General features: G+C 44.9%; 1 protein-coding gene across 4 annotated transcripts; it reads left to right on the top strand.

The window, feature by feature from the left end:
* The first annotated feature begins 16,577 nt into the window (after positions 1–16,577).
* KEAP1 (kelch like ECH associated protein 1) lies at positions 16,578–49,453 on the top strand. Of its 4 annotated transcripts, none has more exons than XM_040414936.1 (6): positions 16,578–16,676; positions 20,936–21,817; positions 29,559–30,241; positions 41,909–42,114; positions 43,355–43,531; positions 48,499–49,453. In XM_040414936.1, the coding sequence occupies exons 2-6, from the start codon at positions 21,275–21,277 to the stop codon at positions 48,726–48,728; spliced, it is 1,839 nt and encodes a 612-aa protein (XP_040270870.1). In that variant the 5' UTR covers positions 16,578–16,676; positions 20,936–21,274; the 3' UTR covers positions 48,729–49,453. The 4 variants fall into 4 exon arrangements, with proteins under 4 accessions (XP_040270870.1, XP_040270872.1, XP_040270873.1 ...); XM_040414938.1 differs by having other exon boundaries at positions 16,646–16,727; XM_040414939.1 differs by lacking the exon at positions 16,578–16,676 and adding an exon at positions 19,572–19,848.
* Positions 49,454–72,089: the final 22,636 nt, after the last annotated feature.

Here is a 72,089-nt window from a genome sequence, read left to right as displayed (position 1 = left end):
ATTAAACATCAGACGGATCCGCTCCGAACGCTAGTGTGAAAGTAGCCTTAAAGAGGCAGAGTGCAGAGGGGCTCAGAGCGGCCGGGTCGCGGCGGCTCAGTCTTATTTAGTCCACTTAGCACTGCGCAGGGCCCAGGCCACCCAGAAGCCAATAAAATTGTGGTTGCAGCGTTGTCTGGTGCAGGTGGGAGCCAGAGCGAGGCCCCTACCAGCGCGAGGCCTTAGGCGGCGGCCTAAGTGGCCTAATAGAAGAGCCGCCTCTGTGTGGAACCTGCACTCCCTGAATTTTATGGTAGCCGTATTGGCACATAAAAGGTAGTATTTAGTGTTAGGTTCCCGTCTTACAGAGATCGCCTTGACGTGTGGCAGATGGTCCCAAATAATTTTGTACAAAATGTATTTGCCAAGAATCTCAAATTTACAAAATAAGAATAGCATTAGCACCAGGATATGTTCTATTACTATGGCATTATTGTACTTTATTTGGTTTGCTTTTGCATTGTATTTTTTTCTCAGAAAATGGTAACACAAAAATAAGATTTTAAGCTATTTTAAAATTCTTTCACTGTGTAAAATAAAAATAATACACACATTAGGTATTACAGCGTCCGTAACAACCTGCTGCATAAAAAATCCCATGATCTATCCCGTCAGGTGAACGCTGTAAAAATAAATAAATAAAAACAGTCACCTCACCTTACAAAAAGCGTAATATCGAGTGATCATATATACCCCAAAATGGTACCAATGAAAACATCACCTCATTCCGCAAAGAATGAGCCCCCACATAGGACAATCACCTAAAAAATAAAGAAAATTATGGTTTTCTAAAAAAAAGTGATGTAAAAACATGATTTTTCTTTATAAAAATGCTTTGTGAAAAAAGTGGTAAAACGTACAAAATATATATAAATTTTGTATTTCTGTAACCATACTGACCAGCAGAATAGAGATAACGTGTCATTTTTCCTGCACCTACAAAACCCAAAAAGCAATAACAGAATTGCTGTATTTGCCCCAAATTAGAACCAATGATGATGATAACTCATCCTGCCAAAAATAAGTGTCAGAAAATAGTTGCACTGGTTCCCCAGTACATAAAAATCTATGCAAAAGCCATATAGCGCTCCTTCCCTTCTGAGTCCTGCATTGTTCCCTTACAGCAGTTTATGACGACATATGGGGTGTTGCCGTATTCAGGAGAAAATGGGTAAAAAACATTATGGGGTGCTCTTTCTCCTGTTACCGCTTATGAAAATGAAAAATTTGGGACTAAAGTAAATGGAACTGCTGGTAACACGAACCTGTTACATACAAAAATCAACCAAGGTAACCAAAAAATCCCAGATATTCACTTTATAGGTAATAGTAATTTAAAATGTATTTTCACAAATGCCAGAAGTCTAGCTAGAAAAATGGGGGAGCTGGAGGCTATGGTACTAGAAGAACACATAGATATAGTTGGTGTGGCTGAGACATGGTTGGACTCTTCGCATGACTGGGCTGTTAATATTGAGGGTTTTACACTATTTAGGAAAGACCGGGTCAATAGCAAAGGAGGTGGCGTGTGCCTGTATGTGAGGAGTGATCTGAAGACATGGTGAGGATGTGGAAACCTTATGGGTGGAAGTTCAAAGGGATATAAACACTGAAAAAATAATATTTGGTGTAATCTATAGACCGAAATCACAGAAATATAGTGGCAAATATGGAGGAATTGCTCAGACCCCAAACACTGTAGCGTGTTTCTCATTGGGGGAGCAGTCCCACTGCATGTGGACCGCAGCAAACGACCATCCCCAGCAAAAAATGCGTACAATGGAGGATGCCGGCGCGGTCCACATACACCACAAAGGCATCCTACACAAAACGGAGCATTGTGCGGATGAAAATATAATCATATAAATCACAGAAAAAAATGCACCAAACGGATATGCCACTGACTATACTGGCTAGTCATACAAGCAGATATTAAAAGTTGAGACTTTTGCCAATATATGCCTGTCAGCAGGGCCGTCTTTAATATTGATTGGACCCTGGGCAAAAATTTACTTGGGCCCCCTGGATCCCGCCTTCCCACACCTTAGCATGCAAGCACGCCCTCCACCACAACACACACACAAAAAAAATCCACACATCTGGTAGAGTCCAGTGAATGACTGTAAATACTTCCAGTTCTAAAGGCTCCAGCGGCTCAGGATCAGTGCTCTGGGCAGCTGGGCTCAGGCTGGAAGTGGGCACCGCTCTGCAGCAAGGAGACCAGGACTCGGCTTACCTTAGTGTTACAGTGCACCCCAGCACCCCACAGTATGCAGTATAGCACCCTATAGTATACAGCACCACACAGTATGCAGTATAGCACCCTATAGTATACAGTACCCCACAGTATATAGTAGAGCAGTATAGCAGCCCACAGTATACAGCACCCCACAGTATACAACACCTCACTGTATACAGCACCCCAAACTATACAGTACAGCAGTATAGCACTCCACACTATACCGAACCCACAGTATACAGTATACAGACCCCCACAGTATACAGTACAGCAGTATAGTTCCCCCCCCACTATACAGGCCCCCCCCCCCCACTATACAGGCCCCCCCCACACTATACAGGCCCCCCCACAGTATACAGCCCCACACAGTATACAGTCCCACACAGTATACAGCCCCCCACAGTATACAGGCCCCCACACAGTATACAGGCCCCCCCACAGTATACAGGCCCCCACACAGTATACAGCCCCACACAGTATACAGTCCCACACAGTATACAGCCCCCCACAGTATACAGGCCCCCACACAGTATACAGCCCCACACAGTATACAGCCCCCACAGTATACAGCCCCCCACAGTATACAGCCCCCCCCACAGTATACAGCCCCCCACACAGTATACAGCCCACCACACTGTATACAGCCCACCACACAGTATACAGCCCCCCACAGTATACAGGCCCCCACACAGTATACAGCCCACCACACAGTATACAGCCCACCACACAGTATACAGTCCCACACAGTATACAGCCCCCACACAGTATACAGCACCCCACTATACAGTAGTTTACAGTATATTAACATAACAGCCCCTGTCACCTTTTTCTGATGTAATCTTCACACAAAAAAGCTCCACAGTTAACTTCTGCAACACTCCTGATAGGACCTGTGATGACCTCATAGCCATGTGACCAGTAATTGCTAGGTTATTGGTCACATGGTGATGATGTCATTAAGGTCCTAGATCACAACTTTAACACAGTACGATCATGATGCCTGGACTCAGTGCCGGCAGGCATGGTATGGCAGCACCCCCTGTGTAGCTGACAGCCTGACACCCGGGGCAGTAGCTAGCAGGGCTAAAGAGGCAGCTGCCTTGGGCCCCCCAGGAGCAACTGGGCCCGGGGCAGCTGCCCCTTTTGCCCCTTGGTAAAGACGGCCCTGCCTGTCAGGAACACATCGGAGCCCATCATGCACCACGTCACGGTCTCTCAGCATGGCAAGGGTCCTACCACTACGCTAACTATGGTGTGAACAAGGTCTGAAGGTGATGTAATCCAGCTCACAGCCAAGCTTCCACACAACCGCCTAGCAGGACAACTAATGCAATGTGAACAAAGCAAGACTGTAAGCCACAGCCATATCAGACCGTGTGATGGAGGCTACCAGGTGCAAAAGAGTGTTTAAATGCCAGGTAAAGGCACATTCACTACATATAAAACAAAATCACAGAAATATAGTGGCCAATATGGGGGAACTGCTCAAACCCCAAACACTGTAGCGTGTTTCTCATTGGGGGTGCAGTCCCTCAGTGACACTGAGGAAGGGGAAAGAGGTCCCTGAAACGCGTCTGGCGTGAAAGCTATCTACTCCCATTGGATTAACAGTAAGAAGAGGCCTCTACACAAATGACTATATAGTCCGACCAAATATTTGAAGAATTGGAGTGCTCCACATACAGCAAATATCCTTATCAGAACTACGGCATCAGTTCCCGCGATACCCTGCTGCGAGATACACGTTGAGATCCTTCCGCAAACCACGTAACACGCCGGCGTGCGTACCAGCGAGCGTGTTGGGATAACAAACATAGCAGCAAAATCAGTATCGGGTATGTAATCGAGCCTAAATCTGAAAAGAGAAGGTAAGATCCATTTACCTACCTACATCAAGTGTGATATCACTTCTATATACAACCATCTGTTGAAACTAAGTTCGGACTTTCACTGTCATACAATTCGGATTATATAAACACCAAGGATCCATTTTAAAAGGTGTAAACATACGGGAAGATTGCTTTGTTCACAATTGTGCGAGAGTAAGTGGACTTTTATCCATAGGAGACGTGTCCCTCCTTTTTTAACCATTGAGTTTAATGAACTTACTCTGGGTAGCCTCATCAGCCATTCTAGACCTCCATTCCCTCCCCCCCACCTCCTCATTTGTTTGAGGCATAGATCATTGTATGCCAACCATCTTTTATTATTGATTGTATTTTATTATTGATTGTGTTTTAATTATTTGTTATTGAATGTTTATGACCATCTATGCATTATAGTGCTTATCATCAATACATTCAATCACACATTTATTTTGTATAACTGTAGATATGGTCCAAGACAAGTTAAATAAGGTAAATGTGAACAAGGCTCCAGGTCCAGATGGATTACAACCAAGAGTGCTTAAAGGATTTCTACCACCAGAAATGCTGTTATGTAGCTGACTGATATAGCGATGCGCTAATGTCAGCACTACATAACAGTGTTTCTAACATTAGTCCCTGCAGCCGTTTTTGTAAAAAAAACTTTTATTATATGCTAATGAGCCTCTAGGTGCTATGTGGGCGTAAAATCAGCACCTAGAGGCTCCGTCCACTCACCCATTATCCCGTCCAGGTCCAGCGTGAGGTAAGTAGTAGCCTGGACAGAGGGGCGGCTGTGGATCTAGTGAGGTAAGTAGTAGCCTGGACAGAGGGGCGGCTGTGGATGTAGTGAGGTGAGTAGTAGCCTGGACAGAGGGGCGGCTGTGGATGTAGTGAGGTAAGTAGTAGCCTGGACAGAGGGGTGGCTGTGGATGTAGTGAGGTGAGTAGTAGCCTGGACAGAGGGGCGGCTGTGGATGTAGTGAGGTAAGTAGTAGCCTGGACGGAGGGGCGGCTGTGGATGTAGTGAGGTAATTAGTAGCCTGGACAGAGGGGCGGCTGTGGATATAGTGAGGTAAGTAGTAGCCTGGACAGAGGGGCGGCTGTGGATGTAGTGAGGTAAGTAGTAGCCTGGACAGAGGGGCGGCTGTGGATGTAGTGAGGTAAGTAGTAGCCTGGACAGAGGGGCGGCTGTGGATGTAGTGAGGTAAGTAGTAGCCTGGACAGAGGGGCGGCTGTGGATGTAGTGAGTTAAGTAGTAGCCTGGACAGAGGGGCGGCTGTGGATGTAGTGAGTTAAGTAGTAGCCTGGACAGAGGGGCGGCTGTGGATGTAGTGAGGTCAGTAGTAGCCCGGACAGAGGGGCGGCTGTGGATGTAGTGAGGTAAGTAGTAGCCTGGACAGAGGGGCGGCTGTGGATGTAGTGAGGTAAGTAGTAGCCTGGACAGAGGGGCGGCTGTGGATGTAGTGAGGTGAGTAGTAGCCTGGACAGAGGGGCGGCTGTGGATGTAGTGAGGTGAGTAGTAGCCTGGACAGAGGGGCGGCTGTGGATGTAGTGAGGTAAGTAGTAGCCCGGACAGAGGGGCGGCTGTGGATGTAGTGAGGTAAGTAGTAGCCCGGACAGAGGGGCGGCTGTGGATGTAGTGAGGTAAGTAGTAGTTTGGACAGAGGGGCGGCTGTGGATGTAGTGAGGTAAGTAGTAGCCTGGACAGAGGGGCGGCTGTGGATGTAGTGAGGTCAGTAGTAGCCTGGACAGAGGGGTGGCTGTGGATGTAGTGAGGTAAGTAGTAGCCTGGACAGAGGGGCGGCTGTGGATGTAGTGAGGTGAGTAGTAGCCTGGACAGAGGGGCGGCTGTGGATGTAGTGAGGTGAGTAGTAGCCTGGACAGAGGGGCGGCTGTGGATGTAGTGAGGTAAGTAGTAGCCCGGACAGAGGGGCGGCTGTGGATGTAGTGAGGTAAGTAGTAGCCCGGACAGAGGGGCGGCTGTGGATGTAGTGAGGTAAGTAGTAGTTTGGACAGAGGGGCGGCTGTGGATGTAGTGAGGTAAGTAGTAGCCTGGACAGAGGGGCGGCTGTGGATGTAGTGAGGTCAGTAGTAGCCTGGACAGAGGGGCGGCTGTGGATGTAGTGAGGTAAGTAGTAGCCTGGACAGAGGGGCGGCTGTGGATGTAGTGAGGTAAGTAGTAGTTTGGACAGAGGGGCGGCTGTGGATGTAGTGAGGTAAGTAGTAGCCTGGACAGAGGGGCGGCTGTGGATGTAGTGAGGTAAGTAGTAGCCTGGACAGAGGGGCGGCTGTGGATGTAGTGAGGTAAGTAGTAGCCTGGACAGAGGGGCGGCTGTGGATGTAGTGAGGTAAGTAGTAGCCTGGACAGAGGGGCGGCTGTGGATGTAGTGAGGTAAGTAGTAGCCTGGACAGAGGGGCGGCTGTGGATGTAGTGAGGTAAGTAGTAGCCTGGACAGAGGGGCGGCTGTGGATGTAGTGAGGTAAGTAGTAGCCTGGACAGAGGGGCGGCTGTGGATGTAGTGAGGTAAGTAGTAGCCTGGGCAGAGGGGCGGCTGTGGCTGTAGTGAGGTAAGTAGTAGCCTGGACAGAGGGGCGGCTGTGGATGTAGTGTTTTTGGATTTTGCAAAGGCTTTTGATCCTGTCCCTCAGACGTTTAATAGGTAAAGTAAGGTCTATAGGCTTGGAAAGAATAGTCTGTAATTGGATTGAAAACTGGCTGAAGGACCGTGTCCAGAGAGTTGTGGTCAATGATTCCTAATCAGAATGGTCCTGGGTTATAAGTTGAGACCCCGAGGTTCAGTGCTGGGTCCTCTATTATATAATTTATTTATTAATGATATCGAGGACGGGATTAATAGCACCGTTTCTATTTCTGCCGATGACACTAAGCTGTGTAGTACTGTGCAGTCTATGGAAGATGTCCATAAAATACAAGCTGACTTGAACACTCTGAGTGATTGGGCATCAACTTGGCAAATGAGGTTCAATGTGGACAAATGTAACGTTCTGCATGTTGGTAGTAATAAACTCCGTGCTTCATATGTCCTAGGGGGTGTAACACTGGGAGAGTCACTTATAGAGAAGGATTTGGGTGTCCTTGTGGATGGTAGATTAAATAACAGCACAATGTCAATCAGCTGCTTCTAAGGCCACCAGGATATTGTCATGCATTAACGAGGCATGGACTCGCGGGGCAGGGATGTAATATTACCACTTTACAAAGCGTTGGTGCGGCCTCATCTGGAATATGCAGTTCAGTTCTGGGCACCAGTCCATAGAAAGGACGCACTGCAACTGGAAAAAGTACAGAGGAGAGCGACTAAACTGATAAGGGGCATGGAGGGTCTTAGTTATGAAGAAAGATTAAAATAATTGAATTTATTTAGTCTTGAGAAGAGACATCTAAGGGGAGACATGATTAACCTGTACAAATATATAAATGGGCCATACAAAAAATACAGTGAAAAACTGTTCCATGTAAAATGCCATCAAAAGACAAGGGGGCACTGCCTCCGACTGGAGAAGAAAAAGTTCAGTCTCCAGAAGCGTCAAAGCTTCTTTACTGTAAGAACTGTGAATCTGTGGAATAGACTTCCTCGGGACGTGGTCACAGCAGGAACAGTGGACAGTTTCAAAAAGGGTTTAGACAAATTCTTAAAAGTAAAAAACATTAATGCTTATGAAAACGTGAAGAAATCTGAGTCTCAATTCCTTTTGGGATTCGCGTCCCCACCTATTCCTTGGTTAAATTTGATGGACTTATGTATTTTTTCAACCGTATTAACTATGTAACATTTTATTGGAAGAAATTACATTTTTCATTTTCACAGCTAAGTGTTTCTAAATTCTGTAAAACGCCCGTGGGGTCAAGGTGCTCAGTACACCCCTTACTAAATTCCTTGAGGGTTCTAGTTTCAAAGATGGGGTCACTTTCGGAGGGTTTCCACTGTAGGGGTGCTTCAGGGTCTCCCAAAATACAACATGGTGCCCAGAAACCATTCTAGCAAAATCTGGCCTCCAAAATCCATATGGCGCTCCTTCCCTTCTGACCACTGCCATGTGCCCATACAGCAGTTTACTACCACATATGGGGTATTTCTGTAAACTGCAGAATCAGAGTAAGGGTACATTCACAAGACCGTGTGTAATCCTTTCCGTTTTGCGGTCCGAAAATTACGGAACCGTGTGTCCGCTTTTGCGGACAAATGACTTCCGTTTGTGTTCCGTATGTCTTTCGTTTTTTTACGGTCCGCAAAAAATGAAAAGAAAAAAAATTATTAAGGCCTTCAAAAATACGGAAACTGATCCGCAAAAAATGGATGACATACAGAAACCATTCCGTATGTCATCTGAAATTTGCGGATCTATTGACTTAAATGGGGCTGCGGACCGATCTGTGCGGACAATAGTAGGACAAGCTTCATATTTTTGCGGACTAGAAATGCGGAAACACGGATGCGGACAACATACTGAAAGTTGTCCGCACATTTTATTCACCCATAGAAATGAATGCATCCACATTTATTTCGCAAAATGCGGAACGGAGGGGGATAAAATTATACGGTTGTGTGAATGTACCCTAATGTATATCGAGGTTTATTTTGCTGTTAACCCTTCTGTGTTGCAAGAAAAAAATGATTAACATAAAAAAATCTGCAAAAAAATTTATTTTTAAAAATGTCACCTCTATTTTCCTTTAATTCTTGTGGAACACCTCAAGGGTTAACAAAGTTTGTGACATCCGTTTTTACTAATTTGAAGGATGTAGTTTCTAAAATGGGGTAATTTATGGGTAGTTTCTATTATGTAAGCCCCTCAAAATCACTTTGTAACTTGGTGCTTAAAAAACCGATTTATTTGTAAATTTTCCTGAAAAATAGCTTTTGAAATTCTAAGCCTTCTAACGTCCCAAAAATAAAATGACATTTACAAAATGATGCCAACATAAGGCAGACATATGGTGAATGTTGATTGATAACTACGGTATTTTATGAGGTATCACTATCCATCTTAAAAGTAAAGAAATTCTAATTTAGAAAATTGTGATTTTTTCCAAATTTTCGGTAAATGTTGATTTTTTTAATTAATAAAGAAAAAAAATTGAACACATTTACCGCTAACATGAAGTACAATATGTCACCAGAAAACAATCTCAGAATCGGTTAGATAAGTGAAACCATTCCAGAGTTATTACAATATAAAGTGACACATGTCAGATTTGCAAAAATAGGCCTGGTCAGGAAGGTAGAAGGGGTTAAATTGACACACCCATCCACAAAAAAAGTTTAAATTTCAACCGTGTGAAAACTGAATATACATAAAACGGACGATTGAGGCCTGACTCTTAATATTGCGTTAACCTCCCAGGTAAATTGTTACCCCATAGCCTGTCTATATGCCCGTTTAATAAAATTCAACAAGTCCCAAATTTTTTTATTGCAAATGTGTAGAAACTGAATAAAGGGGAACGGACGACTGAGGCTTGACGCTCAATTTCACCTTAATAGACACAGCTAGATATATACCTTGGGTATGCATGTAGTAATCACGTATATATATGCTGCCTAATTAAATTGAACCTGTAAAAAAAAAAGAATTTCTGGGAAAATCGAGGGAAAATGAAAGTATTTGCTTGTAGGTAGCTGGCTTTGACGTGAAGACAATTCTTCTTTGGAATCCTAGCCTTTCCCGTCACTCTCCCTGGCAATAAGCTGATTGATTTCTGACTCTCCCTGACTCCCTAAGATAATTCCCCTGGAGGACACCATCACACACAACCACCACTATCCACAGCCCAGCACAGAATTGCGTTCTGCTCCTTCTGCTAGGGCACCTCCCTGCCTGCTGCAGCGCTGATTCGCTCATCCAGGAGGCTGGCTGTCAGGGCAACCACCCCCCCCCCCCCCCCCCCCTATTCTTCCTCTTTGTGTTTTTTGCCCTTTTAGGTGATTCGGCTGAAACTAATCCAGAAAGATTTGGGTTTATCTGCTGTCCAAAAATAGGTTCGGTCTGAACTGGTTCACTCATCCTTAGTCTTCCACAACCAGATCACAACAAGCCTTTCTTCCTGGATGTGGATACTACATCCAAGTATTTATCAGTCACTGCACTCTGGTATTATTGCAGCAGTATTATTTGGCAACACTATGGCAGTATTATTCAGTCACTGTCCATTGGTAGTACAGCAGTATTATTTGGTCACACTATGGCAGTATTATTCAGTCACTGTACATTGGTATTATAGCAGTATCATTTGGTAACACTATAGCAGTATTATTCAGTCAGTGTATATCGGTATTATTACTGTATTGTTTTGTCTCTAGGGTGGTATTTTCTATTAGCGGAGTATTACTCAGTCACTGTAATCTGGTATTATTACAGCAGTATTGTTTGGTCACACTATGGCAGTATTATTCAGTCACTTTACTCTGGTATTATTACAGCAGTATTATTTGGTCACACTATGGCAGTATTATTCAGGCACTGTACTCTGGTATTATTACAGCAGTATTATTTGGTCACACTATGGCAGTATTATTCAGTCACTGTCCATTGGTAGTACAGCAGTATTATTTGGTCACACTATGGCAGTATTATTCAGTCACTGTACTCTGGAATTATTGCAGCAGTATTATTTGGTCACACTATGGCAGTATTATTCAGTCACTGTACTCTGGTATTATTGCAGCAGTATTATTTGGTCACACTATGGCATTATTATTCAGTCACTGTACTCTGGTATTATTACAGCAGTATTATTTGGTCACACTATGGCAGTATTATTCAGTCACTGTCCATTGGTAGTACAGCAGTATTATTTGGTAACACTATAGCAGTATTATTCAGTCAGTGTATATCGGTATTATTACTGTATTGTTTTGTCTCTAGGGTGGTATTTTCTATTAGCTGAGTATTACTCAGTCACTGTAATCTGGTATTATTACAGCAGTATTGTTTGGTCACACTATGGCAGTATTATTCAGTCACTTTACTCTGGTATTATTACAGCAGTATTGTTTGGTCACACTATGGCAGTATTATTCAGTCACTTTACTCTGGTGTTATTACAGCAGTATTATTTGGTCACACTATGGCAGTATTATTCAGTCACTGTACTCTGGTATTATTACAGCAGTATTATTTGGTCACACTATGGCAGTATTATTCAGTCACTGTACTCTGGTATTATTACAGCAGTATTATTTGGTCACACTATGGCAGTATTATTTAGTCACTGTACTCTGGTATTATTGCAGCAGTATTATTTGGTCACACTATGGCAGTATTATTCAATCACTGTACTCTGGTATTATTGCAGCAGTATTATTTGGTCACACTATGGCAGTATTATTCAGTCACTGTACTCTGGTATTATTACAGCAGTATTATTTGGTCACACTATGGCAGTATTATTCAGTCACTGTACTCTGGTATTATTACAGCAGTATTATTTGGTCACACTATGGCAGTATTATTCAGTCACTGTACTCTGGTATTATTGCAGCAGTATTATTTGGTCACACTATGGCAGTATTATTCAGTCACTGTACTCTGGTATTATTGCAGCAGTATTATTTGGTCACACTATGGCAGTATTATTCAGTCACTATACTCTGGTGTTATTACAGCAGTATTATTTGGTCACACTATGGCAGTATTATTCAGTCACTGTACTCTGGTATTATTACAGCAGTATTATTTGGTCACACTATGGCAGTATTATTCAGTCACTGTACACTGGTATTATTACAGCAGTATTATTTGGTCACACTATGGCAGTATTATTCAGTCACTGTCCATTGGTAGTACAGCAGTATTATTTGGTCACACTATTGCAGTATTATTCAGTCACTGTACACTGGTATTATTACAGCAGTATTATTTGGTCACACTATGGCAGTATTATTCAGTCACTGTACTCTGGTATTATTACAGCAGTATTATTTGGTCACACTATGGCAGTATTATTCAGTCACTGTACTCTGGTATTATTACAGCAGTATTATTTGGTCACACTATGGCAGTATTATTCAGTCACTGTACTCTGGTATTATTGCAGCAGTATTATTTGGTCACACTATGGCAGTATTATTCAATCACTGTACTCTGGTATTATTACAGCAGTATTATTTGGTCACACTATGGCAGTATTATTCAGTCACTGTACTCTGGTATTATTACAGCAGTATTATTTGGTCACACTATGGCAGTATTATTCAGTCACTGTACTCTGGTATTATTACAGCAGTATTATTTGGTCACACTATGGCAGTATTATTCAGTCACTGTACTCTGGTATTATTGCAGCAGTATTATTTGGTCACACTATGGCAGTATTATTCAGTCACTGTACTCTGGTATTATTGCAGCAGTATTATTTGGTCACACTATGGCAGTATTATTCAGTCACTATACTCTGGTGTTATTACAGCAGTATTATTTGGTCACACTATGGCAGTATTATTCAGTCACTGTACTCTGGTGTTATTGCAGCAGTGTTATTTGGTCACACTATGGCAGTATTATTCAGTCACTGTACTCTGGTGTTATTACAGCAGTATTATTTGGTCACACTTTGGCAGTATTATTCAGTCACTGTACACTGGTATTATTACAGCAGTATTATTTGGTCACACTATGGCAGTATTATTCAGTCACTGTCCATTGGTAGTACAGCAGTATTATTTGGTCACACTATTGCAGTATTATTCAGTCACTGTACACTGGTATTATTACAGCAGTATTATTTGGTCACACTATGGCAGTATTATTCAGTCACTGTACTCTGGTATTATTACAGCAGTATTATTTGGTCACACTATGGCAGTATTATTCAGTCACTGTACTCTGGTATTATTACAGCAGTATTATTTGGTCACACTATGGCAGTATTATTCAGTCACTGTACTCTGGTATTATTACAGCAGTATTATTTGGTCACACTATGGCAGTATTATTCAGTCACTGTACTCTGGTATTATTGCAGCAGTATTATTTGGTCACACTATGGCAGTATTATTCAGTCACTGTACTCTGGTATTATTGCAGCAGTATTATTTGGTCACACTATGGCAGTATTATTCAGTCACTATACTCTGGTGTTATTACAGCAGTATTATTTGGTCACACTATGGCAGTATTATTCAGTCACTATACTCTGGTGTTATTACAGCAGTATTATTTGGTCACACTATGGCAGTATTATTCAGTCACTGTACTCTGGTATTATTGCAGCAGTGTTATTTGGTCACACTATGGCAGTATTATTCAGTCACTGTACTCTGGTATTATTACAGCAGTATTATTTGGTCACACTATGGCGGTATTATTCAGTCACTGTACTCTGGTATTATTACAGCAGTATTATTTGGTCACACTATGGCAGTATTATTCAGTCACTGTACACTGGTATTATTACAGCAGTATTATTTGGTCACACTATGGCAGTATTATTCAGTCACTGTCCATTGGTAGTACAACAGTATTATTTGGTCACACTATTGCAGTATTATTCAGTCACTGTACACTGGTATTATTAGAGCAGTATTATTTGGTCACACTATGGCAGTATTATTCAGTCACTGTACTCTGGTATTATTACAGCAGTATTATTTGGTCACACTATGGCAGTATTATTCAGTCACTGTACTCTGGTATTATTACAGCAGTATTATTTGGTCACACTATGGCAGTATTATTCAGTCACTGTACTCTGGTATTATTGCAGCAGTATTATTTGGTCACACTATGGCAGTATTATTCAATCACTGTACTCTGGTATTATTACAGCAGTATTATTTGGTCACACTATGGCAGTATTATTCAGTCACTGTACTCTGGTATTATTACAGCAGTATTATTTGGTCACACTATGGCAATATTATTCAGTCACTGTACTCTGGTATTATTGCAGCAGTATTATTTGGTCACACTATGGCAGTATTATTCAGTCACTGTACTCTGGTATTATTGCAGCAGTATTATTTGGTCACACTATGGCAGTATTATTCAGTCACTATACTCTGGTGTTATTACAGCAGTATTATTTGGTCACACTATGGCAGTATTATTCAGTCACTGTACTCTGGTATTATTGCAGCAGTGTTATTTGGTCACACTATGGCAGTATTATTCAGTCACTGTACTCTGGTATTATTACAGCAGTATTATTTGGTCACACTATGGCGGTATTATTCAGTCACTGTACTCTGGTATTATTACAGCAGTATTATTTGGTCACACTATGGCAGTATTATTCAGTCACTGTACACTGGTATTATTACAGCAGTATTATTTGGTCACACTATGGCAGTATTATTCAGTCACTGTCCATTGGTAGTACAGCAGTATTATTTGGTCACACTATTGCAGTATTATTCAGTCACTGTACACTGGTATTATTACAGCAGTATTATTTGGTCACACTATGGCAGTATTATTCAGTCACTGTACTCTGGTATTATTACAGCAGTATTATTTGGTCACACTATGGCAGTATTATTCAGTCACTGTACTCTGGTATTATTACAGCAGTATTATTTGGTCACACTATGGCAGTATTATTCAGTCACTGTACTCTGGTATTATTGCAGCAGTATTATTTGGTCACACTATGGCAGTATTATTCAATCACTGTACTCTGGTATTATTACAGCAGTATTATTTGGTCACACTATGGCAGTATTATTCAGTCACTGTACTCTGGTATTATTACAGCAGTATTATTTGGTCACACTATGGCAATATTATTCAGTCACTGTACTCTGGTATTATTGCAGCAGTATTATTTGGTCACACTATGGCAGTATTATTCAGTCACTGTACTCTGGTATTATTGCAGCAGTATTATTTGGTCACACTATGGCAGTATTATTCAGTCACTATACTCTGGTGTTATTACAGCAGTATTATTTGGTCACACTATGGCAGTATTATTCAGTCACTGTACTCTGGTATTATTGCAGCAGTGTTATTTGGTCACACTATGGCAGTATTATTCAGTCACTGTACTCTGGTATTATTACAGCAGTATTATTTGGTCACACTATGGCGGTATTATTCAGTCACTGTACTCTGGTATTATTACAGCAGTATTATTTGGTCACACTATGGCAGTATTATTCAGTCACTGTACACTGGTATTATTACAGCAGTATTATTTGGTCACACTATGGCAGTATTATTCAGTCACTGTCCATTGGTAGTACAGCAGTATTATTTGGTCACACTATTGCAGTATTATTCAGTCACTGTACACTGGTATTATTACAGCAGTATTATTTGGTCACACTATGGCAGTATTATTCAGTCACTGTACTCTGGTATTATTACAGCAGTATTATTTGGTCACACTATGGCAGTATTATTCAGTCACTGTACTCTGGTATTATTACAGCAGTATTATTTGGTCACACTATGGCAGTATTATTCAGTCACTGTACTCTGGTATTATTGCAGCAGTATTATTTGGTCACACTATGGCAGTATTATTCAATCACTGTACTCTGGTATTATTACAGCAGTATTATTTGGTCACACTATGGCAGTATTATTCAGTCACTGTACTCTGGTATTATTACAGCAGTATTATTTGGTCACACTATGGCAATATTATTCAGTCACTGTACTCTGGTATTATTACAGCAGTATTATTTGGTCACACTATGGCGGTATTATTCAGTCACTGTACTCTGGTATTATTACAGCAGTATTATTTGGTCACACTATGGCAGTATTATTCAGTCACTGTACACTGGTATTATTACAGCAGTATTATTTGGTCACACTATGGCAGTATTATTCAGTCACTGTCCATTGGTAGTACAGCAGTATTATTTGGTCACACTATTGCAGTATTATTCAGTCACTGTACACTGGTATTATTACAGCAGTATTATTTGGTCACACTATGGCAGTATTATTCAGTCACTGTACTCTGGTATTATTGCAGCAGTGTTATTTGGTCACACTATGGCAGTATTATTCAGTCACTATACTCTGGTATTATTACAGCAGTATTATTTGGTCACACTATGGCAGTATTATTCAGTCACTGTACTTTTATGGCAGTATTATTCAGTCAGTGTACTCTGGTATTATTTCAGCAGTATTATTTGGTCACACTATGGCAGTATTATTCAGTCACTGTACACTCTGGGCGGTATTGTTCAGACACTAGTCCTATTATTAGTGCAGTATGATTCAGTCAGTGTACATGTAGAGGGCGGGGCCTCACACAGGACAGCTCGCCCGCTCCTGGAAGCCCCGCCTATCACTCCTGAGAATCAGCTGCTCAGGCTGAACTTTCACTTCTCCAAAGTTCTACAAGCCCCGCGTTTTAGCCAATCAGAGCGCTCCGCCCGCTCGCCCCCCCCCCGTATTCTATGACGCGGAAGCTCCGCCCACGTGTCTGTCCTGTGACGTGTTGGGTACGCCCCCTTCTCCTTATTGTGACGCTGCTGGGTCCTGCTGCTTAGTCACGGTGACTGCTCAGAGTATGGCGGGGGCGGAGGATGGCAGCGCTCGGAGACGGTGAGAATCCGGGGCTTGGGAGCCGGGCCAGGGACGTGTCAGCATGGAGGAGTAAGGCAGATACAATAATGCCGGGTATTAGGAGCGGGGGAGGAGAGGAGGAGTAGTAGTCCATATGGGGTGGCAGGAGAGGGCGGAAGTATAACACAGAGGGCAGCATTGGCAGGGCTGCCTGTGCCCGATCACTCCTGGGGGGGAGAGTCGGAGACTGGAACATATGGATCAACAACCTGGAGTCAGGGACCTGGTGGGGTTAGGGGCAGATGCTGGTAGTGCCAGGGCTGATAGTAGAGGGGCAGGTGCTGGTAGTGCCAGGGCTGATAGTAGAGGGGCAGGTGCTGGTAGTGCCAGGGCTGATAGTAGAGGGGCAGGTGCTGGTAGTGCCAGGGCTGATAGTAGAGGGGCAGGTGCTGGTAGTGCCAGGGCTGATAGTAGAGGGGCAGGTGCTGATAGTAGAGGGGCAGGGAGGGCTGATAGTAGAGGAGCAGGTGCTGGTAGTGCCAGGGCTGATAGTAGAGGGGCAGGCAGGATGGTCAGGTGCTGGTAGTGCCAGGGCTAATAGTAGAGGGGCAGGTGCTGGTAGTGCCAGGGCTGATAGTAGAGGAGCAGGCAGGATGGTCAGGTGCTGGTAGTGCCAGGGCTGATAGTAGAGGTGCAGGTGCTGGTAGTGCCAGGGCTGATAGTAGAGGGGCAGGTGCTGGTAGTGCCAGGGCTGATATAAGAGGGGCAGGCAGGATGGTCAGGTGCTGGTAGTGCCAGGGCTAATAGTAGAGGGGCAGGTGCTGGTAGTGCCAGGGCTGATAGTAGAGGAGCTGGCAGGATGGTCAGGTGCTGGTAGTGCCAGGGCTGATAGTAGAGGGGCAGGTGCTGGTTGTGCCAGGGCTGATAGTAGAGGGGCAGGTGCTGGTAGTGCCAGGGCTGATAGTAGAGGGGCAGGTGCTGGTAGTGCCAGGGCTGATAGTAGAGGAGCTGGCAGGATGGTCAGGTGCTGGTAGTGCCAGGGCTGATAGTAGAGGGGCAGGTGCTGGTAGTGCCAGGGCTGATATTAGAGGGGCAGGAAGGATGGTCAGGTGCTGGTGGTGCCAGGGCTAATAGTAGAGGGGCAGGTGCTGGTAGTGCCAGGGCTGATAGTAGAGGAGCTGGCAGGATAGTCAGGTGCTGGTAGTGCCAGGGCTGATAGTAGAGGGGCAGGTGCTGGTAGTGCCGGGGCTGATAGTAGAGGGGCAGGTGCTGGTAGTGCCAGGGCTGATATTAGAGGGGCAGGCAGGATGGTCAGGTGCTGGTAGTGCCAGGGCTAATAGTAGAGTGGCAGGTGCTGGTAGTACCAGGGCTGATAGTAGAGGGGCAGGTGCTGGTAGTGCCAAGGCTGATAGTAGAGGGCCAGGTGCTGGTAGTGCCAGGGCTGATAGTAGAGGGGCAGGTGCTGGTAGTGCCAGGGCTGATAGTAGAGGGGCAGGTGCTGGTAGTGCCAGGGCTGATAGTAGAGGGGCAGGCAGGGTGGTCAGGTGCTGGTAGTGCCAGGGCTAATAGTAGAGGGTCAGGTGCTGGTAGTGCCAGGGCTAATAGTAGAGGGTCAGGTGCTGGTAGTGCTAGGGCTAATAGTAGAGGAGCAGGCAGGATGGTCAGGTGCTGGTAGTGCCAGGGCTAATAGTAGAGGGGCAGGTGCTGGTAGTGCCAGGGCTGATAGTAGAGGGGCAGGTGCTGGTAGTGCCAGGGCTGATAGTAGAGGGGCAGACAGGATGGTCAGGTGCTGGTAGTGCCAGGGCTAATAGTAGAGGGGCAGGTGCTGGTAGTGCTAGGGCTAATAGTAGAGGAGCAGGCAGGATGGTCAGGTGCTGGTAGTGCCAGGGCTGATAGTAGAGGGGCAGGTGCTGGTAGTGCCAGGGCTGATAGTAGAGGGGCAGGTGCTGGTAGTGCCAGGGCTGATAGTAGAGGGGCTGGCAGGATGGTCAGGTGCTGGTAGTGCCAGGGCTAATAGTAGAGGGCCAGGTGCTGGTAGTGCCAGGGCTGATAGTAGAGGGGCAGGTGCTGGTAGTGCCAGGGCTGATATTAGAGGGGCAGGCAGGATGGTCAGGTGCTGGTAGTGCCAGGGCTAATAGTAGAGGGGCAGGTGCTGGTAGTGCCAGGGCTGATAGTAGAGGGGCAGGTGCTGGTAGTGCCAGGGCTGATAGTAGAGGGGCAGGTGCTGGTAGTGCCAGGGCTGATAGTAGAGGGGCAGGCAGGATGGTCAGGTGCTGGTAGTGCCAGGGATAATAGTAGAGGGGCAGGTGCTGGTAGTGCCAGGGCTGATAGTAGAGGAGCAGGCAGGATGGTCAGGTACCGGTAGTGCCAGGGCTAATAGTAGAGGAGCAGGCAGGATGGTCAGGTGCTGGTAATGCTAGGGCTAATAGTAGGCAGGCGGCAGGACAGGGTGGTCAGGGGCTGGTAGTGCCAGGGCTAATAGTAGAGGGGCAGGTGCTGGTAGTGCCAGGACTAATAGTAGGGGATCAGGCAGGATGATCAGGTGCTGGAAATGCCAAGACTAATAGAAGAGGGGCACCCAGGACAGGATGGTCAGGGGCTGGTACTGCCAGGGCTAATAGTAGAGGAGCAGGATGGCTAGCCATGTGCTGGGTAGTGCCAGGCTGTTAGGAGTCTAGGGGCACTCAGAGCCGTCTAAAAGAGGGGGAGGGGGGGGGGGGGGCAGGTCCAGCACGGTGATAGGCGGTAGTTGGTCAGATCTGGGTAATGCCAGGCCTAGCTTTAGAGCATAGTCGGTGCAGACTGTGAGCAGTGCCCGGGCTGGCAGTAGAGCCTTGTGTGGGCAGACTGGTAGAAAGGTGGTCATGTCCTGGGCAGCCCCGGGGCAGGTTCGTCTTGAGCACTGCCAGGGCTGGTAGTAGAGGGGCTGGTATTAGGTAGAAGCAGTGTGCCAGAGCAGCAGATATCGGACAGGGCCAAGTCCACATGGTAGATTGGCAACATGGTAGATTGGTAGAGGCACGACGTGCGGGATGTTGCGGCACAAAGGTTGAGCGCTACATCTCAACAGTACTGAGAGATTTGGCACCGTCTGGAGTGGGTGGTAATAGAAGGGCAGCAGGTGCTCATGGGTGAGCCGGAGATGCTTTATAGATGATGACCTCGCTGCTTTAGTATGGTCATCCTGAAGCTGTCCGCCACAAGTAATATGGTGGGTATAGGTAGGCGCCACCCATACGGGCGAAGCCAGTGTGTGCAGGGGATCGGCACAGTCTTCTAAGGCGTAGGATCAGATCTGCCTGCCTCATGTCAGTGGATGAGGAAGGGTTTAGCGGGTGGAGGTGCAGATTTGACAGTTCTGGCCGAGGATGCATGTGATTTCACTGCATAAAGATAAGCGGCCCCCAGAACCCACTTATCTCCGGGGTAAAAGCTGCCAAGTCAGCTTACCCTGAAACCCACAGTATAGTGCTCCTCAGCTGTAAGCCACCCCTCCCCATGTAGCGTCATGGTCTGATGCTGAGGAGCAAGTGAGTCGCTTCCAGTTATCTGCTCGAAATGACAAGCTTGCAGCCTGTTCAGATGTAGCAGAGCCGGGCAGTGCAACAAGTGTGCGCAGTGCTGCACAGGAAGTGATTGAGGCTTTGTAACCTGGTAGAGATAAGCGGCGGTCGATACCGCAGGGTAAGTGACACTTCACTTCATCGGGACTGGTGTGAAAGGGAAAGTGTGAGATACAGGAGCATCCGCCTCGTCCTGCGCAAAAGACACCGGGCGTGTGCGCCCCGCATCGTGGTGCGCTGCATCTGCGGATTGAGCACCCATTGATGTCAGTGCACACGTCCCGTGTCTGTGTGAATGAGGCCTTAAGCCTCGTTCATCTCCCCGATGAAACCCTCCAGGGGCGGGGTGGGGGTCTCATCCTGTTATTTCTAAAGTGCCGCTTGTTAATACACCTGCAGTTATCAAGTTCTCTGCTCTGCAGTTATCAAGATCTCTGCTTGTAGCTATTGAATTGGAACCCTCTCCGTTTACTTCCAGAGCATCCGTCCTGGTGATGCGATGACTGGGCTCTGTAATGAACCATGTGTCCGTCATACTCACGTGGACTCGTACCCTGGAAGTAAATCATAAATGTTCCAATTCAGTGGCAGCAAGCAGAGGTCTTGAAAACTGCAAGGAACTAGTACTCAAAGTACTTTAGGAAAGCAATCCTCTGGGATGGGACATCCCCTTTTGGCCTGATGAAGTCCAAGCTGTGGTGAAGCCTCGTTCCTCACGGTCTACGTTTCTTCTAGGTATCAGACGAAGAATGAACTAGTTGGCGGCGCGCTCTCGGACTTCCTCTAGTTGGATTCTGCAGCACTAGAAGTCTCCATCCTGGACCGTCATGGAATAAGGAGGTTCATCTGTGGGATGGTAGCCAGGACACCATGGAGTAGCTTCTCGTTTTTGGCCAGAACATTTTTTGACAATTGCATTTTTAACCCTTTCCATCCTATGTAACCCCCCAAGACGATCTCCTCTTGACCAGTAGTTTAGTTTCTTTATTCGAGACCCTTCTCACCTTCATCTTTTTTTTTTTTTCCTTCCCCTGGATAATGTGCAACTGAAAAGCGGCTGGTAGCGTGACGGGGATGTATGCCACCGAGTGCCAGGCTGAAGTGACGCCTTCACACAGCAATGGCAATCGCCAGTTCCATTACTCGCTGGCGGATCACACCAACCAGGCTTTCCAGATCATGAATGAGCTGAGGCTGGGGCACCAGCTGTGCGACGTGACGCTGAGGGTCAAGTACCATGAGGTCCAGGCGGATTTTGTGGCCCATAAAGTCGTCTTGGCCTCCAGCAGCCCCGTCTTCAGGGCCATGTTTACCAACGGGCTCAGGGAGTGCGGCATGGAGACGGTGACCATCGAAGGCATCCACCCCAAGGTCATGGAGAGACTCCTGGAGTTTGCCTACACAGCTAGCATCTCGGTGGGCGAAAAGTGTGTTATCCACGTGATGAACGGGGCGGTCATGTATCAGATGGACAGTGTGGTCAAGGCCTGCTGTGACTTCCTCATCCTGCAGCTGGACCCAAGCAACGCCATTGGGATCGCCAGTTTTGCGGAGCAGATCGGCTGTGAGGAACTCCACCAGAAGGCCCGGGAATATATCTACATGCACTTTGGAGAGGTAAGGCCATATGAGATATAAAATAGGGGACTGGAATTGTCCTAGTGTCACGGCCACTTCCGTCCAAAGGGGCCTCCATTACGGTCACTTTAGGGATCAGGGGTTGGCCTTGCAGTCAGACAATTTAAAGAGTTCTCCATTTTGGATAGTCCCTGCTTCTTAGAAGGTCCCCTTGCCTGCCACATATGGCTGATGACCAAGTGCCCTCTTGCTGCGACTCTCAGCGATCAGCTGTAATCTGTGGAGGAACTTGGCAATAAGTGTTCAGTTTCCCTACAGCGCCACCCGAGGAGAAGTTAAGCATTACACAGTGCCCATTTAAATCGGCTGGTTGTGTAATGAAGGACAGGACGAGTCCTCCAGAGAGAGATGTGGATCCTGTACGGAGGACTCTGAATTTGTTAAAAGGTTTGTCCACTTTCAGGAGGACAGCCCTCAGGAGTAACTACCCGACAGGTCCTGCACCACCGCTCCTGTTCTCCCAGCAGGTCTGTGATGTCATGTCGACCACACGTGACCGCTGCAGCCAGTTGCTGGCCTCGGTGATGCACACGATGAGGCCAGTGATTGGCTGCAGTGGTCACGTCATTGCTGCAGCCGGGTAATTAGAGCCTGGCCAGAAGAACCGGAGCGGCGATGCAGGACCTGTCGGGTAAGTACTTACCTCTTCTTTATTGCAACCAGAACCAGAGGGTTGTCAGGTTGCTTCCTGAAACTGGACCACTTCTTGAAATAATGGCACTAGATCAGGGATCAGCAAACTTCCAGCTGTTCTGGAACTACAACTCCCAGTATCCTCCTTTCACTTCTATGAGAGTTGCAACAGCAGCCAAGAAAGTGTGTATATGCTGGGAGTTGTAGTTTCATAACAACAGCAGTGCTGAAGGTTGCTGATGCCAAAACGGAATATCGGCGGGCTGCCCCTTTAAGGGTATGTTCACACGATGGAATTTCACATGGATTTGGGCACGTAACCGCTGCACAACCCCCCCCTCACACGCCTAGGAATATTCCCTCATGACGTCCTAGCAGTGTCAGCCTTGGACTTCTGGGAAGCAGCATGTACATTGGGAAATATTCCATCATGTGAACACGGCCTAGGAGAGAAAGTCCAATGTCTGACGGGCACACCTGGCAGGCGAGCCTATGCTGGTGGTGGGCACCGGGAATATATTTGACTATTGGGGCTGTCACAACAACTGCTAGCTGACTAAAATAGACTTGCTCCTCCCCAGGGGGACATTTCTAGGCGAAGCCTTTACACATTAAAGGCAGGGATCTCAAGTCTCCCGGACGTTCAGGGAGTCTCCCGCTATCTAGCGGCTCCCTGACTCCAGCATGTGAGACAATATATCCCGGAAAGGTTTACTGATAGCAGAGCAGAGAGATAAGAGAAGTGATAGGACAGAGTTTAGATTACAGGTTGAATTAACCCTTTAGGGTCAAATTGGCTTCTCAAGGAGATATATATGTTAAAGGCATCCCTTCTTCTGTCTCATTCAGAAGCTATTTTTTTTAAATACATTTACATATTTAACCCTCCATTTTAATTATATTATTTACCCCAGTGTTAAATTCACCCCCCCGGATGCTTTAATCATATACATAAATATGATAATTTGGGGCACGGTAATGAGCCCAGTCCTCCACACCATAGAGCAAAGTGTGTAGATACTGCATATGTTTGGAAAATGTAATAAAAAGTTCGTGAAAAAAATAAATAAGAAAACCTCCCTGAAATGAGAAGTGCGCCTCCCTGAAATTAGTTTTTGCAGGTTGGGATGTCTGTAAAGGGGTCCTGTCGCCAGGATAGATAGATAGATTTAGTTTTCAGAACCATTAAAGTCTATGGGGCTGTTCACATGGTGTGTGTTTGTTTTTTTAGTGGCTCGTGAATAACGGACGCGCCCTATTTTTTTTGTCCGTTTTGATGGCGAGACGCATCCCATTGAAATTTAAAGACCATAAGTGCCCCCCCCCTGTCTAATGTGTACGCTATGAGTGGTGCTAAAGGACCTGTCAGTATGTAAGGCAGCAGGACCTGACGCTCCCAGTGATGTAACATCACATGATCACGCCGGGAGCCATTATATGTCCTGGGGGCAACACTGCATCATTATTTATACTGGGGGAACAATGGGGGCCATTATATGTCTTGGGGCACATAATATATACTGTGGGCACTGCAGGGGTTGGTTTTAAGAAAAATTAAAAAACAAAAAAAACTGATGAAATGTATTTGTTTTTATCGTCCTGTTAGACAGCCAGGGAATGGATGCAAAATGATGACTAAAAGCTGCCGGTTGTTCCCCCCCCCCCCCCCCCCCCCCCCCCCCCCCCCCCCCCCCCCCCCACTGTCGTGTGACTGCTCGTGTCATGTGTCTCCATTACTGTTGCTTTTTTATACTCCTGTTTTGTGAAGTTTTTAGCTTACACCATATTCTGTCTCTTGACGCCTCGCTGTTTTTTTCTTCTTCGTCGGCTCAGTTTTGTGAAAGTACCGTGTATCCCCCGCAAGCGCTGAATCAGCACTTTGGTCGTTGACTGAGGCGGCGACCAACTGGGCCGCAGGTCAGCGGACTGAAGGTCTCGGCCCTTCTGTAAATCTGTACAGGACGTTGCCCCTTATGAAAGTTTTTACTGTACAGCTGCAAACAAATTGGCCATTGAATTCTGTAACTAATTTTTCGACAATTCCCGCTACAAAATTTGCGTCCAGTTGAATGGTCTTCCCCCCCCCCCCCCCCCCCCCCCCGGAAACGGGAAGTAGTGGACCCTCGATGTGCATCTGGTCTAAAGGGACTCTGAATTTAAGGGACTGTCCTCTCAGGGGTCAATATGCCCTCTGGTAAGGTAGTGGGAGTAGTCCCTCCTCAGCGCTGGCGGTGGTATAAAAGTTGTATTGGGCGGATGTACTAAGTCGGTGATCGGGGTACCAAATACAGAAGTGGTCTCCAATCTCAGGATCTTCAGGTGGTGCCAAACTACAGCTCCCAGCATGCATGCAGTTGTCAGAGCATGCTGGGAGTTGTACCTAGGAGGACCACACTTTGGACGCCACTGCTCTAAAGAATTGTTCGAAGTACCATATATTGTAGGGGTCGGTTTAAACCTACCCAGGAGCCCATGGGGCCCTCGGTCCTTGATAACGGATTCCAGAACCAAACCTCTTATGTCCAAGTCATCACAGCTTCTACACCATTCCACCCTAACATTTAGCAGTGCCACATGGTGCTGAACCACCACCGCGGGTTCTCGTCAAGTCCAGGTGAAGCAGATATCAAACTACTGCCCCACAGTCGCTACCTAAAGACCCAGCCACAGGTGACGTGAAGAACATGGGTTATCTCGTAACAATGACTCTTGCCAAGGGTGGGATATTTTGGCACCAAGTGGTTTAGTTCTTGACTGCAGCAGAAAAAAAGGGGGATGCGGAAGGATCTGAGGGACCTTAATAAAGGCAAAATTGTGATGTCTAGACGGCTGGGTGAAAAGCATCTCCAAAATGGTAGGTTTTATTGGGTGTTCCTGGGATGCAGTGCTTAGTACCTACTAAAAGTGGTCCAAGGAAGGACAACCGGTGAACCAGCAACAGTCATGGCAGAAAGGGCAGAGGATCCATGCTGACCCTGTCCACTGTCAAAAATGCCTGCAGTGGGCACATGAGCTGAACTGGACCATGGAGTGATGGATAGGTCTCTGCGTGTGTCACTTACCTGTGGAAAATATGGCACTAGGATGTTCTGGGGGGGAAGAAGACCAGCTGGTTGAGGCAGTGTGATGTTCTGCTGGAATCCTTGGGTCCTGACATCATGTAGATGTGACCCGTACCACCCTCCTAAGCATTGTACCAGACAGGTACCAGTCTTCATGACTGCGGTGCCCCCTGATGGCAGTGGTTTCTTTTAGCAGGACAGTGCCCCGGACACACTGACAGAAACAGTTCAGGAATGAGGAACGTGACGGAGATCAAGGAGATGACTTGTCTCTAAATTCCCCAGATCTCTATCTGATCGTCATACCTAGGATGTGCTGGAAAAACAGGTCCGAGTCACAGAGGCCGCTGTCACTGTGTACATACGTTACATTACTTATCCTGTATTATACTCCAGAGCTGCACTCACTATTCTGCTGGTGCAGTCACTGTGTACATACATTACTTATCCTGTATTATACTCCAGAGCTGCACTCACTATTCTGCTGGTGCAGTCACTGTGTACATACATTACACATTCTGTAGTGATCCTGAGTTATCTCCAGTATTATACTCCAGAGCTGTTATCACAATTCTACCAGCTTTAGAGCTGCAATCTCGCAGTATTTCCTGCTGGCTTGAAGTTTGTACATGGCTTTCTATGGTGACAGGCCGTGCACGGTAATCTGATGTGGGTAGAGTTAGATAGTCTATGCTTAGCTGTTAGGCCTCATGCACACGACCGTATGTATTTTGCGGTCTGCAAAAACGGATCCGCAAAAAAGACGGATGACGTCCGTGTGCATTCCGTATTTTGCGGATCGGAACAGCTGGCCCCTTATAGAACAGTACTATCCTTGTCCGTAATACAGACCATAATAGGACGTGTTCTATTTTTTTTTTGTGGAACGGAAATACGGACATACGGAAACGGAATGCACACAGAGTACCTATTGTTTTTTTTTGCAGACCCATTGAAATGAATGGTTCAGCAAAAAAAAAACGGAACGGACACGAAAAGAAAATGCGTTCGTGTGCACGAGGCCTTAGGGGCGTGTCTGACAAGAATGTTGACTGTTTCTAATGAAAACCGGCAGAATTGTGAACTCGAGATGACCACTTGTATACAGTGCTCTACCTCTTGCCCGTAGTGGTTGATGATATGTGGACAGAGGACCCCTTTAAGGGTTGAGTATCACTGGGGCAGTAAGAGGTGGTGTTCTGTCTGGGGGCAGGAGTGTTCCTTTAAATCTCCTATTTCTTTCCAAGAAGTGGAAATAGAAAGTTTTCAGACTGTTATCAGAGCTGAGTAATGTGATCGGCAGTCGTTCTGCCGGAGCATTGTGTGCGGCCATTGTTTTCTTGATTGCCTCGTTACATGGACACAGCCGGATAAAGGACAACATAATGGACCGGACTTGTCGCCTTGCGCATCCAGGTCAGCGCTATCATGTGTCCTTACATCCCGCAGCGCACAGTCTCTGCCACCAGGACCATCCTTGCTCCAGAGCTGATGCAAAACTACAACCCCCTGCATTGCTGGGTATGGGTATGCTAGGAGTTGTAGTTTTTCCACTGAGCTTCGGGGCCAGCTAATGCCAAACACCCAGGTCCTGTAAAATGTACTGGGAGGACTGGATTCCAAAATAGAAAAAAAAAAACTCTTAGCTGACAGAAGCGTTGGATCTAGACAGCGATTCTGGTCACTGACGGCAAGCAGAGATCTTAAAAAGGGGGAGGATTTCAAGCCGTTTAATCAGCCATATTATTCATCCTTGAGAAGAATGTGCAGATCCTTATCTAAATCTAAACATTGAGCATTCCAGTCACTGCCGGCTAGCAGAGATCTTGAAATTGATGAGGAATTGACAAAGTAAATTAGTGAGTTGTCCCTAGAGGTGTGTTTTTTTTTAAATTTTTATATTACTTAGCTTTCTACTTCATTTCAGTTCCTCGCAATTCTCAAGATCACTGCTTGCTGTCAGTAGAGGGAAACATTCTTCTTCACACTGACATCGTTTAGATTAGTCTCTCTTTCAAATTCTGTTTGCTGTCAGTAAATGGAAACTGTCAGATGGTGAAAGTCCTCTCCTGACTATTATCCAGCGCATTCATTTGTGACCGCCAGCAGAGATCTTGAAAATGGAGTGAGCAATTGAGACAGACAAGTAGCCAATTTCCTAAAAAACAAACAAAACAAAAAACTGTCCCTTTGGACCATAGCAACCAATCAGATTGTGGCTTTTATGTTTAAATGGCTTTGAATTTACGAAACAGCGCCACTTCCTCCTGTGGGCCGAGTCTGGTATTGCGGCCTCGGTCAAGTGAATACCAGGCACATTGCATGGACATAATGGGAAGGGGGGGGGGGGGGGGGGTTGCTTCAGAAGAACAGCAGCCATGGTTTGAACCCGGGCTCTTTAATACCAGTCACCTGGGGCACTTGAAATGTCTGTGTGGACGGTCTGTTTTCGACATCGGATGGTGTCAGTCGTGGGCGGCAGTAGGCCCAGGGAGATGTTTACGGGATAAGTCACACGTCCTTGTGTCTTGCTGAGTCATGGCCTCCTCCCGGGCAGGAATGTGCACTCACCGGAGTCACTTATATAATGATTACACCAGAAAAACCAGAGTAACAGACTGGTGCGGCTGCGCTCCCCTGCACCATTGTATGTGCGGCTCCCTAAATATTAATGCCCCATAACCATAAGCCATAAAGAAACCGGGCAAATCGTATTACATGGCACCCAGGTCTAGTCCGGGTAAATGTCAGTATCCGTGGAGGTTTAGGGCAGGGAAGGGGTTAATGCAAGAACCCCTGGTAGTCTAGGGCAGTAAATAGGGTTAAAGGGGTTTTCCGAATTCTAAAAGATCCCCCTCCTATGCCTGGGCCCCTCGCATACATAATACTTACCCGACACCTGCGTCGTTCCGGATCCCTGCACGGCGGCTGCATACGGTGGGAGCAGCCAATAGCAGGCTGCGATGGTGTTGAGCCCCTTGAGGCTGGTCACTGTCACGACCTGCTATTGGCTGCTCCTCCAACAACCCCCCCCTCCCCCATCGATGGATGTTTTGATCAGCGTGGCGGCCCTGCAGGGATCCGGAGCGACGCAGGTGTCGGGTAGCAGGTAAGTATAATGTATACGAGGCGCCCGGGGAATTGGAGGGGAACTTTTAGAATTTGGATAACCCCTTTAATGTCGGTATACCTGGTGGTCTAGGGCAGTGAAGGGTTAAGGTAAGAATACCAGGTGGTCTTGGGAATGAAATGGTTTCATTTAAGCATGGTGACACCTCACCAATCCCCCTCTGCTTTTGTTCCAAGGTTTTCAGGTACCCCCCCCCCCCCCCACCCCACAGGGACGCGTGACCAGTAATTGGCTGCAGCGGTGACACAACCCTGTGTCAGAACGTCATCACTGCAGCAGGAAGTAGAGAATGGCGGAGGATTAGTCAGGCTTGGAGCAGTGGGGAGTTGACAATGTTTTTATATTTTTTTTCCTGGAAACCCCTTTAATAGCTCTGATGGAAGGCAGTGGAAGGGTTAATGCTGAGTCCAGTGGTTACTCGCCTCTCCAGGCTCCTGTAGTGATCGGCCTGGGTTTCCTCCCTTGGTTGATCATAGAGATGAGTGCAGGGACGGGATAGAGAGGACGGAGCAGCTGTCGGCTGCACAGTTCTCTTTATGATCGGGCAGAGCAATTCGGGAACGTTCTGCCTGATTATTAAAGGGTTGTCCAGGTTTTTTTTTTTTAAGTGACGGAAGTTAGCGCTGGAGCTACACCAGACCAGCAACATTATAGCGGTGGGGGCTCACTACTATAACTCTGTTCACATTGAAGTCAGTGGGCGCCCCTCTCTCCGATCAAACACTGTGGACTGAGGATAAGTTATTATAATGGAACAATCCCTTTAATTATATTACCTCCTGGAAAGGTCTGCAGTACTGTATCCACTACTGATCTACTATGTATACTGGGTAGTCTCCTTTGTATCTTGTCTTTCTTGTCATATTCTCACGTTATTTTTGTTTCCATTACACAGGTGTCCAAGCAGGAGGAGTTCTTCAACCTCTCCCGATGTCAGCTGGTCAACCTCATCAGCCGGGATGACCTGAATGTGCGCTGTGAATCTGAGGTCTTCCACGCCTGCATAAACTGGGTCAAGTATGACTGTGAGAACCGGCGACCCTACATTCAGGCGTTGTTGCGGGCGGTGCGCTGCCATTCACTGACCCCCAACTTCCTCAAGCTCCAGCTCCAGCGCTGTGAGATCCTGCGTGGAGACACCCGTTGTCAGGACTACTTGTCTCAGATCTTCCAGGATCTCACTCTCCACAAGCTCACCAGACCTCAGGGGAGGATTCCTAATGTTCCTCAGTTCATCTACGTGGCCGGAGGCTACTTCCGACAGTCCCTCAATTTCCTGGAGGCTTACAACCCAATGGAAGGAGAGTGGCTTAGTTTGGCGCCGTTGGAGGTGCCGCGAAGTGGCCTCGCCGGTTGTGTACTTGGGGGTCTCTTCTACGCAGTAGGGGGCCGTAACAACGCACCTGACTGCAATGAGGACTCCAACGCCATGGACTGCTACAATCCAATGAACAACCAGTGGTCACCCTGCGCTTCTATGAGCGTTCCCAGGAATCGGGTTGGAGCAGGCGTCATAGATGGACAGATCTACGCAGTTGGAGGATCTCATGGGTGTCTTCATCACAACAGTGTGGAAAGGTGAGTGCTGTAAGTGAACAGGGGTCACCTAACTCCCGTTCTTCTGATAGGTAATAGGTTCGAAGGTGGGAAGATGCGGATGGGAGCTGCATACCGTCAGTGAAGAGACTATCCTTAAATAAGGGACGGGGCTTGTTCATCACCTATGCGCTTGACCCAGTCCCATCTTACCTCATCCCCAATCTCGGCACAGTGTTTATCCCAGCCCTAATCCTCCTCTTCAACCTATCACTAACCACCGGCGCCTTCCCCTTCTCTTTAAACTCTTACATGTGGCACAACATAGCTGTAGTATACGGAGCGGGATCATCCGCTAATCATGCTCCATACGTGACGGTGCCGGCTGTGTAATAGAGCCGGTACCGGGCTGCAATGACTAGGATTGGAGATTCACCTCCTAGATGTCACAGTCCATAGCGACTGCAGCATCCAAGCGTTTAGACAGAGAGAGGGGGCTCGCTGTGTCCTCCCATCGGAGCCTCCGCTGTAAAATTACAGGTTTCCAATCAGTTGCTATGACTTAGCAATCTACCTGCAGAGCTGTGCCCGAGGCACAGCTTTACAGGCAGCCAGTGAAAATGTCATAGACTGCAATAGTGTTCTATTTCAGTCTGTGGTACATGCAAGCAATAGATCTTATGTAAAAGTCCCATAAGGGGACTAAAGTTGACAGTAAAAAAACAGAAACATTTTGAAAATTCCAATCGCCTTCCTTTCACAAGTTTATATATAAAAATCAACAATAAAAAAGAAACATAACAAGTAAAAATGGCCAAACTACTAAAAATTTAAATATATAAATATATTTTTTCTGCGAGGCGAATGCTTTTTGTGTTTTTGGCTACCTTGCCCTCCCCAAATAAAAATTGAATAAAAAGTGATCAAAAAGCTGTATGTACCTCAAAATTGTACCAATAAAAATGAGCCCTTACACAGCTGAGCAGATAGGAAAGTAAAAAAGTTCTGGGTGTCAGAATATGGCGAAGCAAAGAAAGGTGTTTTTTTTTATTTATTTAGGTTATTTTTTTTTAAAGTAGTAAAACATAATAAACAATATAAATGAGGAATAAACTGATCATGTTTTTTTTTTTTTTTTTAGTGCCCAGTGAACGCTGTAAAAATAAAGGGGGTCATTTATCAAACGGGTGTAAAGTAGAACTGCCTTAGTTTCCCAAAGCAACCAATTAGATTCCACCTTTCATTTTGGACAGCTCCTTTGGAAAATGAAATGTGGAATCTGGTTACTATGGGCAACTGAGCCAGTTCTACTTTACGCCAGTTTGATAAATGACCCCCAAAAAATGAAATGGTGCCATTAACAAAAATAATCCTACGTACGGCTCTGAACAAAAAAAAAGGTTATGGCTCTTAGAAGGAGATGAGGAGACAATAATAGTCCATGTCCGGAAAGGGTTAAACACGCAACCACCACATACCTTCCTTTGACCCATCCCCTTTGTCTAGCTATCGCCCCATATCGCTGCTCCTGTTTGCTTCAAAGCTCCTTGAACTGTCCTCTCACCTCTCTGGAGTCGCCTTCGATTCTGCCCTGTCCAAGCCCTCTCCGCCTCCTTCAACTCCGCACATTCCTCGACCAGAAGTCTGGAAAATTGCTTTTACACTCCTTCATCACCTTCCGCCTAGACTACTGCAACATCCTTCTCCGTGGCCTCCCCTCTAAGACCCTATCACCCATCGATTCTGCTGCCCAGCTAATCCACCTCTCTCCCGTTACTCCTCTATCTCTTCTCTCTGCTCCCCATTGCCCAGAGAATCCGGTACAAGACCGTCCATACATCTGTGACCTCATCTCTCGCTACCTCAATCCACACAAAACCTCTTTCTCTACTCTCAATCCCCTCCAAGATTTCTCCTGTAGGTTGTAGGCTTGTCTCTACCCCAACACATCAGACTCTCAGACAAGCCTACAACCTACAGTAACCCTGTTTCCACTAGGGTGGGGCAATATCAAAAATATTCCCACGTGGAGGTCGCAATAACGCCTGTACAAGTGTCTTAGACGCCTGTTCAGGCCATTTTACTCCCTGGAAAAAGTCTAAGGTGTACCAATACGCCTTAGATTTTCCCCCCACATTCATCGGCGCAGTGAGCGCTGTGAACGGCACAGGCAGCGCAGCGATGCTGCCTGTGCCTGAAATAACCAATAGCAAAGCTCCTTACAGCAAGGAGCTTTGTTATTGGTTGGTGTAGGCGCGCGCCGGAGCTATACAGGTCCTGCATCTGGGGAAGCTGGCGGGAGCTGGAAGGAGGATGGGCCGGCTCCCGGGGTGGCTGTTGTAAGGAGAGCGGGGCATGCTGCCTGAGGACCTTGGGAAACATGACAGGTCCCTGGTGACCCTGCTCCCCCCTCCTCCTGTCACCCCACTAGTAATTCTGCTCCCCCCCTCCTCCTATCACCCCACTAGTGACCCTGCTCCCCCCTCCTCCTGTCACCCCACTAGTAATTCTGCTCCCCCCCTCCTCCTATCACCCCACTAGTGACCCTGCTCCCCCCTCCTCCTGTCGACCCACTAGTGACCATGCTCCCCCCTCCTCCTGTCGACCCACTAGTGACCCTGCTCCCCCCTCCTCCTGTCGACCCACTAGTGACCATGCTCTCCCCTCCTCCTGTCGACCCACTAGTGACCATGCTCCCCCTCCTCCTGTCGACCCACTAGTGACCATGCTCTCCCCTCCTCCTGTCGACCCACTAGTGACCATGCTCCCCCTCCTCCTATCACCCCACTAGTGACCCTGCTCCCCCCTCCTCCTGTCACCCCACTAGTGACCATGCTCCCCCCTCCTCCTGTCGACCCACTAGTGACTATGCTCCCCCCTCCTCCTGTCGACCCACTAGTGACCCTGCTCCCCCCTCCTCCTGTCGACCCACTAGTGACCATGCTCTCCCTCCTCCTGTCGACCCACTAGTGACCATGCTCTCCCTCCTCCTGTCGACCCACTAGTGACCATGCTCTCCCTCCTCCTGTCGACCCACTAGTGACCATGCTCTCCCTCCTCCTGTCGACCCACTAGTGACTATGCTCCCCCCTCCTCCTGTCGACCCACTAGTGACTATGCTCCCCCCTCCTCCTGTCGACCCACTAGTGACTATGCTCCCCCCTCCTCCTGTCGACCCACTAGTGACTATGCTCCCCCCTCCTCCTGTCGACCCACTAGTGACTATGCTCCCCCCTCCTCCTGTCGACCCACTAGTGACTATGCTCCCCCCTCCTCCTGTCGACCCACTAGTGACTATGCTCCCCCCTCCTCCTGTCGACCCACTAGTGACTATGCTCCCCCCTCCTCCTGTCGACCCACTAGTGACTATGCTCCCCCCTCCTCCTGTCGACCCACTAGTGACTATGCTCCCCCCTCCTCCTGTCGACCCACTAGTGACTATGCTCCCCCCTCCTCCTGTCGACCCACTAGTGACTATGCTCCCCCCTCCTCCTGTCGACCCACTAGTGACCATGCTCCCCCCTCCTGTCGACCCACTAGTGACCATGCTCTCCCCTCCTCCTGTCGACCCACTAGTGACCATGCTCCCCCTCCTCCTGTCGACCCACTAGTGACCATGCTCTCCCCTCCTCCTGTCGACCCACTAGTGACCATGCTCCCCCTCCTCCTATCACCCCACTAGTGACCCTGCTCCCCCCTCCTCCTGTCACCCCACTAGTGACCATGCTCCCCCCTCCTCCTGTCGACCCACTAGGGACTATGCTCCCCCCTCCTCCTGTCGACCCACTAGGGACTATGCTCCCCCCTCCTCCTGTCGACCCACTAGGGACTATGCTCCCCCCTCCTCCTGTCGACCCACTAGGGACTATGCTCCCCCCTCCTCCTGTCGACCCACTAGTGACTATGCTCCCCCCTCCTCCTGTCGACCCACTAGTGACTATGCTCCCCCCTCCTCCTGTCGACCCACTAGTGACTATGCTCCCCCCTCCTCCTGTCGACCCACTAGTGACTATGCTCCCCCCTCCTCCTGTCGACCCACTAGTGACCATGCTCCCCCCTCCTGTCGACCCACTAGTGACCATGCTCCCCCCCTCCTCCTGTCGACCCACTAGTGACCATGCTCTCCCCTCCTCCTGTCGACCCACTAGTGACCATGCTCCCCCTCCTCCTATCACCCCACTAGTGACCCTGCTCCCCCCTCCTCCTGTCACCCCACTAGTGACCATGCTCCCCCCTCCTCCTGTCGACCCACTAGGGACTATGCTCCCCCCTCCTCCTGTCGACCCACTAGGGACTATGCTCCCCCCTCCTCCTGTCGACCCACTAGGGACTATGCTCCCCCCTCCTCCTGTCGACCCACTAGGGACTATGCTCCCCCCTCCTCCTGTCGACCCACTAGTGACTATGCTCCCCCCTCCTCCTGTCGACCCACTAGTGACTATGCTCCCCCCTCCTCCTGTCGACCCACTAGTGACTATGCTCCCCCCTCCTCCTGTCGACCCACTAGTGACTATGCTCCCCCCTCCTCCTGTCGACCCACTAGTGACCATGCTCCCCCCTCCTGTCGACCCACTAGTGACCATGCTCCCCCCTCCTCCTGTCGACCCACTAGTGACCATGCTCTCCCCTCCTCCTGTCGACCCACTAGTGACCATGCTCCCCCTCCTCCTATCACCCCACTAGTGACCCTGCTCCCCCCTCCTCCTGTCACCCCACTAGTGACCATGCTCCCCCCTCCTCCTGTCGACCCACTAGGGACTATGCTCCCCCCTCCTCCTGTCGACCCACTAGGGACTATGCTCCCCCCTCCTCCTGTCGACCCACTAGGGACTATGCTCCCCCCTCCTCCTGTCGACCCACTAGGGACTATGCTCCCCCCTCCTCCTGTCGACCCACTAGTGACTATGCTCCCCCCTCCTCCTGTCGACCCACTAGTGACTATGCTCCCCCCTCCTCCTGTCGACCCACTAGTGACTATGCTCCCCCCTCCTCCTGTCGACCCACTAGTGACTATGCTCCCCCCTCCTCCTGTCGACCCACTAGTGACTATGCTCCCCCCTCCTCCTGTCGACCCACTAGTGACCATGCTCCCCCCTCCTGTCGACCCACTAGTGACCATGCTCCCCCCTCCTCCTGTCGACCCACTAGTGACCATGCTCCCCCCTCCTCCTGTCGACCCACTAGTGACTATGCTCCCCCCTCCTGTCGACCCACTAGTGACTATGCTCCCCCCTCCTCCTGTCGACCCACTAGTGACCATGCTCCCCCCTCCTGTCGACCCACTGGTGACCATGCTCCCCCCTCCTGTCGACCCACTAGTGACCATGCTCCCCCCTCCTGTCGACCCACTAGTGACTATGCTCCCCCCCCTCCTGTCGACCCACTAGTGACTATGCTCCCCCCTCCTCCTGTCGACCCACTAGTGACTATGCTCCCCCCTCCTCCTGTCGACCCACTAGTGACTATGCTCCCCCCTCCTCCTGTCGACCCACTAGTGACTATGCTCCCCCCTCCTCCTGTCGACCCACTAGTGACTATGCTCCCCCCTCCTCCTGTCGACCCACTAGTGACTATGCTCCCCCCTCCTCCTGTCGACCCACTAGTGACTATGCTCCCCCCTCCTGTCGACCCACTAGTGACTATGCTCCCCCCTCTTCCTGTCGACCCACTAGTGACCATGCTCCCCCCCACTAGTAACTCTGCTTCCCCTCCTCCTTTCACCCCACAGGGAAGAAGCTGAACGGACTCTGCCGACTATGATGGGATCCGTTCAGTTTCCGTTCGGGATCCTGTCTTTTTACCGGACACAAAAGTGCTGCATACAAGGCTTTTTTGTCTAGTCTTTCGACAGAATCTGCAACAGAGGCTCCAATCGCAGCCTCCAACGCAGATTTGAACTAGTGTAGATATATATATAATGTAGTTGAATTACTGCAACTTTCGTACTCCTCCTCGGGTAAAAATACACCTCAAAAATGGTCAGAGGAGTATTTTTACTCTTCTGCAAAAAACATAGTGCAACCTCTGTTCTTACGATAACGATATTTTGCAATAACGATATATCATGATAAATACCCATTTAGAGGAAAAACAACTCAAAACATGTATCTTTAGGATAGGTCATCAGTATCAGGTCAGTAGGGGTACGACACCCGGCACCCCCATCTATCAGCTGTTTCGAGCAGCCGTGGCACCAGAATTTATACCCGGTATGGAGCTGGACGCAGCAGGTTCTGTACTCGCCAGTGTACTGCTGCCCAGCTCTCTTTCCCTTAAATTGGAGTTGAGCTGCAGTACACATACATGGCCGCTATACCACGTACAGGGCTGTGCTCCGTACACAGTATGATTTTTGGCACCGTGGGTGCCTGAAACAGCTGATCAGTGGGGGCGTCGGGAGTCAGACCCCCACTGATCTGATATTGATGACCTATCATGAAGATGGGTCATCAATATCCAGCCCAGACAACTCCTGTGAGTGCAGTGGCCTGGCGTTTGCCAGCCTCATTATATTAAGAGAAGGCCACATGACTTTTTGACGCTACGAGCGTCAGGTCCTTGTCCTGCAGCTTCCATTACACCTGTAATTTACCTCATTTACCGTGAGATTTATTTTTGTCACTATTTTTGTGTTGTAAGTAGTAGATTCCGGTTACAGAAAGTTATCTCCTATCCACAGGACCACTAGGTCCCCACCGATTGTGAGAACGCCAGAACCCCCTGCAGCCCCCCTCATATTAACGGAGCAGGGGGTCGGGCATGCGTGTGGCCACTCCATTATTTTCTGTGGGAATACTGGAGATAGTGGAGTGCTGTCCCTTCGTTAGGCCCCTAAATGCCTTGACACCCCATTGGCACCTGGCAGTTGTGTTGCAGAGGCACTGATCGGGTGACAGAGGGAGCCGCCCGCCTCTGTTATACTCGCCATAACCTGCTATTATGTCTTGGGGTGGGAATGAGGTAAGACTGGTTACTTCTGTAGTCTGTGGAGGTAGCATAACAATATGGAGGCACATTATGACAGAAATGAGGCCGTTACTTGTGTATGGTTGACCCTGTAAGACGAGAAACTTCCTGCTACAAAACTGTTTCAGTCCTCTTTGGTTTCCCTATAGTCGGCCACGTGACTCCGCACACTCCTCATTATTGTTCCTTCTCTATTGACATCCTCCACCTTGCCCTCTTTGTAGGCCCTTTAACCCCTTAGCGCAAAATGTATGTAATGTGCGTGCAGGTATGCATGGAGCGGGCTCAGAAACTGAGCCTGCTCCATACCTGACGGGTGCTGGCTGTGTAATACAGCTGACATTGTCTCCGCAATGACAGAGAGTGAGGGGGCTGGCTCCCACGTCCTCCAATCAGACTCTTCTCCTTGAAATTGCAGGATTCTGATTGGTTCCCTTGGCAGCTTGATGCCCTTTTAAAGGCTTCCACTGTTAGGCCCTGCCTTCAGAACAACTTAACAGGGGACCTGCAGAGTCCCCATAGACTGCAGTAGTAAACCATTGCAGTCTATGGTATCATTCAGGTCCCTAAAAATAAATGTTAAAAAAAAGTTCTTAAGGGGGGTATCCCATGATTATTGTAAAAAAAAAAAAGCATCATATAGTACATGACAGTCTCTTTCTAACAAAGCTAGAACCGGCCCTGTACCTCACATGGATCCAGAGATCTCCACATTCATTGCTCTGCTACATTTATATCCAGCTGACCGCTCAAGGGGAGTGTCTTTTATGCTGCAGCTCAGGAGGAGTTTCTCAGCTCTCCCTATCACAGCTCAGGAGGCGTGTCTCAGCTCTCCCCATCACAGCTCAGGAGGCGTGTCTCAGCTCTCCCTATCACAGCTAAGGGGGTGTGTCTCAGCTCTCCCTATCACAGCTCAGGAGGAGTGTCTCATCTCTCCCTATCACAGCTCAGGAGGCGTGTACATGATCTCCCTATCACAGCTAAGGGGGTGTGTCTCAGCTCTCCCTATCACAGCTCAGGAGGTATTTGAAGGATGAAACTGAGCATGTGCGCCCATCTCAGTGAGCAGGACAAAGAAATAAGAAAAAGAACAAACAGCAGGTGGCGCTATACAGATAGATTTGATTGAATAACTCACTGGCTATAATACATTTTTAATTACATGTAATTACAAAAGTATTCAGATCCGGGTGCTGTAGAATCTTTTTTGTGGGACAACCCCTTTAAAGATATAAAAACGCACAAGAATTAAAAATTCAAACTTTACATATCAAAAAAAATAAAATAATATATACATAACTGGTATAGCAGCGTCTGAAAATGTAATTATCCTGTATGGTAAAAATACAAAGGGGAAATTTATCAAAGCTGGCTTAGGCTACTTTCACACTGGCGTTTTGGTTTCCGTTTGTGAGATCCGTTCAGGGCTCTCACATGCGGTCCACAACGGATCAGTTTTGCCCTAATGCATTCTGAATGGATAAGGATCCGCTCAGAATGCATCAGTTTGCCTCCGATCAGTCACCATTCCGCTCTGGAGGCCGACACAAAAACGCTGCCTGCAGTATTTTGCTGCCCACTTGACGAAACTGAGCCAAACGGATCCGTTCTGACACACAATGTAAGTCAATGGGGACGGATCCGTTTTCTCTGACACGATCTGGCACAATAGAAAACTGATCCGTCCTCCATTGACTTTCAATGGAGTTCATGACTGATCCGTCTTGGCTATGTTACAGATAATACAAACGGATCCGTTCATGACAGATGCGGTTGTATTATTCTAACGGATCCGTTTTTGCAGATCCATACGCGAGTGTGAAAGTAGTTTTAGTTGCCCTAAGCAACCTAGGTAATCTAAAATGACACCAATAAAAACTACAGCTCTCCCCTCAAAAAATGAGCCCAAACACAGCTCTGTAGACGGAAAATTAAAAAAGTTATGGCATTCGGAATTGTTGGATGTAAACAAGATTTTTTATTTTTTTTTAAAGAATTAAAAAAAAAAAAGTAATAAAACACAATATAAAAATATAACTTTGGTATCGCCGTAATCGCCCGCAGAATAATGTCGTCATGTCCTTTTTAGCACACGGTGAACGACGTAAAAACGGAACCTAAGACAATGGTGGAATAGGTTTTTCTTTTTCTTTTTTTTTTTTACAATTTCACCCAACAAAGAATCCTTTTTCCCATTTTTCGGCACAAGCTATGCTAAATGTAAATGGTACCTTAAAAAAAATACAACTTGTCATGCAAAAAAAAAAAAAAAAAAAAGGCCCATTATGAGGCTGTGTACAGAAGGCTGCGGAGGAAAAAAACTAAAATGAAAATTGGCCCGGTCCCTAGGGACTTTAATAAGTTTATGGCTGGTCATTTGCATTGTTCGGCGAATATCTCATTTGCTTTGTGTTTCAATTCCTGCCCTATACAAGCTCTCTGCTTGCTGTCAGTGAATAGAAACATTCCTATTTGCACCTGGACACCTTGTTAGAGCTTGTTGCACCATATCTAAATCTGCATAATCCTCTGGGAGATGAGTAGAGATCTCTCTCTAATGCACTGAGGGTTTGCTACAATGTATCTGTGCAGGTGAAATGTATCAGTCTGCCCTTTGTTTGACCACAGAGGACTGTTTACACTGGATACAATTGTAGAAAACTCTCAGCTTTCAGACTGGACCAGACTGGTAAAGACCTAAATACCCAACCCCCCCCCCCCCCCTACAGTCGTAGGTTTGGTGCCACCTTGCTGTGCCTATTCTTCTAGCAGATGTGGTTGGCATTCAGCCTCCTATAAATAAAGCGTGCCGTCTCCCAGCGTTTCCTCTTATGTTTCCGCTTCTTACTGGTTTTATAAACTTCAGTGAAGTGAAAGAGGAAGCTCGGACTCATTATATAAAGGAGTAAGCGGGACTTTCAGACAGGGCCGAGCGCTCGGTAAGTTCTCAGCCCAAATGTAAGGAGAACTATCAATTCCAGCCACAATCGCGGCCCTCTGCCCATCCCTGCTCCGATGACTCTGCTCAAACCGGACACAATCGGCTGCCCCGGACCACCAAGACCAAGGATGTTGGCTTTAGCCCCTTCACTGCCCTAGACCACCAGGAAAATCTCATCACAGCGGGGAACTTATTAGGCGCGTTATTTGTAAAGTCCACTTTCCTGGAGGCAACGTGATCGTTATCTCCTGTCTCTTGACCCAGTGACATCCAGCACCGCGGCGCCGCTCATTCTTCTCTGTCTGCCGGGCACTCGCACTGCACTGGCCAATCAGGAGTGCAAAGCTCCGGCTGCTGATTGGCTAGTGTGCAGGCTGAGCAGGAGACAGAACTGTGCAGGCGGGCGGGGTGGCAGTCTTGTATACCGCGCTCACGTGCTGCGGCTGCCACATACCCGACTCCAGCCAGCCCCCCAGCATCGCTGGCTTGTTCTGATGTGTGCCGATGCCACTACAAAGTGAGTGACAGACTCTGTGTTTAAAAAAGTTTATGCAGGGGATGGTTAGTTGGGGGAAGAGAGCAACAGCAAGCAGAGTTCCTGCAGGGTTGGGGGGGGGGGGGGGGCACTGTTCTATAAGGCTTATTATTATATAGAGGACTCCGGACAGTGTGATCCAGGCCCCCCCCTCCTTCATGAATTCGGCTTGCTGTTGAATTGCTAATGTAGAGGACATTGCGCCCCAGCCATGTACCGCACACACTAACCATGATACTGTATATAAATGTCCATATATATCTATACACACTGCATCTATTATACCTCGTACCTCACGTATCAGTACACTGCTGTATATACTATATACCTGTACACACTGCATCTATTAGTATATAGAGCAGTATACTGATGTAAGAAGTACAAGGTATAATATATGCAGTGTGTACAGGTATATAGTATATACAGCAGTGTACTGATATGTGAGGTACAAGATTTATACGTCACATATCAGTATATTGCTGGCCATTTTTTTTGTCCATCTCGCTGTGCTTATCGAACACGCTTAGTCTAAATCTTCAGCGACAACCAGCTATATCTTCTGTTCGAAGCTATGGTGGTTACAGGTAGAGAGTTGCAGCAGAAAGGACACACCAACTGAGCTGCCAAAGAGATCTCTTGATGCATGCGAGGTACAGGGCTGGTTTTAGCTTTGTTAGAAAGGTATTGTCATGTACTATATGATGTCTGGTTTTCATTTTTACATCAGTCATGGTTTAACCCTGTTAATTAAAAATGTTCAGCTGTTTCTGAGGTACAGGGTTTAAAAAAAGAGTCTGTTTGCATGCTCTCATTAGCTCTTATCTCTGATCTCTTGAACTCATAAACACTTATTTAAGCCATATTCTTATCTTAATTGAGCTATAATGAGTATCTATGAGATCCGGGGATCAGAGATAAGAGCTACACACGAGTCGTCAGATGGCCCGAATCAAAGAAAACACAGCGACCATCAGTAAACAGACTGATTTTGTAACCCTTGTAACTCAGAAACAGCTGAACATTTTTAATAAAGACCAATTAAAAAAATGATTTGTAGCCCAAATGAGTAAAAGGCAATGAGAAAGAAAAATGTCCGGAAGGAGTCCATAGCCTTTAAAATCACATACCATGTTCCTTCATATTTCTGTATAGAAATGGATAGCTGTATTATCGATATGCTATATATCAGGTGGGATGGATCTGAACCTATGTGAGACTCACCCCTTTATCATTACTCCAAGCTTCATACTCGTCCTGCTTCCCATAGGTATGACCCAGAGAAAGATGAATGGCAGATCGTAGCTCCAATGAGAACAAGGCGGATCGGCGTCGGCGTAGCTGTACTGAACCGGCTCCTCTATGCAGTAGGTGGCTTTGATGGGACGAACCGACTAAACTCAGCCGAGTGTTATTACCCAGAAACCGATGAATGGCGGAGCATTGCGTCCATGAATGTTGTGCGGAGCGGCGCCGGTGAGTTCAGTACTTTTACTAGGTTTGGCTACTTAAAAAAAAAAACATGCGAGAAACATACATGCTCTCCCAAGAATGAATATGGGGTCAGGAGAGATAGAGGTTGACATCTATTGAAAGTGTAAGGGCACCTCAGGATAGGTAATTAATATCTGATAGTTGAGGGTCCGAGACCCCGCACCCCCACAGATCAGCTGTTCCCTGCAGCCTCCACCACTGGGACTAGCACTTGTAATGGAACTGGAAGCAGACAGCGCCGTTCGAAGTGTAGTGGCCCTGCTCGGTACTGCAGCTCAGCTACTCCAGAAGTGAATAGGATATGAGCTGCAGTACCCAGCACGGCCACTACACTTTGACCGGAGCTGTGCTTCCTGTTCCATTCCAAGTGCTGGTTCCAGCATCGGAAGCTGCAGAGAACAGCTGATCAGTGGGGGTGCGGGGTGTCGGACCCTCACTGATGAGATATTAATCGCCTATCTTTAGCATAGGTTATCAATATCAGGGGCCTGGAAAACCCCTTTAAGGTGACCTTACACCTTCAATAGATGTGAACAGCTATTCCTCCTGACCCCCATATACACTCTTGGCAGAGCATGCATGTTTGTGCAATGGGGAAGGAGAAAGTCCCTGCCAGAACCGGTCAGTGGGTTGCCTCGTGGGAGAGCACCTGGTCCTTCTGGCTCTTTATTTGATCTGACAGAGTCCTTTAAAAAATCTATGACTTGAAGCTGCATACGTGAAGCCTGAGAGTTGTAGTTGGAGAGGCACAGGTTGTAGTCTGCTGGTCTGCAGCTTAATAAAGTGAGACGCAAATCCAATAACTGCTAAATAATATGGTAAAAAGAAACGTCCAGCTCACCGATAACTTTCCTCTTGTAAGTGCACCGAACGACCCAGGTAAGTCCTTGTATAACCACACGAAAAAACAGAATTCCAGCACTTGTATGGATCTTTAGGTCTGGTCTTTATTTCCACAAATATAAAACATCCAGTCAGTGGCACCTTCTCCCACTCACACACATTTACGCGTTTCGAACAATCGTGTTATGATTAAGAACACGATTGTTTGAAACGCGTAAATGTGTGTGAGTGGGAGAAGGTGCCACTGGATGTTTTATATTTGTGGAAATAAAGACCAGACCTAAAGATCCATACAAGTGCTGGAATTCTGTTTTTTCGTGTCAATAACTGCTATCTGCATCTATCATTGTGGTCAGATGGTAACGTTTCTTCTCTGCAGGTGCCTGTGAAGTGGATACAAGTATCTATGCCATGGGAGGTTACGATGGGAGAGACCAGCTGAACAGTGTGGAGAAGTATGATGTGGAAAGAGACTCCTGGAGCTTTGTGGCATCTATGAAACACCGGAGAAGCGCGCTGGGGGTCACTGTCCACCAGGGAAAGATCTATGTGCTAGGTAAATAGCAAGACTGGATACATCCTCTACATGTTTGAAATGTACTGACTAGGGAATCCCTTTTCCATGAAGATGGATGTGATAGTGTCCAGTGTTACCATCTAGCTGTAACCTCACTCACAACAGACAACAACAAAGTTACATTTTATACAGAATGTACAGGAATATAACTACTATAATACTGCTCCTATGTACAGGAATATAACTACTATAATACTGCCTCCTATGTACAAGAATATAACTACTATAATACTGCCTCCTATGTACAAGAATATAACTACTATAATACTGCTCCTATGTACAAGAATATAACTACTATAATACTGCTCCTACGTACAAGAATATAACTACTATAATACTGCCCCCTATGTATAAGAACATAACTACTATAATACTGCCTCCTATGTACAAGAATATAACTACTATAATACTGCCTCCTATGTACAAGAATATAACTACTACAGGGAGTGCAGAATTATTAGGCAAGTTGTATTTTTGAGGATTAATTTTATTATTGAACAACAACCATGTTCTCAATGAACCCAAAAAACTCATTAATATCAAAGCTGAATATTTTTGGAAGTAGTTTTTAGTTTGTTTTTAGTTTTAGCTATTTTAGGGGGATATCTGTGTGTGCAGGTGACTATTACTGTGCATAATTATTAGGCAACTTAACAAAAAACAAATATATACCCATTTCAATTATTTATTTTTACCAGTGAAACCAATATAACATCTCAACATTCACAAATATACATTTCTGACATTCAAAAACAAAACAAAAACAAATCAGTGACCAATATAGCCACCTTTCTTTGCAAGGACACTCAAAAGCCTTCCATCCATGGATTCTGTCAGTGTTTTGATCTGTTCACCATCAACATTGCGTGCAGCAGCAACCACAGCCTCCCAGACACTGTTCAGAGAGGTGTACTGTTTTCCCTCCTTGTAAATCTCACATTTGATGATGGACCACAGGTTCTCAATGGGGTTCAGATCAGGTGAACAAGGAGGCCATGTCATTAGATTTTCTTCTTTTATACCCTTTCTTGCCAGCCACGCTGTGGAGTACTTGGACGCGTGTGATGGAGCATTGTCCTGCATGAAAATCATGTTTTTCTTGAAGGATGCAGACTTCTTCCTGTACCACTGCTTGAAGAAGGTGTCTTCCAGAAACTGGCAGTAGGACTGGGAGTTGAGCTTGACTCCATCCTCAACCCGAAAAGGCCCCACAAGCTCATCTTTGATGATACCAGCCCAAACCAGTACTCCACCTCCACCTTGCTGGCGTCTGAGTCGGACTAGAGCTCTCTGCCCTTTACTAATCCAGCCACGGGCCCATCCATCTGGCCCATCAAGACTCACTCTCATTTCATCAGTCCATAAAACCTTAGAAAAATCAGTCTTGAGATATTTCTTGGCCCAGTCTTGACGTTTCAGCTTGTGTGTCTTGTTCAGTGGTGGTCATCTTTCAGCCTTTCTTACCTTGGCCATGTCTCTGAGTATTGCACACTTTGTGCTTTTGGGCACTCCAGTGATGTTGCATCTCTGAAATATGGCCAAACTGGTGGCAAGTGGCATCTTGGCAGCTGCACGCTTGACTTTTCTCAGTTCATGGGCAGTTATTTTGCGCCTTGGTTTTTCCACACGCTTCTTGCGACCCTGTTGACTATTTTGAATAAAACGCTTGATTGTTCGATGATCACGCTTCAGAAGCTTTGCAATTTTAAGAGTGCTGCATCCCTCTGCAAGATATCTCACTATTTTTGACTTTTCTGAGCCTGTCAAGTCCTTCTTTTGACCCATTTTGCCAAAGGAAAGGAAGTTGCCTAATAATTATGCACACCTAATATAGGGTGTTGATGTCATTAGACCACACCCCTTCTCATTACAGAGATGCACATCACCTAATATGCTTAATTGGTATTAGGCTTTCGAGCCTATACAGCTTGGAGTAAGACAACATGCATAAAGAGGATGATGTGGTCAAAATACTCATTTGCCTAATAATTCTGCACGCAGTGTATAATACTGCCTCCTATGTACAAGAATATAACTACTATAATACTGCCTCCTATGTACAAGAATATAACTACTATAATACTGCTCCTATGTACAAGAATATAACTACTATAATACTGCCTCCTATGTACAAGAATATAACTACTATAATACTGCTCCTATGTACAAGAATATAACTACTATAATACTGCCTCCTATGTACAAGAATATAACTACTATAATACTGCTTCCTATGTACAAGAATATAACTACTATAATACTGCTCCTATGTACAAGAATATAACTACTATAATACTGCCTCCTATGTACAAGAATATAACTACTATAATACTGCTCCTATGTACAAGAATATAACTACTATAATACTGCCTCCAATGTACAAGAATATAACTACTATAATACTGCCCCTATGTACAAGAATATAACTACTATAATACTGCTCCTATGTACAAGAATATAACTACTATAATACTGCCTCCTATGTACAAGAATATAACTACTATAATACTGCTCCTATGTACAAGAATATAACTACTATAATACTGCTCCTATGTACAAGAATATAACTACTATAATACTGCTCCTATGTACAAGAATATAACTACTATAATACTGCCTCCTATGTACAAGAATATAACTACTATAATACTGTTCCTATGTACAAGAATATAACTACTATAATACCGCCTCCTATGTACAAGAAAATAACTACTATAATACTGCTCCTATGTACAAGAATATAACTACTATAATACTGCCTCCTCTGTGCAAGAATATAACTACTATAATACTGCTCCTATGTACAAGAATATAACTACTATAATACTGCTCCTATGTACAAGAATATAACTACTATAATACTGTTCCTTTGTACAAGAATATAACTACTATAATATTGCTCCTATGTACAAGAATATAATTACTATAATACTGCCTCCTATGTACAAGAATATAACTACTATAATACTGCTCCTATGTACAAGAATATAACTACTATAATACTGCCTCCTATGTACAAGAATATAACTACTATAATACTGCCTCCTATGTACAAGAATATAACTACTATAATACTGCTCCTATGTACAAGAATATAACTGCTATAATACTGCCTCCTATGTACAAGAATATAACTGCTATAATACTGCCTCCTATGTACAAGAATATAACTACTATAATACTGCCTCCTGTGTACAAGAATATAACTACTATAATACTGCTCCTATGTACAATAATATAACTACTATAATACTGCCTCCTGTGTACAAGAATATAACTACTATAATACTGCCTCCTATGTACAAGAATATAACTACTATAATGCTGCTCCTATGTACAAGAATATAACTACTATAATGCTGCTCCTATGTACAAGAATATAACTACTATAATACTGCCTCCTATGTACAAGAATATAACTACTATAATACTGCCTCCTATGTACAAGAATATAACTACTATAATACTGCTCCTATGTACAAGAATATAACTACTATAATACTGCCTCCTATTTACAAGAATATAACTACTATAATACTGCCTCCTATTTACAAGAATATAACTACTATAATACTGCCTCCTATGTACAAGAATATAACTACTATAATACTGCTCCTATGTACAAGAATATAACTACTATAATACTGCTCCTATGTACAATAATATAATTACTATAATACTGCCTCCTATGTACAAGAATATAACTACTATAATACTGCCTCCTATGTACAAGAATATAACTACTATAATACTGCTCCTGTGTACAAGAATATAACTACTATAATACTGCTCCTATGTACAAGAATATAACTACTATAATACTGCCTCCTATTTACAAGAATATAACTACTATAATACTGCCTCCTATGTACAAGAATATAACTACTATAATACTGCCTCCTATTTACAAGAATATAACTACTATAATACTACCTCCTATGTACAATAATATAATTACTATAATACTGCCTCCTATGTACAATAATATAATTACTATAATACTGCCTCCTATGTACAAGAATATAACTACTATAATACTGCCTCCTATGTACAAGAATATAACTACTATAATACTGCTCCTATGTACAAGAATATAACTACTATAATACTGCTCCTATGTACAAGAATATAACTACTATAATACTGCCCCTATGTACAAGAATATAACTACTATAATACTGCTCCTATGTATAAGAATATATCTACTATAATACTGCTCCTATGTTTAAGAATATAACTACTATAATACTGCTCCTATGTACAAGAATATAACTACTATAATACTGCTCCTATGTACAAGAATATAACTACTATAATACTGCCTACTATGTACAAGAATATAACTACTATAATACTGCTCCTATGTACAAGAATATAACTACTATAATACTGCTCCTATGTACAAATATATAACTACTATAATACTGCCTCCTATGTACAAGAACATAACTACTATAATACTGCTCCTATGTACAAGAATATAACTACTATAATACTGCTCCTATGTACAAGAATATAACTACTGTAATACTGCTCCTATGTACAAGAATATAACTACTATAATACTGCTCCTATGTACAAGAATATAACTACTATAATACTGCCTCCTATGTACAAGAATATAACTACTATAATACTGCTCCTATGTACAAGAATATAACTATTATAATACTGCCTCCTATGTACAAGAATATAACTACTATAATACTGCCCCCTATGTACAAGAATATAACTACTATAATACTGCTCCTATGTACAAGAATATAACTACTATAATACTGCTCCTATGTACAAGAATATAACTACTATAATACTGCTCCTATGTACAAGAATATAACTACTATAATACTGCTCCTATGTACAAGAATATAACTACTATAATACTGCTCCTATGTACAAGAATATAACTGCTATAATGATGCCTTCTTTGATTGTATTTATTCTAGGTGGATATGATGGGAACACGTTTTTGGACAGTGTGGAGTGTTATGACCCGGCCCAGGATACATGGACAGAGGTGACCCACATGATGTCAGGACGTAGCGGTGTGGGTGTGGCAATCACTATGGAGCCTTGCCGCAAAACTCAGTGTGGAAGTATCTTTCCAGAGATACAAAAAGATGAGAATCAAGACAGACAGAAAGGCAACTGCATCTTCTCCTCGAAATGCAAATAAAATCTGAGCAACTAACCTGTTTTCTAGAGCGTCCCGCCCGCGTGTCGATACGTGGATGCAGTGACGTCCACCTATGTATTAAATCATTGCCCGGCAATTTAAAGAGGGAAAAAAATCCTTTTTTTTAATGATCCTGATCAACTAGAAAACAAAAGCAAAAAACCTCAACCTTTTTATTTTTTAAGCACCCCTCCGCTGTCACCGAGGGGAGCCAGTGCTGTGCTTTCCCGACCGCACGGTGCGGACTGTGAGTTGTGGGTTTTTGAAAATTTTGATGGATAGACACTTTATAAAAAATGTTCAGTGTTAAAGAAAATAAATTAACAATTTTAATAGTTGTTTTTCTGGGTAGGGGTCCAAGTGGTGTGTGGCCTGCATCACAAGATCCCAGGTGCCATGGAAGTGGAGCGGAAAAATCACCAGTTTTTTTGGGCAATAGGGGATGCGACATCTTTATGCCACCTGCACACTTTGCGGAATGCATGCGGTTTTTCCGCATAGATTCCAGTGCAGAAAGACCGCAGCGTAGTAGATCACCATTTGCAGATTTTTTCCGTGCGGAAATTGACCTGAATTGCGGCTTTCAAAATCTGTAGCATGTCAATTTTGTTTGTGCTTTTAGCTGCGCATTTCAGCCTTTTCAATGGAAGGGTGAGATCTGCGAATCTGCAACAAAAACCGCTGTTAGACATTGCGGATATGCTGTAGAAACGCACATAAATCCGCACTGAAAATCATGTGGATCTTATGTTCGTTCACCCGCACCTTTGTAAAGGTGGCCTTAAAAGGAACGGAACGACAAAAGGGCATCTTCCTGCAGTAAAGAAATCCTCATCACCCACCTGGGAGATCCTGGTTCTCCCAGTCGGTATCTGTTTACCCGACTGCAGTGGTGATGTCACATTGCTGCACAGCTGAAGCCAGTGATTGGCTGCAGCAGTGACGTGTTGTCGATGTTGACTTTTGAAACCGGACAACCCCTTTAAGGTTGAGCCCTTATGTGTGTTTTTTTTTTTTTTTTTTTTTTTTTACAGTAAAAATTATCATAACTATTTTTAATTATAGTAAAATATTTTTCCTTTTTTTTTTTTTTTTTTTTTTTTAGTCTGATAAGAACCCCGATTTTTTATTTTTTAGGTAGATACCAGGGATGAGTGAACTGCATAATAGAAGTCTTTGGCCAGCATAATGGATCCGTCCGATTTTCGTTATGCTGGCCATAGACTTCTATTATGACGGAATGAATAACGACTTTAGAGGCATTCCGTTATGCATTCCGTCATAGAATTGCGTTATGTCCGTGGTAACGGAATCCATAGCGCAATTCAGCAAATACACCAACTCTAACGCGAACTTCAAAATATGAAGTTCGCTCATCCCTAGTAAATACTGTTATTTAAAGCTCATTATTTTCTTCATCAGTACCTTATCCGGCAGGCTGTTTGGGTCACCGGATAGTAAACTATGTGATCTGGTGGGGATCGGGCTGCTTTCCGGCAGGAGTACCGGGTTACGGCCAGATAAAAAATGCTGCATGCAGTTTTTTCCCAGCTGAAACCTGTCGCTCAAGGCCTGACCCCATTATGGTCTATGGTCTGGTATCCGGCAATGTCCGATCCGGTGAACTCCAGCAGCATGTTCTCTGCTGGAACAGCTTGCCGGATCAGGTTACCAATGATGTGAACGTAGCCTTTTTTTTCCAGGAAGTTGGATTTGTATTAAAGTAAAAAACTTTATTATTTTAAATTTATTTTTATTTTGAGTAAGAAATAAAATCAATTGAGATAATGGAAAAATGTCAACATCTTCCCGTCTTTATGTAGCAGGTGACGGCATCGCGGCAAGCTACAACTGTCATACAAAATTCAGTTTTGGATACATTTTATTTTTTTATATTTCAGCTGTAGTTAATTTATATTTACTCATGTGCTAGATATAACTCTTGTCTTTCTAAATTACATTTGGCATAATTTTTTTTTTAAACTTACTTTTTGCATAACAGTTGCACTTTAAAAACACCAACCCCCAAAAAAAATTTATTTTTATTTTTTTTCCTTTTAATTTTATATATTTTTTCCTTTTGCTCGTTCAACTTTGAAGTATTCATGTTCGATATTTAGACTATGTGTGTATATAATGTGGTATTTAATATTTCTGTGTCCCTCTGGAGCCAGAGGTTTTTCCTTTGCAGCTTCTAAGCACAAATGTAATAAGTTTTAGAATCTGTTTATATTTTGGGTGAATTATTTTTTTATTTTTTATTGCCTCATACATATGAAATGATGTCTGAGCCTTCAAACAGAACTTTGGCAGTAGGTGTACGTGTCAGCAGGTCCCCAGCTCTGCTTTATTCGGCCTGTGTTACAGGGTGTTACGCCCGGTAAATAAAATATAAAAATGTAAGAGTCCAGGGGTCTTACTGACATGTCAAACCACGGCGGGCACTTTCTTGCAGGTTTATTGATCTCTAGTTCTAGACCAGCCTTTACTTTCACTCAAGATGTGCGAAAATTGTAGACTCCATTTTGAAATTCTTTCCCATTTTTAACCTCATATGTACATTGTACTTTGGCTGACAACATGGAACATGGCGTGATGTCCACACCGACCCAAGGACCCATCTTGATCTTCTCCAAGACACTGACCTAAAGAGCCTCCTACTGGATGAAACCATTGTATATCTTGATCGTGATTCTTGCCTCGATCCTAAGATTTGTGAAGGGAGGGTTCTCTAGTTGGTCAGACATCTTCAGTCGATCACACACACACTTCTTTCGTGTATATATACACTAAGACTTAACTCCTTGCCAAGAGTTTTTTTTTAATCAAGATATCCACACCGACCCAAGGACCCATCTTGATCTTCTCCCAAGACATTGACCTAAAGAGCTTCCTCTATGAGTCCATGGATGAAAACGTTGACCATCTTGATCGTGATTCTTGCCTCGATCCTAAGATTTGTAGAGGGGGAGGGTTCTCTAGTCTGTCAGACATCTTCAGTCGATCACAGACGCACATCTCTTATCTTTCGTATATACCAAGACTTAACTCCTTGCCAAGAGTTTCTATTTTATTTTTAATTTTTTGATAACCTAATGGATGGATTTTTTCAAAATCTTTTAAAAAATTTTAAACTTTTAAGCTCTTTATCCAACATCGTCAGCACTCGGCAACCTCTGCTTGATTGTGACTGGCAACCTCATGGCTGGCCGATACAGGAGGTAAGGTAGCAACTGTTCTCTATTGGAATTCCTTTTTTGATGTCTGTCTTGCCAAGGGCCGTAAACCCTACGAGTTTATACATACGTGTATCTAATGTACATACTGAAGATGTATAGGACTGGTTTTCACACATTCAGTTTTTTGGGGGCACAGTGCTGCTTTTATTATACCATGTACATAGAACTGAGTGCAGACACCGGCTCTGCCTGTGATACGTGTGTATTGTACAGCTCTGTTTTATTGGCAATGTTCAACTGTAATTTATCACGGTTTTCAATATAAACTTGTCATTTCATGAACGTCTCCGTTTTTATTCACTTACTCCGATCCAACGCCCGACTTCTACTACATATTCTATACGACGCTGTCCCGGCAGATTACTATCTAATGGCTCAGATTTCTAACTTCCGGCACAGACGAGACAAATCTCGCACCGAAGTATAAATGGTTTGTGGTGTGATTTGCAAGAAGGAACGTAAAAGAATCGCTGCGGGGAGATTCGCTTTCACCTGTGCGGAAACACTACGTATTTTTTGTTGCAGCTGCATCTGTTGTGGCCATTTACTCCATGTAGTCCTATAGGTGGGTGGATGGGTCATCAGTTTCTGATCGGTGGGGGTCCAACAGACATGCCAGTTGGCTGTTTGTGGGGACCGCGGTGCTCCAGCGAGCAGCTTACCAAGCACAGCGCCGTACATTGTATACAACGTGATGTCACTGGTCTTAGATAAACTGTGAGAAGGCCGCAGTGCTCACAGGAGCGATGTGGCCGTCTTAAACACCTGATTGGCAGGGGTCCTGGATGTTGGACCCTCACTGATCAGATACTGATTAACTATCCTGAGGATAAGTCATTTGTAGTGTTGATCGAATCGAAGTGGACTTCGATCCGAATTTCAGGAAAAATTCGATGACTAATTTCCTCACGCTTCATGGTAACGAATAAATTTTTCCTGAAATGGTGGTAAATATTTTTTTAAAAATAACTCATTGATTTGTGCGCAAAGAGGCCTTTACAGCCATCTTGATTGCTGAAACCACTCAAAATCTCATGCGGGGTGACGTGGGCGTCACAGTGTGAAATTTCGCACGGTATCTTCAATCAAGACGGCTGCGACTGGCTCTTTGCGATCAAATGAATAAGTTATGTTTTTTTTTTTTTTTACCGGATTAGCGATCATCAATGAACGCGGGATCTAAGGGGTTCAATGACAGGGGGCTGCGCAATGACCGTTCCCCATCATTGCACCCTCTACATACAAAGAAATGCGCTTTGTGACGAAGTAATTAGTCACAAATGAAATTTATTTGTGAAATTCGGAGAAGCAGCCGAATCAAATTTTTCAGAACTTCGCTCATCTCTAGTCATCAGTATAAAAATTTCAGAAAACCCCTTTGTTTTTTTGTATACATCATTAGTAGAGATGAGCGAATCCATTCTTATTGAGTGGAAGCAAAGCCTCTGCGCTTGCGTTGATACTCGGAGCAGCACGACAGGCATGAGATTGTTAGGACTGGGCGAGATGTCCAGCCCCGTCAATGAAGTGGCAGGAGACAATGCTTCTTCAGCAGTGGGGACAGCCCCTCACAGGTGAAGAACTGGTTGATGAGACAAATTGATTTATACAAATTGTACTACGGATTAGTGATTAGTGAATCAATCGTGGCCAGAAGCTTTGACACGGACACAAAGTTTGTTTTTCACAAATTTTACTGCTTCACTTTTTAGAACTTTATTTTTGTCAAGAGGTTTCTTTGGTATACTGAAGTATCGTTTATCAGGTTTATGAAGACTCAATATTCCCAGTGTTGACTCTTTTTTTTTTTTTTCCCCCCAAAACTTCTGCAGTTCGCCCTGGCATAGTGGACATCAGCTTCTGGGCCAAATCCTGACTGCTGACAGACAATTCTTGCCTAATCAGTGCTTGGAGTTGATCACAGTTTCTGGTTGTCCACCCATTGAGGATTGACCACACGTTCTCACTGGGATTGAGAGATGGGGAGTTCCCTGGCCATGGACCCAAAATTTCAATGTTTGGCTCACAGAGCCACTTAGTTCTATCTTTGACTTTGGGATAGGGTTTCCATCATGCTGGAAAAAACATTGTTCATCACCAGATTGCTCCTGGATGGTTGGGAGAAGTTGTTTTTGGAGGAGGTTTTAATACCATTCTTTATTCGTGGCAGTGTTCTTAGGCAAAACTGTCAGTGAGCCCACTCCCTAGGATGAGAAGCGACCCCACACCAATGGTCTCAGGATGCTTTACTGTTGGTATGACTCATGGTAACTATCACCTTTTCTTCTCAGGACAATCATTTTTCCAGATGTCCTCATCAGTCTGAAGGGGCTTCATCAGAGAAAATAACTTCACCCCAGTCCTTTGCAGTCCAATCCCTGTACAAAATGTCAGCCTGTTCTTGATGTTTTTCTTGGAGATTAGTGGCTTCTTTACTGCCCTTCTTGACAGTAGGCCATCCTCCAAAAGCCTTCACCTCACTGTGTGTGCCAACAGTAAAGCATCCTGAGACCATTCATGTGTGTTGCTTCTCATGCTAGGGAATGGCCTCACTCACAATTTTTCCTAAGAACACTGCCATGAATAGAATGGGATCAAAACATTCTCCAAGAGCAACTTCTCCCAACTATCCAAGAGCAAAGTGGTGATGAATGATGGAGACCATATCACAAGGCAGAAGTGAGAACTAAGTGACCCACTGAATAATCCCATTGAGAACCTTTTTTTTTTTACGTTTTACTCTATGCAATAGAAATGACTTGTGCTCTTCATTTTTTTAATCTTGGGGGTAAAAAATAAACAAACTTTGGAAAACATTTCTTTTTCTTTTCATCGCCATATTCTGACCCCCATAACTTTTTTATAGTTATGTCTACAGAGATGCATATTTTTTAGTGGGACGAAAAGAAAAAAAGACAATTTTTTATTTTTGGTGATCACCGTATGGGCTAACTTTTTTTATATTTTAATAGTACGGGTGTTTTCATACACTGTAATGCCCAAGATGTTTTTTTTTTTTTTATTGTTTATTTTGAATTGGGGAAAGGGGGTAATTTGAATTTTTATATCTATATTTTTAATTTTTTATAGTCTTCAGAACTTTGTTTTATATGTGCAATTTATGCAGAATAATGGAAATTGCTCCATTATTCCATATAGAAATCACGATATCGCAGTTCAGTGCTGCTGCCTAGTACAGGCTTCGGCTCATTATTAGAACAGGGCGCTTTCCCGATCTCCGCCGTGGAAAGTGCGTCTAAACTGTAAGCATGCGCTTCCGGTTTTTAACACTCTCAGACGCGATCGTCACGAGTGGTTAAATGTCCACGGTCGGTTTTACCGTCGATCGCGGACATTAGCTGCGGGTACCTGCTGTATGAAACATCAGGCACTCGATTGCTGTGGTGCCCACTCTGCTCCAGAGCGGGCGCCATCTTTAACTCCTTAAGGACACAGCCTTATTTCACCTTAAGGACCAGGCCATTTTTTGCAAATCTGACCAGTGTCACTTTAAGTGGTGATAACTTTAAAACGCTTTGACTTATCCAGGCCATTCTGAGATTGTTTTTTCGTCACATATTGTACTTCACGACAGTGGTAAAATGGGGTAAAAAATAATAATTTTTATTTATAAAAAAAATACCAAATTTGCCAGAAATTTGGAAAAATTAGCAAATTTCCAAGTTTTAATTTCTCTACTTCTATAATGCATAGTAATACCTACAAAAATAGTTATTACTTTACATTCCCCATATGTCTACTTCATGTTAGGATCATTTTGGGAATGACATTTTATTTTTGGGGGATGTTACAAGGCTTAGAAGTTTAGAAGTAAATCTTGAAATTTCTCCGAAATTTTCAAAAAACTACTTTTTAAGGACCAGTTCAGGTCTGAAGTCACTTTGTGAGGCTTACATAATAGAAACCACCCAAAAATGACCCCATTCTAGAAACTACACCCCTCAAGGTATTCAAAACTGATTTTACAAATGTTGTTAACCCTTTAGGTGTTCCACAAGAATTAATGGAAAATAGAGATACAATTTCAAAATTCCACTTTTTTGGCAGATTTTTCATTTTAATATTTTTTTTCCAGTTGAAAAACAAGGTTTAACAGCCAAACAAAACTCAATATTTATGGCCCTGATTCTGTAGTTTACAGAAACACCCCATATGTGGTCGTAAACCACTGTACGGGCACACGGCAGGACGCAGAAGGAAAGGAATGCCATACGGTTTTTGGAAGGCAGGTTTTGCTGGACTGTTTTTTTTTTTTATACCATGTCCCATTTGAAGCCCCCCTAGAGTAGAAACTCCAAAAAAGTGACCCCATTTTAGAAACTACGGGATAGGGTGGAAGTTTTGTTGGTACTAGTTTAGGGTACATATGATTTTTGGTTGCTCTATATTACACTTTTTGTGAGGCAAGGTAACAAGAAATAGCTGTTTTGGCACCGTTTTTTTTTGTTATTTACAACATTCATCAGACAGGTTAGATCATGTGGTATTTTTATAGAGCAGGTTGTCACGGACGCGGCGATACCTAATATGTATACAATTTTTTTTATTTATGTAAGTTTTAGTGTCTCCATAGTCTAAGAGCCATAGTTTTTTTCAGTTTTTGGGCGATTATCTTAGGTAGGGTCTCATTGTTTGCGGGATGAGGTGACTGTTTGATTGGCACTATTTTGGGGTGCATATGACTTTTTGATCACTTGCTATTACACTTTTTGTGATGTAAGGTGACAAAAAATGGTTTATTTAGCACAATTTTTATTTTTATTTTTTTACGGTGTTCACCTGAGGGGTTAGGTCATGTGATATTTTTATAGAGTAACTTATTACGGACGCGGCGATACCTAATATGTATACAATTTCTTTTATTTCTGTAAGTTTTGCACAATAATATCGTTTTTGAAACAAAAAAAAACAATGTTTTAGTGTCTCCATATTCTGAGAGCCATAGTTTTTTCAGTTTTTGGGCGATTTTTGGGCAGTTTTTGGGGTATGATTTTTGCGGGATGAGATGACGGTTTGATTGGCACTATTTTGGGGTGCATATGACTTTTTGATCGCTTGCTATTACACTTTTTGTGATGTAAGGTGACAAAAAATGGTTTATTTAGCACAGTTTTTATTTTTTACGGTGTTCATCTGAGGGGTTAGGTAATGTGATATTTTTATAGAGCCGGTCGATACGGATGCGGCGATACCAAATATGTATACATTTTTGTTATTTATGTAAGTTTTACACAATAACAGCTTTTTTAAAACAAAAAAAATGATGTTTTAGTGTCTCCATATTCTGAGCCATAGATTTTATATTTTTTGGGCGATTGTCTCAGGTAGGGGCTACTTTTTGCGGGATGAGGTGACTGTTACGGTGGTACTATTTTGGTGGGCGTATGCCATTTTGATCGCTTGTTGTTGTACTTTTTGTGATGTAAGGTGACAAAAAAATGGTTTATTTAGCACAGTTTTTATTTTTTACGGTGTTCATCTGAGGGGTTAGGTCATGTGATATGTTTATAGAGCCGGTCGATACGGACGCGGCGATACCTAATATGTCTACTTTTCTTTTTTCCCCTATTTTTTACCAATTTATTTTAACTTTATTTGGGGAAAATGACGTTTTTGTTTATTTTTACTTGAAACTTTAAATTTTTGGGGGAAAAACTTTATTTTTTCAACTTTTTTCTCACTTTATTTTTTGTCCCACTTTGGGACTTGAACTTTTGGGGGTCTGATCCTTTACAATTCATTCCAATATTTCTGTATTGGAATGCACAGGCTCGTCACCGGAAGGCATTGCGCTGCCTTCCATGCCATCGGGTCCCCCCCACAGCCTCATGGGGCCCCGATGGCACCACCTCCGCCCGCACAATAAAAAGACGCAAACCGCAGGTGGGGGGTCACGGGACCCCCCGGCGCATTTAGCCAAGGTGCCTGCTCAATGATTTGAGCAGGCATCGGCTTCCGATCGCCGCCCGCCGCGCGGCGGTGATCGGAAATACACAGGGCGTCCAGGTACGCCCTGTGTCCTTAAGTACCAGGACATAAGGGCGTACCTGTACGCCCTGTGTCCTGAAGAGGTTAAAGACCTGCGCCGTTCATGCATGGTGAATGTCGGAAAGGGGTTAAACTCCAGACCACAAATTATTGGGTGCTTCAGCCATGTAGTCTAACAAGAAAGATAATCCAGCTCAGCTCGGGTGAAAAGTTTTGCGACTTTTATTCCAGCGGTTTTAAAATTTCCCTACAACAAGATGTATACAGTGACGCATTTCACACCTCTAAGACATATGGGGCCTTCTTCATGACAAACATAAAAATGTAATGGGAGCGCCCTCTGATATATAGCTTCCAAAACCCCAGACTGATGAATATCACCTCGGAAAGGGAGGTGTCGGAGGGCGGTCCTGCAGTAGCCTCAATTAAAAATACCAACAAGCCAAGGGGGGAAAAAAGGGAGAAAAAAGAAGGCGGCGAGGGTTAAAATAACATATGGAGCAATGTGTTCACAGATTGTCAGGGCAGATTAATATAGAGACTGAGAGCAAGCATATGGACATATTCAATATTGTAGAATAAGGTCGCGTCGTTTGTTGAAACCCTCTGGTTGGCGAGATCCAAGCTGAAAGATCCAGAAGGCTTCTCTATTCAGAAGTTTTCTTCTGTGATCTCCCCCTCTTGGTGGTAAAAAGACTTTCTATGCCCTGTACTCTTAGACTGGAGACATCCCCCGCATGTAGAACCGCAAAATGTAGACTAGCTGCTGAAACGTTGCGGTTTTTATAGTGTGGTATGTCTGATATGTGTTTCCGTATCCTATTTTTCAGCGGATTTATAGTGCAGCCTACATATTGCAGAGAGCATGTCTCACAGGGGATCAGGTAGACTACATATTTAGTGTTGCAATTAATGTACGAGTGTATATTCTATTCTTTATTGTTTGCAGTGGACCTGAAAGCCTTATCAGTAATCATATGTTCACAGCAAATACACTTTTTATGTCCGCACCTGAAACTGCCTTTAAAGTGAAGCCATGTAGGTTGTGAGGTTCTTTTCTCTGAAAAAAAGCTTGGACTAATTAGATTGCCAAGAGTGGGAGCTCTCTTGGCAACACATCTCATGCCATCAGATATCGTTTTAGACCACTGGCCATCAAAATTCAGGACATGAAAGTATTTTCTTCATAATTTTAGGTAGATGGTCCACTGCAATTCCCTTCACATCTTTTCCGGCTATGTCTGTGTGTGATAATCACAATGGTTTTGAATGCGAAAATGCTGGTGTACCACCCCATGATAGTAATAACAGTGGGATGAACTTCATTGAGATGGTCCACTGCAATTCCCTTTCAAACCATTTTGCTAAATGATTCTGGTCATGTAAATATTTCAGGACCTCCAATAGAGATTTCTATCCTATACAATCCCGGTCTGCAGCACTGGATACATATCAGGAACTAGTGGAAAGAGACTTCTGCCTCTTGTATGATGCTACCAACTCACAAAGTCATTCTAATATGCCTCCAGAGCTGCACTCCGGGATCTAAAGGATAGAAAAGACATTCTAATAAGGGAGGCAGATAAAGGCGGCGGTCATATTGGACAGGGGTTTATACAAACACTTAATTACAACCATGTTACATGACACCCAGGTTTATACTCGCTTGTCCGGTGACCCCCCTCCTGTCCTTTCAATCTGAAATGAGGAATATTTAGGAGCTAGGAGTGTCATCTGGTTGTCTCAGCAAAGGGGAAAAAGATTATATTTTTGTGGAACATCCGATAGCCCCTATTTTTCATGCGCTGCCAAAAGTTCACAAAAACACTTTTCCCTCCCCCTCTTAGACCTATTGTGGCTGGAATTGGCTCATACTCTGAACGTTTCTCAGAATGGGTGGATTCCCTCCTCCAACCCCTGGTTCCGTTGATCCCTGGATTTATAAAAGATTCACGATCTGCACTCCAGGCTTTTTGGGGTTTTGAATGGAAAGAAGAATATGTCTGGGTCACAGCAGATATTACATCTCTATACACTAATACTCCACACGATTTAGCTCTCACAGCCTTACACTGGTTCTTAAATCAATACAGCGATTATACCTTGGAACTCGGGGAATACACCACCCTGCTGGTGGACTTCCTTCTCAGACACAATTATTTTTTATTTGATGATGCATTTTTTCTGCAGCTATCAGGGGTGTCGATGGGGGCAAGGTTCTCTCCCTCCATTGCAAATATTTTTATGGCATGGTGGGAGGGTTATTTTCTCCTCATCGACACATCTCCTTTTTTGGATTGCTTGCTCTGGTATGGACGTTACATTGATGACCTACTGATGGTGTGGCGTCTATACCGGAGCTGGCTACATACTTTAATTCTTGTTTAGATTCTATACAACTTTGTTTTTCATTTTGACACCACAGAGATACAATTTCTGGATTTGTGTCTGGGTGGGAATATTTCCACACATAGGGTTAGTACATCTACCTACCGAAAAGAACTGGCCGGCAATACCACTCTATTTGCACATTCGTGTCATCCACCTCATACTATTCGCAACATCCCAAAGGGAGAACTGATTCGGGCCCGCCAAAATTGCTCTGACGATGTTTATGATAGGGAAGTTTCCAATATAAAAAACAGACTACTACGCAGGGTATATACATCTAACAGTATAGAGAGGGCAAAGAAAACAGCTTCTGATATGGATAGACCTTCTTTAGTCTTTCCAAAGCCCCCTTCTGATAATAGACATGCTAATTCTTCTATTTCTGAGAAACGAGCCACTTACTTTGTCACGCAGTATTGTCAAGAATTTCCTGCAATTTGCAAAATTATGAAGAAATACTTTCATGTCCTGAATTTTGATGGACAGTGGTCTAAAACGATATCTGATGGCATGAGATGTGTTGCCAAGAGAGCTCCCACTCTGGGCAATCTAATTAGTCCAAGCTTTTTTTCAGTGGGCCAGTCCATAGCATCAATGCCTTCGTCTTGCAGGAACTGCTGACACACTCCAGCCACATGAGGTCTAGCATTGTCTTGCATTAGGAGGAACCCAGGGCCAACCGCACCAGCATATGGTCTCACAAGGGGTCTGAGGATCTCATCTCGGTACCTAATGGCAGTCAGGCTACCTCTGGCGAGCACAACCCCCACCTGTGGACGTGGGGCCCTCATATCACCCTCATGGAGTCTGTTTCTGACCGTTTGAGCAGACACATGCACATTTGTGGCCTGCTGGAGGTCATTTTGCAGGGCTCTGGCAGTGCTCCTCCTGTTCCTCCTTGCACAAAGGCGGAGGTAGCGGTCCTGCTGCTGGGTTGTTGCCCTCCTACGGCCTCCTCCACGTCTCCTGATGTACTGGCCTTCCTCCTGGTAGCGCCTCCATGCTCTGGACACAACGCTGAGACACAGCAAACCTTCTTGCCACAGCTCGCATTGATGTGCCATTCTGGATAAACTGCACTACCTGAGCCACTTGTGTGGGTTGTAGACTCCGTCTCATGCTACCACTAGAGTAAAAGCACCGCCAGCATTCAAAAGTGACCAAAACATCAGCCAGGAAGCATAGGAACTGAGAAGTGGTCTGTGGTTACCACTTGCAGAACCACTCCTTTATTGGGGGTGTCTTGCTAATTGCCACCTGTTGTCTATCCCATTTGCACAACAGCATGTGAAATTGATTGTCACTCAGTGTTGCTTCCTAAGTGGACAGTTTGATTTCACAGAAGTGTGATTGACTTGGAGTTACATTGTGTTGTTTAAGTGTTCCCTTTATTTTTTTGAGCAGTGTATTTCCGCATCCAGGTGCGGCATCCGTGCCCAGAGGGTGTTTCAGCAGGTGAGAGCCGCCTTACATCTGCTTCAGCCGTGTAGTGTTTTATAAACGGCTTAGAAAATGATAAAACAATAAGAGCAGTGACAACGTATGGATCCACCACCCTGCACGTCCCAATCACTGGCTGCAGCCGTCACATGTCCGAGTCAGGAGGTCTTGGTCATGCCAGCGAGGACAGGGGACAGAAAGGGAACACTACTTTTTTATTTTATCACATTCTAATCAGTTTACAAAACATTTTATATGGCTGGACAACCCCTTCTTAAGACAGGCCCAGGTGAGACCCCAGATTGAATACAGGCTCCCAGAGTAGACCCCAAAATTAATATAGACCCCCAGATTAGCTCAAAATTTATTCAGATCCTAGACCCCAGATCAAACCCGAAATTCATTCAGACATCCTAATCCATACAGCAACAGGATCACAGCCCAAATTCGCATGGCTCCATATAACCCCCACCCCGCTTTTGCCTTAAATGCAGAGCTTAGATGAGACAAAAAAACAATAACTTACCCCTCCTGCTTCGGCCGGTGAAGCCACTGTGGGTAACCAGAGCACTGGAGAAGATCAGAGAGTGGTGAGTAAAGCCAGCACTACACAATACAACCACCCTCAATACCGCCACCGCTCCCCTCATACCTCCCCCTGCGGGCCGGTGCGCTGCTCTATCCCCTGCAGTCCCATAGAGAATGAATAGAGCAGCAGATCTAGGGACCGTAATTTTCAGAATTGGTGGGGGTCCCTGTGGTCAGATCCCACCCTTTCATTTAGTTATACTCTATCCACAGGAAGATAGGGGATAACTTTCAAAACTTGGCACAACTCCCTCTAATGTTCCCTACAGGAACATTTCACTGAATGAACAGTTCCTATAAGGTAAAGTATTTTTTATATTTCCAGTGCAGAAGTAAGAAAATGCCATCATCACTGGTGTCTCATGTCAAATTCTGCAATAATTGGAGTTTTTCTTGTGCAGTTCCTCTCTCTGGCCAGCAGAGGGTAGTGTTACATTACAATATCTCACTTTTAAAAAGCAAACAGTCTGGATAGGAAGGAGTTAATGAGCGAAAATCACCCCCCCCCCAAAAAAAAATAAAAAAAATAACAATGTCACATTACAAAATCATCATGTAAAAATAAATGTCACTAAAACGAGGCATACATCAGACATGAATATAGGATGTAGGCCTCTTTCACGCGAACGTATTGGTTCCGTTCCGTGCATTGCGGTCCCCAAGGCACGGTCAACCTCTGTGCGGCGGCCAGAACCGATCCAGACCCATTCAACTTGAATGGTTCAGTGATCCGTCCGTTCCGCAAAAAGAGAGCAAGGTCTATTTTTTTGCGAAACGGAAGCACGGATCGGAACGCCATGGAAAGTGCTTCCGTGGGGTTCGGTTCTGCACCGCATCTCCGAATTTGCGGACCCTTTCAAGTGAATAAGTCTGCATCCGTATGCGGAATGCACACGGCCGGTGCCCCATGTATTGAGGAACCGCTGTATGCGGACCGCAATACGGCCGTGTGAAAGAGGCCTTAGTCAGTGGTGTGGATAAAGACAGATTTTATGAAAGAAGAAGAATGGGACGGATTTACTTTAAGAATTCGCCACATTTGTCAATCAGCAGTGAGTATTTACTTGAAGGGGGCTGAGCTGCAATACCAGATACAGCCTATAGTCATGAGTGGCGCTGTTTCTGAAAGAAAAAAAAAAGGCATTTCTACCAAATTTGCAGATCGCTTATGCTCGGTGATGGTGAGCGAGGAGGTGAGATATTAGGACAAATTTGGTGAGCAGCTCCAGTCGTTGCCACAGCAGAAGGGTAGGAATAGAGCGTTCAGAGCTCAGTGCTGCCCCCTGTACAGATTGTGGCAGACACAGCTGGAGCAGAGACAGCCTTTCAATCAGAGATTGGGGTGAAACAAGGTCATATAAAGTGAGTGATGAGAATCTGTACATCCTTCTAAGCCGTGATGGGAGTCATACCCAGAATCTGGTCTTTTATTTTTTATTTTTAATAAAATCCAGAAGAGTGTATGGTTAGACTATGGGGCTACACGCGTTGTAAAGAGTTTAAAATAAACAGCACCACATCTGACCACAGGTTGTGTGTGGTATTGCAGTTGAAACCTATTCTCAGATGCAATACCAGACAAAGCCCATGTTCAGGTGTGGCGCTGTCTCTGGAAGAAAGCCGCCATGTTTTTTTCTAACGGGCTGCTAGCTGCAGGCAGACCTTCCAGGGGAGCTGAGGATGCCAGGCACACATGCACTGACTGGCACTGTGCACCCCACAATCCCTGCCCCATTTGTTCTGGTGCTGTATCTATGTAATGCAATTGGTTCTGGTGCTGTATTTATGGTATGAGCTCGGTTCTGGCTCTGTATTTATGGTATGAGTTTGGTTCTGGTGCTGTATTTATGGTGGGAGCTCGGTTCTGGTGCTGTATTTATGGTTTGAGCTCGGTTCTGGTGCTGTATTTATGGTATGAGCTCGGTTCTGGTGCTGTATTTATGGTATGAGCTCGGTTCTGGTGCTGTATTTATGGTGTGAGCTCGGTTCTGGTGCAGTATTTATGTACTGATCTTGGTTTTGGTGCTGTATTTATGGTGGGAGCTCGGTTCTGGTGCTGTATTTATGGTATGAGCTCGGTTCTGGCTCTGTATTTATGGTATGAGCTCGGTTCTGGTGCTGTATTTATGGTTTGAGCTCGGTTCTGGTGCTGAATTTATGGTATGAGCTCGGTTCTGGTGCTGTATTTATGGTATGAGCTCGGTTATGGTGCTGTATTTATGGTATGAGCTCGGTTCTGGTGCTGTATTTATGGTATGAGCACCAGAACCGAGCTCATACCATAAATACAGCACCAGAACCGAGCTCAAACCATAAATACAGCACCAGAACCGAGCTCAAACCATAAATACAGCAACAGAACCGAGCTCATACCATAAATACAGCACCAGAACCAATTGCATTACATAGATACAGCACCAGAACCGAGCTCCCACCATAAATACAGCACCAGAACCAAGATCAGTACATAAATACTGCACCAGAACTGAGCTCACACCACAAATACAGAGCCAGAACCGAGCTCATACCATAAATACAGCACCAGAACTGAGCTCATACCATAAATACAGCACCAGAACTGAGCTCATACCATAAATACAGCACCAGAACCAAACTCAGTACATAAATACAGCACCAGAACTGAGCTCACACCATAAATACAGCACCAGAACCAAGCTCACACCATAAATACAGCACCAGAACCAAACTCAGTACATAAATACAGCACCAGAACCGAGCTCATACCATAAATACAGCGACAGAACCAATTGCATTTCATAGATACAGCACCACCTTAAAAAGCGCAGTACAGACACCACTTGCATACTCAGCTTCTACAGTGTAACTACAGCTCCCAATATGGCCTAGACAGTTTTAAATGTATGATGAGAGTTGTTTCACAAAAGAGAATGCTACCAGCCATCATCAGCTACAGGGGACAAAGCACTGATCAGACACAGCCGGCGGCAGAATAAACATTTGCATTTAGTGACTTACAGGTTGTGTCTCGCACTACAGAGTTCTTCTCCATCCGCATCAGGCCACCATCTTCTCCCTCGGCCACAACTTTTCTCTCCAAAGTTTGCCGCCCAGATGTCTTCAGCTTCTCACCACCACATCGGCACCCTACATACTGACACAAACTCCTCTTAGTGCCACACACATGGCCATAAATATAAGAGAAGCATACACTGTGCCCCTGAATACACTCATGTGACATACAGTGCCCCTAATGGTAGTGCCACACTCTGTGAAAGTCATATATAGTGCCTCTTCTCTGCCCCCTTTATATACAGGGTGGCCCACAAAAATTTGCGATCCTCCAATATCTCCTAATCAAACTGCCTATTATTAAATCTGTCTTTTAGTCTCTAGGCTGGTTACAAAAAGTGTTTACGATCTGTGATACTTGCCGAAGGGGGTGCTACTAGGCACTAACCATGCAGGGTGTCAAAAGTTTTCCTTTTTTGTTATTTTGAAATTAAGATGAAAAGAAAAAAGTCGATTTTGCTTAAAATACAAAAGGAATGCCATTTGGAGATCATTTCATCTTGAACTTGCTTTACTGTTCTCAGTAACAGTAATTTTGACCAGGGGTGCCCAGACTTGTGCATGCCATTGTTTATATAGTGCCTCTTCTGTTCCCCCTGTTTATATAGTGCCTTGAAAAAGTATTCATACCGCTTGAACGTTTCCATATTTTGTCACGTTAATTTCACAAACTTATATCTATTTTATTGGGAATTTATGTGGTAGACCAACACAAAGTATGTGTGAAGTGTAAAGAAAATTATACATGGTTTTCAAAATTTTCTAAAAATAAAAATCTAGAAAGTGTGATGTGTATTTGTATTCTGCCATCCCTGAGTTAATACTTTGTAGGACCACCTTTTACTGCAATTACAGCTGCAAGTCTTTTGGGGTATGTCTCTAACAGCTTTGCACATCTAGAGGCGGAGATTTTTGCCAATTTCTTCTCTGCAAAATAGCTCAAGCTCAGCCAGATTGGATGGAGAGCGTCTGTGAACAACAATTTTCAGGTCTCGTCACAGATTCTCAACTGGGATTTAGGTCTGGACTGGACATGCTTTAATCTAAACCATTCCATTGTAGCTCTGGCTGGATGTTTAGGTCCGTTTTCCTGCTGGAAGGTGAACCTCTACCCAAGTCTCAAGTCTTTTGCAGCCTCTAACAGGTTTTCCTCCAGGATTGCTCTGCATTTAGGGCTCTTTCACACCTGCGTTCTTTTCTTCCGGCATAGAGTTCCGTCGTCGGGGCTCTATGCCGGAAGAATCCTGATCAGTTTTATCCTAATGCATTCTGAATGGAGTGAAATCCGTTCAGGATGCATTAGGATGTCTTCAGTTCCGGAACGGAACGTTTTTTGGCCGGAGAAAATACCGCAGCATGCTGCGCTTTTTGCTCCGGCCAAAAATCCTGAACACTTGCCGCAAGGCCGGATCCGGAATTAATGCCCATTGAAAGGCATTGATCCGGATCCGGCCTTAAGCTAAATGTCGTTTAGCTTTTTCTGAATGGTTACCATGGCTGCCGGGACGCTAGAGTCCTGGCAGCCATGGTAAAGTGTAGTGGGGAGCGGGGGAGCAGTATACTTACCGTCCGTGCGGCTCCCCGGGCGCTCCAGAGTGACATCAGGGCGCCCCAGGCGCATGGATGACGTGATCGCATGGCACGTCATCCATGCGCATGGGGCGCTCTGACGTCATTCTGGAGCGCCCCGGGAGCAGCACGGACGGTAAGTATGCCGCTCCCCCGCTCCCCACTACTACTATGGCAACCAGGACTTTAATAGCGTCCTGGCTGCCATAGTAACACTGAACGCATTTTGAAGACGGATCCGTCTTCAAATGCTTTCAGTTCACTTGCGTTTTTCCGGATCCGGCATGTAATTCCGGCAAGTGGAGTACACGCCGGATCCGGACAAAGCAAGTGTGAAAGAGGCCTTAGCTTTATCCATCTTCTTTACCGTTGGAATTCAGGTGCAAAACAATACAGGCAAGGCATAGGGCTGGCTTCTCCAGTCTCCACCCTGGCAGAAGAAGGGTTTGATGCTGAGAAAAGGCCTGAGCTAGCTGTCCCCCTCTCTCTCTCTCTCAGAAGGCTGGAGGCCCACATTCTGTAGCTCAGTAGTCTGGGTGACTCCTTGGTCATGGGGCTGGTGACCCATGGTCTGTGACTCAGCGTCTTCTTATGGTCACTTAACTGCAGAACACTAGGGGCTCTGACTGCTCTCCTTATGTACCTTTTTTGCAGCTAGACTAGAACCTTCTAGTGGGAGGTGTGGAGTGGAGAAACTCAGCACAAACAATTACAAAGTTACCACTCCCGTCTGTCATAGACTTACATTAGAGCTTCAATGATGCACAATGGCAATGACACCAGACAAAAACAAGTTTCCAGACATAACAACAGAGCTAAGCCAGATATTCAAAGGGTCAGGCTGTCTGGTTTTAGTGGTAAACAAGTCTGGCTTTTTCCCTCCAAAACATGTTCTTCTTTAAATCCTGTGGCAGCTGTGGAAAATTACCAGCTTCTTATTCAGTCCCAAAAGTCTCTCAGTATTCATTAAACCTTTCCACAGAGCCTAGCCAATACAGTACAAATGAACAGGATATATATCACAACATACATATAAAATTGAGTTAAACAGTATTAAACAGTGCAAGTTAATCATTTCAAGTAAAATAAAGTAAGAAGTTTATAACTTTGCATAGGGGAAATGGGCAAATGTCAACAAATGTCCAAACTTTCAAAGAACCCCTGCTCCAGGGCACTATATTTGCATTTATGCCAAAAAGTTAAACTGTGGACTCTTCTGACCAGAGCACCTTCTTCCACATGTTTGCTGTGTCCCCTACATGGCTTGTAGCAAACTGCAAATGGGTCTTTTTATGGTTTGCGTTAAAAAATGGCTTTTTCCTTGTCACTCTTCCATAGGCCAGATTTGTGGAGTACACGACTAAGGCTACTTTCACACTAGCGTTAATATTTTCCAGTATTGATAGCTGTCATAGGGTCGATATACCAGATAAAAAAGCTTCAGTTTTGTCCCCATTCATTGTCAATGGGGACAAAACGTAACTGAACAGAACGGAATGCTTCAAAATGCATTCCGTTCCGTTTGTTTGCGGTCTGTTATGGGATGCGGGCCTCTTGGCTGCTTATCTAATTAGTGCTCTCCTTGCCTGGGCTGTCAATTTAGGTGGACGGCCATGTCTTGGTAGGTTTGCAGTTGCGCCATACTCCTTTCATTTTTGGATGATGGATTGGACCGTGTTCTGTGAGATGTTCAGCTTGGGATATTTTTTTTTTATAACCTAACCCTGCTTTACACTTCTCCACAACTTTATCCCTGTCCTGTCTGGTGTGTTCCTTGGTTTTCATGATGCTGATTAATCACTAATGTTCTCTAACAAACCTCTAAGGCCTTCACAGAACAGCTGTAGTTACACTGAGAATACATTACACACTTGTGGACTTTATTTGCTAATTAGGTGACTTCTGAAGGCAATTGGTCACAATGGAATTTATACAGAGGTATTACAGTACAGGGGGCTGAATACAAATGCACGCCACACTTTTTAGATTTTTATTTATTAAAATTTTTGAAAACCTTGTATCATTTTCTTTTCACTTCACCCATACTTGCTACTTTGTGTTGTTCTAGCACAAAAAATCCCAATAAAAGATATTTAACTTTGTGGGTGTAACGTGAAAAAATGTGGAAAAGTTCAAGGGGTATGAATACTCTTTGATGTGTTTTTATATATATATATATATATATATATATACACATATGTATAAAATAATGCCTCCCTTTATACATAGTGCCTCTAATGTGCCTTTATATATAGCGCCTCTTCTGTGCCCCTCTTTGTATCTGTAGTGCTTCTGCTCTGCCCCGTTTCTGTGTGTGTGTGTGTATATATATATATATATAAGAAATTGACTCTGCTGTGCCTGGGTGTCCCCTGAATACAGTACACACACTGTATGCGCACTTGTCCCCCCCCCCCCCTCCATCCCACGATGCAGCGGGCCTGGGATATTCTGGCGAGTCTTCTGGTGGTGCGATTATGTCATTGCACCACCTATGTCACAGGAATGCACGAGAATCATGGGGTAAGGGAACCAATTGTTCTTTTGTTGTCTCGCTGATGCTGCCAGCTCCTTGATTGTATCTGCGTCCTGTGGACGAAGGCACAATTAACTTCAGTGGTCCCCAAAAAACAGGTGAATTTACTTGGTGACTGGGGCCCCCTGGCAATGGTGCACTGTGGGGCCTGGACCACTTGCTCCATTGTTAATCTGATCCTGCTTGTGGCACCCTCCTAGTGACTACCCCCTCCAATACTGACCCCTCTAATACTCACCCTGTGGTATTCCACTAGTGGCTGTGACCCCTCCAATACTCACCCTTCCAATACAAAGCCTTGTGGTCACCCACTAGTGGCAGTGTTCCCTCCAAAACTGACCCTGTGGCACCCCACTAGTGACAGTGACCCCTCCAATACTGACCAATGTGGTACCCCACCAGTAACAATAACCCCTCCAATACTGACCCCTGAGGTACTCCACTAGTGACAGTGACCCAATCTGAGTGTGTACCAATAATAACCACCCTCTGTTTTCTATAATTGAGCCAGTTACTTACAGACGTTTTCTCCCAGTCCGAGCATTCTCATTTTATATACTAACCTTTCATGCTGTAGTGTCAAATGCTTTAGAGAAATCAAGATATACGACATCCATTGACTCACCCCAGTCCAGTCCAGAACTTACCTCCTTATAGAAACTGATTAAATTAGTTTGACATGACCGATCCCTCATGAAGAGCCATGCTGATATGGCGTTATTTGCATATTTTCATTGAGATACTCCAGGATGGCCTCTCTTAAAACCTTCAAACAGTTTACACACAACAAATGTTAAACTTACCGGCCTATAGTTTCTTGGCTCTGTTTGTGACCTCTTTTTTAAATATTGGCACCACATTTGCTAAGCGCGCCAATCCTGTAGAACACTCCCTGTCAGTATAGAGTCCGTATAGGGTCTATCTGCACTTAACTCCCTCAGTATACGGGGGTGTATGCCATCTGGACCTGGTGATCTGTTTATATGAATCTTTTTAAGACCGCTGCGCTTCTTCCTGGGTCAGACAGGCCACATTTAATGGGAAGCTTACTTTGTCAGTCTGCTTTTCATCTGACATTTCATTTTCTTCAGTGAATATAGTGGAGAAATAAATATTTAATAACAAGTCCGTTAACAGCCTCTTACTGTTTCCATTGGAGATTTCTTTACATAAACAGCACGTGCTTAAAGAGGACCTTTCATCAGGCTAGCTCTAGTCTAATTATTATCCTACCTTATAGGGCGGCCCCCACTGATGCCATGGCAACTTTTTTTTCCCCACAGAACCCCCCGTTTGTCCGCTGTTAGCCCCGTATATTTTGGCGCCTTACGGTATATTATAATAAGGCGACTCTGTTATACTAGGCGGAGACTTGTATTTTCCCTGGGAGTGGTTATCTTCTCCCTGGCTGTGAGCGCATCCAATCAGTTCTCATGAGAACTTTAGCGCATTCTCCCTGGCTAAGAGCAGGGCACTCTGATTGGATGCGCTCACAGCCAGGGAGAAGATAACCACTCCCAGGAAAATTCTTGGTGGGCCGATTGCCTACAGTATGCTCTGGGCCGGCGGTGTCCTTCCTGCTGTGGCTCTAATCTTATCATCATACCACATACATTTGGGGGGGGGGGGGGAATAATTGTGGGCACTATAGGGACATTACTGGGGAGAGTGGGAGAGAGCATTATTATTACTGGGGGTACAATACGTGTATTATTAATATTGGAGGCAATGTGGGGACATTATTATTGCTTGATACACTATTATTGGGGGCATCTTTATTACTGGAGCACAATAGGGGCCATTATTACTGGGGGCATTATTATTGCTTGAGGCACTATTGGGTGCATTATTACTGAGGGTACAATAGGGGCATTATTATTACTGGGGGCATTATTAGACTAGAGGAACATTACAGGGCATTATTTATACTGGAAGCACTATTACTGGAGAAATAATACGGGGCATTATGAATACTAGGACATTATACTGAATACTGTGGGAGCATTATTATTGCTAGAGGCACTACTGAAGGCATTATTATTATTTGGGACACTGTGGGGCATTATTATTACTGGGGGATTTATAGGAGGCACTGTAGGGGGCATTATTAATACTGGCAGCACAACAGGGACATTGTTATTGCTGGGGGCAAGGGCGTTATTGTTACTGGTGTCACTAGAGGGGGAATTATTACAGAGCGACTTTTTTCCGGGGTCGGAATGATGATGAAATAGTGAGGAATCTAAAATGTCTGTGTGGTAAAGTCTGCGGAGACGATACATGGCTGAAAGATGTCATTATGTGTTGTCTGGTCCTAATGGAGAAGATGAGGAAAATGAACATCTACATAACAAGAGACAGAGTAAGCATGGCAGTTTGGTCCGAATGAAAAAGATGAGGAAGGAGAACATCTACAATACATCACTGAGGAGGAGACATCACTGGATATAAGAGGTATGTGGTGTAGTGTCTGGTAGCACTGAAAGACCAGGCAGGATGCTGAAGGTAGGGCTAGCTCTGTGTTGTTGCTCGAGTCTC

Source organism: Bufo bufo, chromosome 1 (genome assembly GCF_905171765.1).
Source record: "Bufo bufo chromosome 1, aBufBuf1.1, whole genome shotgun sequence".
Classification (NCBI taxonomy): domain Eukaryota; kingdom Metazoa; phylum Chordata; class Amphibia; order Anura; family Bufonidae; genus Bufo; species Bufo bufo.
The sequence above is the reverse complement of the archived record's forward strand: the minus strand, read 5'-3'. Positions and strand labels throughout refer to the sequence as shown.

Coding starts and splice junctions, on each gene's coding strand:
- KEAP1 (XM_040414936.1), top strand. CDS start 21,275: ATGTATGCCACCGAGTGCCAGGCTGAAGTGACGCCTTCACACAGCAAT. Junction 21,818..29,558: donor TCTACATGCACTTTGGAGAG/GTAAGGCCATAT, acceptor TCCATTACACAG/GTGTCCAAGCAGGAGGAGTT. Junction 42,115..43,354: donor TGTTGTGCGGAGCGGCGCCG/GTGAGTTCAGTA, acceptor TCTTCTCTGCAG/GTGCCTGTGAAGTGGATACA.